At 33.9% G+C, this 72,089-nt stretch overlaps 5 protein-coding genes across 7 annotated transcripts; 2 read left to right on the top strand and 3 right to left on the bottom strand.

Annotated features, from left to right (window-relative positions):
* Window positions 1-7,705: 7,705 nt before the first annotated feature.
* Window positions 7,706-24,257, bottom strand: LOC132304515 (uncharacterized). 2 transcript variants are annotated; one of them, XM_059802241.1, is made up of 13 exons: window positions 23,346-24,257; window positions 22,621-22,737; window positions 22,275-22,339; window positions 21,682-21,787; window positions 20,504-20,575; window positions 19,940-19,999; window positions 19,713-19,842; window positions 19,444-19,637; window positions 19,172-19,356; window positions 17,020-17,147; window positions 14,760-15,037; window positions 9,975-10,218; window positions 7,706-8,771 (listed from the first exon to the last, which is right to left on the bottom strand). In XM_059802241.1, the coding sequence occupies exons 1-13, from the start codon at window positions 23,613-23,615 to the stop codon at window positions 7,978-7,980; spliced, it is 2,643 nt and encodes an 880-aa protein (XP_059658224.1). In that variant the 5' UTR covers window positions 23,616-24,257; the 3' UTR covers window positions 7,706-7,977. The 2 variants fall into 2 exon arrangements, with proteins under 2 accessions (XP_059658224.1, XP_059658225.1); XM_059802242.1 differs by having other exon boundaries at window positions 22,621-22,733; window positions 23,346-23,524.
* Window positions 24,258-32,317: 8,060 nt separating this feature from the next.
* LOC132305517 (uncharacterized) lies at window positions 32,318-32,830 on the top strand. Its single transcript, XM_059803150.1, has one exon. It carries the CDS (start codon window positions 32,318-32,320, stop codon window positions 32,828-32,830), a length of 513 nt encoding a protein of 170 aa, XP_059659133.1.
* Window positions 32,831-36,363: 3,533 nt separating this feature from the next.
* LOC132304514 (transmembrane 9 superfamily member 11-like) lies at window positions 36,364-39,350 on the bottom strand. The gene has a single exon (XM_059802240.1). It carries the CDS (start codon window positions 38,782-38,784, stop codon window positions 36,802-36,804), a length of 1,983 nt encoding a protein of 660 aa, XP_059658223.1. The 5' UTR covers window positions 38,785-39,350; the 3' UTR covers window positions 36,364-36,801.
* Window positions 39,351-48,498: 9,148 nt separating this feature from the next.
* On the top strand, window positions 48,499-53,551 carry LOC132304513 (uncharacterized). Its single transcript, XM_059802239.1, has 5 exons — window positions 48,499-49,029; window positions 51,099-51,146; window positions 51,376-51,438; window positions 51,532-51,600; window positions 52,824-53,551. The coding sequence occupies exons 1-5, from the start codon at window positions 48,736-48,738 to the stop codon at window positions 53,103-53,105; spliced, it is 756 nt and encodes a 251-aa protein (XP_059658222.1). The 5' UTR covers window positions 48,499-48,735; the 3' UTR covers window positions 53,106-53,551.
* A 1,084-nt stretch (window positions 53,552-54,635) lies between these two features.
* LOC132304512 (aberrant root formation protein 4) lies at window positions 54,636-70,477 on the bottom strand. Of its 2 annotated transcripts, none has more exons than XM_059802237.1 (14): window positions 70,151-70,477; window positions 69,866-70,042; window positions 69,622-69,771; window positions 65,472-65,544; window positions 63,029-63,204; window positions 62,874-62,933; window positions 62,523-62,673; window positions 60,137-60,196; window positions 59,734-60,008; window positions 59,587-59,658; window positions 58,980-59,057; window positions 58,674-58,880; window positions 57,087-57,138; window positions 54,636-55,204 (listed from the first exon to the last, which is right to left on the bottom strand). In XM_059802237.1, the coding sequence occupies exons 1-14, from the start codon at window positions 70,262-70,264 to the stop codon at window positions 54,984-54,986; spliced, it is 1,866 nt and encodes a 621-aa protein (XP_059658220.1). In that variant the 5' UTR covers window positions 70,265-70,477; the 3' UTR covers window positions 54,636-54,983. The 2 variants fall into 2 exon arrangements, with proteins under 2 accessions (XP_059658220.1, XP_059658221.1); XM_059802238.1 differs by having other exon boundaries at window positions 59,734-60,005; window positions 70,151-70,476.
* Window positions 70,478-72,089: the final 1,612 nt, after the last annotated feature.

The following is a 72,089-nucleotide window of genomic DNA, read 5'->3' as shown; positions in this document are numbered from 1 at the left end:
ATATAAATTAAAACATTGAATTAGATAATCTATTAACTATTCAAATTTGATAATATGATAGAATTGATAATCCGTTAACAAAACAAACTGAATACGAATTCTAATCGATCTGATCCGATAATATTCTGATCTGATATAATATAATATATTATAAATATATTAACTAATGCTAAAATATATAATATTTACATAGTATTTAAATATTTTTATCATTTTTTTGTTTAAATTTTATTTTTCCTCTCCGGCCTCTATCTTCATTATTTTTTTAACAAATAATTAAATCTTTTTCGAATTGAATTATCGGATTGAATATATTTTTTCTCAGATCATATCTGATTCGATTTGAATCCAATCCATTTAATGGGCTCTTGTTCTTATATAGGGCATTACTCAACTAAACAACTGCATTACAAACATTAATACTGAAGAGTACCCTCTAAGGTCTGTTTGGCAGCTGTTTTTGTTTCGTGTTTTGTGTTGCGAATAATATACCGTAGCGAAGCAAACCATCGAAACACGTTTAGTAATTTTTGTTATAATTTGAATAGTACCGTGTTTGTTGTTGAGAAGAGGCCTAAAACATTGGTGTTTCCTAATATTTTTGCTCCATAACAAAAACATTGTTGCAATTAACAATACCAAGAAAGAGAGGAAAAACAAAAAACAAAACAAACAAACTTTAGGTGGCCTTTTTTAACTAGCCATTTTGTTTTTCAATTTTGCAACATTTTATTTATTAAAAATATTTTCATATTTTTTGCTTTAAAAAATGGTGCAACAAATTTTAACTTACCAAATATACTTTCAATCAAAAATCACTATTGAACCACACGTCACAACTAAAATATTACTTCCTGTATCTCAAAAAGAGTGTCATGTTTAAGGAACCGTGACCAACAACAACAAAAACATTATTCCCTCTATCCCAAAAAGAGAGTCATATTTTGTGAGTCACAGCTCTTCAAACATGACACGTTTTGAGACGAAAGAAGTATATCTGTGTTGACTGGAAGAAAAAAAAGGCATTTCATCAATGAAATTTTTTTTGTTTGTTTTATTTTATTTTTCTTTTAAAAAACATTATTTGAATGCACATCATCATTCCAAGATAGTTCCAAACTTCCTAGGAACTGTAACCCCAAAAGAATAATAATATTAATAAGCCGCAGGTAAAAGTAGTTAACTTTAGGAGGGGGAGGGGAGGAAGAAAAGAAAATAATAGTAAAATAACTGCAAGTCTAACAGAATGGAACTAACTCATTTCTTCAAATCATGTCACATCCAATTGATTCACACACAAATATGCAAATGCTTACAAGTTTATTTTTCCATAATCTAGTCTATAATCTCCCTCTCTCCCTCTCTCATCCCCTGTGTAAGTTCAAAATTGTAACTTACCATATCTGATGAACAAACTTGGATAAGACTTGAGTATTTGGTGAACCATTGAACTAACTGGTCGGTCAATCAAACAAAATGTTCTTACTCTCTCTACAGTTGGAGTTGGTGTGAACGCTAGCTTTTTGTGCAACAAACCCAACTAATTAATTCTGTTTTCTTACTGCTCATATATATATATATATACAGACACACTAATATACACACACAGTTGTCACTAAAAACATTTATGGTTGAACACCAAAATTAGGTATATGACAATTTTAAGATGTGACAAGTTTGTTTTCAATACTTTAGTTCATAATAATAATAATTAAAGGTATTATTTTAAGCAAAAATGAATCTTACTTTAACTTCTGTCATTTGATCAATTTCAGGATTCTAGAAATTCGATGGCCTCCATCCGTGATATGTATCTTTTGTCAAGATTAGTTTCACATTGTTGGCGGCATTCATGGATCTTAAAATATTATCTACTTTTCACTCTCTTAACATTTATAGTTTTTAAATTGCATATACACAAATAAGAAGTGTCAAGAATTGTAAATATGGACGTTACAACTTTCGTATATTTTGAAAGAATTTATTGAATTTCAGGCTTTATTCTTCTTTTTATTTTTTATTTTTTTTTGAAAAGTTGAGGCTTTATTCTTATAAATTATAATCTTCTTTCCCAGACCTAATAAAAATGACTATTCCTTTTCATTACTAAATTTTAAGTACCACTGAAACATAATTTGTAATGATAGTTAAATGATTTTTATCCTTTGCAAAATATTATTTCTAAACGTGGTTTCGATTTTTTTTTCAAAATATTCCTTTAGCAAAAATATTGTTTTTGTTTTAATTAAAAATAAAACACCTAAAATAAATCGCATTTTAAGATGTGACCAGTTTGTTTTCAGTACTTTAGTTTAAGACGTGATAAGTTTGTTTTCCATACTTTAAGTTCACATTAGGAATTCGTTTTCAATACTTTAATTTTAAGATGTGACAAGTTTGTTTTCAATACTTTAGTTCATAATAATAATAATTAAAGGTATTATTTTAAGCAAAAATGAATCTTACTTTAACTTCTGTCATTTGATAAATTTCAGGATCCTAGAAATTCGATCACCTCCATCCGTGATATGTATCTTTTGTAAAGATTGGTTTTACATTGTTGGCAGCATTCGTGGATCTTAAAATATTATCTTTTTTTCACTCTCTTAACATTTACTGTTTTTAAAATGCATATACACAAATAAAAAGTGTCAAGAATTGTAAATATGGACATCACAACTTTCGTATATTTTGAAAGAATCTATTGAATTTCAAGCTTTAGTCTTTTTTTATTTTTTATTTTTTTGAAAAGTTGAGGCTTTATTCTTATAAATTATAATCTTCTTTCCCAGACCTAATAAAAATGACTATTCCTTTTCATTACTAAATTTTAAGTACCACAACATAATTTGTAATTTCACTGACACATAATTTGTAATGATAGTCAAAGGATTTTTATCTTTGGTAAAACATCATTTCCAAACGTGCTTTTGATATTTCTCTAAAATATTCCTATAGTAAAAACATTATTTTTGTTTTAATTAAAAATAAAACGCCTAAAACAAATCGCATGTCAAATGAACGATAATTTTAAGTCATCATTGACACATAATTTGTAACGATAGTCAAAGAATTTTTATCCCTTACACCAAACATTTCTTTAATGGCATAAAAAATAAACAAGACCTCTAATCCACACACACACACACAGGAAATGGAAGTAGAAACAACCTTTTCAACAGTAGCATTAAGGAGAAAAATTAAACAACTTGTGACAAAGATAAAAGTGAGATTGAAGAATGGAAACTTGAGAATTCCCTCATGTTGGAGAATAAAACTTCAGTTTTACCCTTGCAACATTGTCAAAAATACAAGACAGAGCTTTAATTTTCTAGTAACAGTCCAAATCATATATATATATATATATACATATTTTTTTTTTTTCCTCACAAATCGTACATCACATGTTAGGTAAATCATAGATTTTAAAACGCAAAGCCCCATACAGATCACTGCTACCTATTATTATTATATTTATATTACGAAGTAACCTCAAGAGGTCCCAGGTTACTATCAATTATCAAACCTAACAGTACTCACTGGGCCCGGCAGTTTATGAGAGATCACGTGGGACCCACTGCCAACATCGACAAGTCATAGATCTATGAGTCATTAGCAAGCTGTCTCTGTTTGGATCGTTTGCTGCGTACATGCATGCATCAACTGATTTCTTCCATAAGAAAGCAATGCAAATTGAGGGCATACATGTGTGTATTATACACATATATGGTGATATATACACACACAAAGTGTTGAGGATATATCCCTAGATAGAGCCACACAAAAAAAGTAAAAAAAGAATCAAATACAATCGATTTTAAGAAATTAAAAGAAGGTTTATTTAAATTGAATTGTTTTAATGTATAAAATTTAAAACTTTGAAAAGAAATGAAAGTTTTAAATTAAAAATGACTTATTCAATCCAATATAATAAGGAAAATGATTGTTATACCGAATAATTGTTATGAATTGTTAAACTTACTTTTTTAATTGGTCAATCATGTAACAAATAAAGAAGTGAAGCCTTTTACTTAATTGTATTTTGTATAAATAACCTATTAAAAATTATTCTGTTAGGCAAATAACTGTATGTGTTTGGTGTAAGTATCATTACTCGTATAACAAATATGGAATGAATATATTAACCGGGTCAGTGACTCGGTAATAGTAAGCTACTATTTTTAAAAAAAACGTCAAGTGTTTGAGCCTCCTTGAAGGCAAGGTGCATGAGTAAAATATTTTTAACTTCTACCAAAAAAAAAAAAAAAAAATTACACCAAACAATATATATATATATATATATATATATATATCTGTGTGTGTGTGTGTGTGTGTAAACAATTGAATGAATTATTTTGGACCATTTAATATTTCAAGTATACTTTGATTCTTTTTATTTTTTTTCATTTCTTTTTTTGAGAAATTTAAAGCCACATAATGATCAAATTTATATATGCAAACAATTGAATGAATTATTTTGGACCATTTAATATTTCAAGTATACTTTTGATTCTTATTCTTTTCTTTTCGTTTCTTTTTTTGAGAAATTTAAAGCGACATAATGATCAAATTTTCCGAAATGCACATGCTAATATTAAAAGAATATGGTCCACAAATTTTTTTTTGATCATATATATATGGTCCCCAAGTTGAAACATCGTCGTTCTATCTATTTCAATTCGTACGAAGTTAGTCATGTCACGGAATAATTGAAGGCACAAATATTTTTTGGTTTGATTTATATTTCATTGTGTGCATGAGTTGCAAAAGTGGCACAGAAGATGATTAATTAAAATTAATTAGATTATAATAGGTTTAGGAATATTAGGGCCCTGTGGCCTCTTCTTTCATTGCTAGGGCCGGGATTTATTTTAATCCAAAGACAAAGTTGAGCCAACTTGTTTAATTGGTAGCACATGCAACCATTCCATAGCAATAAAAACCGATCAGTGCTCGTATCATTACTTCAATAATACTTGTATCGAAATAAAATTTTCAAGTGTAATTCTATTAACAAAACTCTCATGAAAAAACATTAGGATTCTTTAAGTTAAAAGTCCTCTATATTATCATAAGTTGAATTATTTACCCATTAACACATGGCATTTTAAGTAAATCTATGACTAAAATTACACCACATCAGCCAATTTAATAAGACTTAAAATACTGTGTTGTTTTAGAGTTGGAGGCAGAAACAACGTAGTAAAAAGAATAAATTTATCGAACCTTCAAAGGAAAATGCAGATAATCGTGAAAATCCTAACAGGGAAAACCACAATGCTAAGGGTTGAGTCGAAGGACAACATCAACCCATGAGATTTGATTTTCAATTTTCATCATCATCTACTGTAATACTTCAAATATTCTCTTCCTTTCTTTCTTGTAATTTGATCCATTAGATTTAATGTTTTTTATTGTTTTGATATTCTTAGTTGTTGTAATCTTCTGAATTTTCATGATTTTTTTTTTTTTTTTTTTTTTTTTTGTTTTTTCATCAAACCCAGAGTACATAGAATGTAACTACATGAACGTATTATATGATTCAACAGATAATTCAATAGGGAGTTTTCACTAACAACGTTTCTTCTTGTAGCTCTAAACCGACACAATATTTGAAGTTTTATTAAATGAGTTGATGTGGTGTAATATTAGCCATAGATTTACTTAAAATGTCATGTGTCAGTGTGCAAGTGATTCAACTTATGATAATATAGAGGACATTTAACTTAGAGGATCCTTGTCCCATGAAAGGAGTCACGAGGTTAAATATGAAGAATTCATATTTCAATGTATTAAGTTAGTTCCCTACAACCAATATATAATCCGCCTTTCTAAACCCAATCTTTGAGTCAATTTTAGAATGAGAAGGAAATTTTTTTAGCTTATTGTGTGTTTTCCGACGCTTCAAGTCACTATCTTATGCGGAAAAAAAAAATTTAGAGTTTGAGTTCTGGTGACGGTAATGTCTTATGTATGCATTTGTTTAAACTTAGATAATTTTAAAAATAAAAAAAATAAAAAATTAAAAAAAAAAAAAAAATCCCTCTCTATAGAGTGATGGTTTTCCTCACCAACATGATCTAGAAATGTGGAAAATTTATGATTGACGTGAAATGATCCCATGTGTTTAATAGTTGGTAAACCATCATCAACAAGAAAACTTGCATCATTTTACAAATATGATGATAATATGGATTCCCACCGACAAAATGAAATCAACATCACCTAATATGCAGTTCATAAGGCTATCTTAGACTTTTGAGGGCTTGTGTGACATTAATTGTTTGTTCACATCTATTACATCATAATATTCACTACACAATTAATTATTGTTTGAAAATTATTATTAGATTGTGAGTTTGGCCATTTTTCTTCGTTCGCAAAACAGTGAGTATTAGGATGAAATGTTGGGCTCAAATGGTTCTCGTTAACCCATCATTAACAAGTAACAACTGTTGAAATTTTATTTTGCGTATAAAATAGAAATATTTTTAATTTCAAAGTGCTTCATCGGTTGGTAATATATCCATACCATTGCCAGACAATCCCATTATTTTTCGTTACTCACGTCAGCACTTAGAAACTAACAAACTATAGTCGGCATAATATGAGATACAAGGGTAAGTAATTTTGTGTGTTTGTGTGTGTATTTGGATCACCAAGGGTCTGTTTGGCATGCACTTTATTTTAAACGTTTTGTTTTTTGTTAAAATAGAAACATTGTTTTTGCTAAATGAGTGTTTTGAAAACGATGTTTTGCTATGAAAATGTCGAAAACAGAAACATGCACAGTTATGGTTTTGAACCATGAACAGTTGTCAAAATAAGAAAAAACTATTTTTTAGTGTTTTAGTTTTGGACCACTGTTCACGAAGTGTTTTAGTATTGCGTAAAATAAAATAAGGCCGCACCAAACATGTTTTTGTTACCAAAATCGACACTGTAACAATCCAAAATTAAAAATAGTAGAAACAAAACGCATGCCAAACGGAGCCTAATTTCGTGTTTTTGAATTTTCAATTCTAAATGTTTGAGTCCGGGAACTAGGAGCAACCCAATCGGCCTAATAGTGATATTTTGTTGCATATGTAAATTAGTAGTAGTAAAAAAAATGTGGCTATAACTTTGGAATTTTTCTGGAAAAGTGGGCTTTTTAATTATTATTTTTTCAGAAAATTAACCTCTATATAAAAAAATTAAAAGAATATGCTGAAGTTATGAGGAATGGTAGGATGTGTACTCAGGATTTAAATCATATAAGTAGAGACTACGGGCCGATGCAAAGATTTTTGAGAATGAGGGAAGTTATGGGCTCAACGATGACCCAATACTGTAGTTGGCCAGAGTTTATTGGGTCTGTATGCCCCAAAAATAGCAACTCAATTTAGTTCGGTCGTAGAGCCCAATTCATATGATTATTTTGGTGCCAATACGTTTAGAAGACCTTACCATGTTTTGGGCTGCAATCGAATTGAATCAATGAATAGCTTAACAGACAAGTGATTGACAAGTGTTTTGGGCTGCAATCCAATACAAAGATTTTATGACAAATACATAAAATCTTACCTAACATGAATGAGCACTTACCCATAATGAAGCTCAATATAGAATTCACCCAAGTACAGCAAAAGAAAGAAAAAGAAAGAAGGCACCAGAAAATCACTACAAAGACAATTATGGAAATGCACATCAACCATACAAATGATTGACAAAAAAGTTCCATCTCAAATTAAATACCTGAATCACAAAATTGGGCTCAATTGGAAACTCTGCTTCATGGGCTTCCATAATTATCTATATATGGTTACAGACTAATTTGTTTGAGTATGAAGCAGAAATCTCCAGAAAACATTTCAAGGCATCTTTTGCCCATTGCAGCAGGGAGTGATCCCTGAACCATAATCAACCTACATTCTACATCGATATACTCCTTCGTCTAATCCTAACATTTTCATGGATATTGCCAAAATTTCCGCTTCAATCAGAATCTGGATCTGCATTTACAATATCTGGAAATGAGTCCGTAGATGAATCACTATCATCACTATCTATATCGAACACAAATCCCTTATTTCTCTCGGAATTTGATTTTGAAGCATAAGCTATTTCACCTGTTATAGTGACCCCATCACCCTTAGCTGCCAAGACATCCTTACCTTGTGCCATCTCACTGTCCATAGGATCTGGTGCTTCACTGTCTAAAACAACCGTAGTAAACTGAGCACCCGTAGAACCACCAAAAGCAGCAGGCACCACTCCCCCTTGAGAAATGGGTTCTTGAGATTGTTGTGAGTCAACCAATAATTCAACTCCATTTCCTCCGTTCCTCTCAGCTGCAACGGCTGCTGCTGGTTCGAGTTCAATTTCTTCTGGAATATGTGTACTGGATGAACCACCCACAGAAGGAAGCTTCTCCGCCAAAGGCTCATTAATTCTTTCTAAAGGTTCTTCAGTGTCATTTGTACTCTTCCCTGGGTCAGTCACTGGAACCTCAATTTCGTCATCATCCCCCAGCCAACTTTTAAACAGCTCATCATCTGAATCGGGATCACAGGGTCCTTTTCCAAGAGTACCACTTGCAAATAGGGTGTTCTGTTTCTGACCACCGGAGCAAATATTTTCTTGGAACCTGCCATTAACTCCATCAAAGGGACCACTTTGGGCAGACGGGAAATCTATCAGTGGAAAAGCCCTAGGATGTATGAGCACTTCCAAGGCCAAAAGAGCATGCGCACAAAATTCAGCAAGCTTTGTTCCTGTTTCTTGCATGCCTGCAGATGCCAATTTCATGAGGTGGGTTACCTTGAGGCAACAAAGAACTTTATGGCAATAAATGCTACACACTAAAGGAAATAGAGTGGCCTATTGTTCTGTAGTTGCACTCCACCACCACTATCGTTTTAGAGGAACTATTTACTAATAGTTGTTTTGTAAAATTATGCTTGTCCGCAGCCATTAAATGTGAACCGTTGTTAATATTGAAAGCAAAGAGGCAAGCGCCCGTGAAAATTATTAAAGCCTTACCCATGTGAAGGTTAGTTTTCGCCATATAGCAAATTAATTTAGTTGTGTACGCGTGCATGTCTGCGAGCATTTGTATGTCCGTGTGTTTTGAGTGAGGAGTCACCAAGAAAATGGAGGCGGGCAGAGGATATCCTTATTTTGCCTGCCCTCTATTATGGAAAGAGATCATTGTTTGTGAATGTGCTGCAATAGAGTGCTCTAGTTGCCATGGCACAAGGGACAAGACCAAGCAAGAATTATACAGTTTTCTCAAATTCAGTTTTGATTTGGTTTATACCTATGCTCTTTTGTCTAATACAATATATTAATCTCTACATTTGTTGCTCCTACTCTATCCTGTTCAACATATCTCAGAAGACTTACCCACGCAAAGGTTAGCTTATCCCACATAGTGAAACGATTTAGCTGCGTGCACGTGTGCATGTGTGTGTGTCTTGAGTGTGTGTGTGTGTGTGTGCGTGAGGAGCCAGTGGAGGCGGGCAGAGTATGTCCATAGTTCGCTTGCCTTCTATCACGCACAGAGAGATCATTGTTCGTGAAGGCTCTTTATAATAGAGAGCTCTTGTTGCTATTGCACAAGGGACGAAACCAAAGCAAGAAATTATACACAGTTCTCTCTATTTCAGTTTTCACTTGGTTTAAACCCATGCTCTCCTGTCCAAAATACATTAACCTCTATATTTCTTGCTCCTAGTCTATCCTGTTCAGCATCTCTCGAAATCCTAATTCAGCCACTATCAACAAAAATATGATTCATAATTGCTCAATATCCTGCTCTTAGAATCATTCTTGATCTCATATTTGCTACTACATTAGTGTGGTGTTGTATACATTTAGCAGTAGAGCAGGGCAGAGGAAATAACAACAGTATCACATCGGTGATGATTTTTTTTCTTTTTGTTCATTTTTTTTATTTTATTTTTTAAAAAAGCTTGATTGCAATTTATTACCTCTACGAAATAGCTCAAGACCCTGAGCCAGATATGGCGGGCGTACACGAGCTGGGGAAAGAAGAGATGCCAAAAGTGCACGCAAGGCTGCAAGCTGGAAATCTGCCCAAGTTGGCGTAGATTCACTGGGAAGGAAAACATGTTTTTCCTCCTTGGCCCATCCCCCTTTACAAGCATATGTAGCCACATCAATAAGAAGACGATCAATATTTGCACGCCAACTCTCAGATCTCAAAGAACCACCCTGCAAATAAATCATTCATTTAGATCAGAGGAAAAGAACAGAAGGCTAAAAGACTGCCAGGAAAAAGTTTTGTCAATAGCTGATCAAGAGCATAACCATCTTGAAAGTTTTTAATATACACAGAAATTATGTAAGATGGACAGATGAGAAAAGTATTCCAACTAAATGGTTCAATAATGAGCATTTCAGTCATGTCAAGGAAACTTTGAGAAAACAATCTACGGCACCTAATATAATCCTGTAAGCTATTTTACCTTTGATATGTGAAAGAAAATTAGTATGAAATTTCGAATTCCAACATAGAAATGGACAAGAAAATGAAGGTGCACTAGTCTCCATATGCTTCAACAAGAAATAAAATTTGAAGGAAAAGAAATGTGTTGATGCTCCTTGATAAGGTAACATAATATTGCAATTTGGAAATTTTTTTCGGTTGATGGCAATAAGAATTGAATCCATGAGAGTCTCCCTTTAGATGCCATGTCAGCACTTTGACCACCACATTGCAATAGCTCTGACCATTACAATTGGAACTCCAGTAAGCTATAAAGTTTTAGAAGTTGCATTAAGTGAGATATTTAAGGTCTAGGTTTGTCCGTATTAAATTTATACCCTCGAAAATGACATCTCAAGTAATGAAGGACTTCAATGTCTATTTTGAATTGGAATTGTTACCGAAGAAGTATCTACATTACTGTGCAGAAAGGGCAACTCCGAGGAGATATGACCGAGTTAACATTTAATAAAATTAAAGAAAAATTGCTTCGTATTATAAATATAAAGCTCAAGCTTCTAGTGGCCAAATAATACAAACTAAAAAAAAAAAGCCATATCTTACTGATAATTTGATAAAAATATTTAACTGCAAACTTGGATTGTAACTTGTTCATCATCAACAATGGAATGACAACTACTAGAACCTATAAAATAATCTTCACATAATATAAACATCTTGGCAACCTGTTGCATGATGAAGTGCTTCGCATTCATAAAATTTGGGAACCTATATAAGCATCTTCACATAATATAAACATATTGGCAACCCTGTTGCTTCATGAAGTGCTTCGCATTCATAAAAATTTTCCCAAATACAATCAAACAACATTTTTGCATCAAAGGACATGCATTTCTTCAGGATTCAATGTTATACTAAAGAAAGACTGACTATGTCTCATTATACCAGCTAAAGAAATACCAATTATATATCATGGAGGGAAAATAATGATAGTAGAATCCATTCTCTTGGGGCACTTCAATTAATAATTGTGAGCTGGTCTAAGCAATCACTATTAAATGCATCATTGTAATCCACATATTCATCATAAATTAACGGTGAATTCAATTCAAGAATACCTTCACTGCATCTTCTTAGAAAATTCAACAACTTCTACTTTGATACCTCTAGTTTGCCTCGAAGGAAAGCACAAATTTCTAGGCATCGACTTCTACTTTGAAGTCTTTTCCAAGACTAGTGTCTAATATGTCTAGAAGTTCGTGCTTTTTTTTTCTATAAGCCCCATCTGAGTTTCCATTGTTCTGTTGAGAATATTAGAGTTCCTTTGATTAGCACCAGTGTAGGAGGTTTTCCCTTTGTTAATAATAATTAATTCCATTATACATCTGTTTTAACTTCTATTTATGATTAAATAAGTCAAGAACCCTAATAACACCAAGCCATGGCCATACAATTTCTAATTTTAAAATTCATTATAACTGAAGTAAAAAAGAAAGAAACAATAATGCCCATTTTAATACTGTAACTGTAGCAGGAACATAGTCACACCATGATACTGCTCCAAAGTTGATCTTTTTTATTCATGTAATTGATCAGCTCCTATGAAAGGTGTATGGAACTTAGGCTTTACAGAGGGTGGAGAAAGGCAGCCACCCAGAATAATATAAGAAATATTTGGGAATGCAGGCTACCAATAACACAAGTGAATAATAAATTTCAACAACTAAAGCAAGAGCCAAGATAAAGGGTTAAGTACACTAAACCCCCTAAACTATGACCCAATTGCAAGAAACCCCCCTGAACTAAAAAAAATCCCCCAAATTATAAGATTGTTGCAAGCAAGGGCAATCCGTCAACCCAACTTAAACAGAAAGGCAAAATTACATTTTAGCCCTCTAGTTGAACTACAACATTTCACTTGTTTATTAGCTTGAGATGCTGATGTGGCAATGTAATCCTCCTAACCAATAGAATAGCGACAACACAACAAACTAACAAAGAAACCTTATCAACAAGCTTTGGTTACATCTATTTGTGGCGCCAAACAACACCTATAACAATTTCTAGCCCAAACAACACCCTTAACCGTATGAACACCAAGTAAGGTGAAGATGGAGAGAGAGACAATACCTCTGGATCAATCCAATCAGTCTGATTGTTTCTCAAAAAAACAATATCAGCAGAACATGCACAACTCTCTCTCTCCTCATCGTCTCTCTCTTTCTTCTACTAATAAGCTAACAACGCAACAAGGTGATTATTACAGCTTCGTCCCTTACTACCAATGCCCTCAAAACCCTAGCCCTAGCCCTAGCCCTAGCCCTAATCTAAATCCAATCGATCACCATAACCACCCAAACCCTTTGTCGTCAACTACATATGCCTTTGCACCTCCATTCACCACCAATAACTCTCCCTCGAATTACTCTGCTCATCCCTCTGCAATTACATAACCTCCCAAATACTTCCTATCCTCAAAAACCTGATCTTCCTCTTCCTCCCTCTCCGTCCACAGGGGCCTTACCAGCCACCACCACCAGCACCACACCAACAATACTCTTCCTATTATCCACCCTATGATCTGCAACAGACTGCCCCCAATTACTCTTCAATTCCCTAAGCTCTCACTCTCCTTTGAAGAGAGAGAGAGCGTGAGCTGAAGATGGTAGAGATAATCAACAGAATGTGGGAGCAAACGAGAAAGAATTGCTGAGAATCGAGAGAGAACAAGATAGAATTGCTGAGAACGATGATAGGGTTTATTCAATTTGGGGTTTTTGGTCAAATATATATATAAGATGTATATGTATATATAATTGTCTATAACGGTCATAATGGTATATATTGGAATTCTAAACTTTGGCCAAGGCACATGAGTCGCATGCCTCCCCTTAACGTTAAGTATGAGACGGCAAACTAACAATTTTTTTATTTTTTGCAACAAACGGAATAGTTCGGGTTAAGTGTCAAAATGATAGTTAAGGGGGGTTTCTTGGGAGAGAGAAGAAAGATCAGGGGGGGTTTAGTGCACTTAACCCCAAGATAAATTATGTAATGGAATTAAGAAAATAGATAGTATCTATTGAAGTTAAGGGTGATTTATGGAGAGCAAAAAAAAAAAAAGTTGAGGGTGACACTAAGCTGGTAATTGATCGTGTCTGGGATTAGTTGAGGCTCGTTGGAGGTGATCATCCCCATGGATAGATATAAGAGCGTATTAGTCCATTAAAATTGTTTTTTTAGAAGCCATCTTGAGATGAATTAGCTAATTTGCGACATGGAAAAGGTGTTGAATCTCACAGGGAAAAAGGAACTCAGTCTTAAGAAGAGTTAAGAGACCGTGTATTATAATTTTATGGACAAAATTCAAAAAACCACCTCGAATTATCCCGCACTTACAAATAACTCCCCTGATAGCATAAATAAAAATTTATTTGCGAATAACCCCGTTCCGTCTTTTAGCAATTAGCATAGTAATAAAATTACATAATTGCCCTTATAGAATATAAATGAAAAAAGAGTGAGTTAAAAATTGATCTTGAGTAATAAAATTAAACAAATATTGTCCAAAATTAAGTTAAAAGCCTAGGATGTCATGTTGAAATAACAACCCATTTCCCCCAGATTTGAGTCCCAACAAAATTATTCCATATATTTTTTTCCAAGTGTAATTGGGTCCAATAAAAATGACATATTGGTCAAAAAATAACATTAATATGTCATGTGAGGCGCACACAACTCTTTTCCATACATTTTCTAAAGGAAAATAAACTGCAGGGGGTAATTTGGAAGTTTTTTCAGAAGTATAGCTAAATTGATATTATATGGGGTTATTTACAAATCTGAGATATAAAAAGGGTTATCCACTTGGAAAATATTGTAGAACCTTCAATTAATTCAAACAATCAAGATTCAACAAGTGGATTCTTTATACTTTTTTTTTTTTTAGGTAAATAAGTGGATTCTTTATACTTCCTCTGTCAATTTAACACAAAACGATCATGAACCTATTCAGGTCAGCTGCAAAAGTGCCACTCCAGCCTCCAATTCACCATGCTACCGAAATGCACTTCTAGAATTCAAGTGTGAATTCAAACCATAAATTTTTCAGAAGCATGTTGGAGTGGTTAAACGTATAGCTCCACCCAGTAAAACGAATTAATGGAAATGAGAACAGAAATGCTGGAGGGATTAATCAAATAGAAGGCCCTCCCAAATGAATGACAGTTTATGATATGCAGAATGTCATAAAGAAATAGAGGCTCTTATTGAACATTCTCCATAAAAATATACATAAAACACATACCACAGTCAGAAGAGCTTCTAGAGTTTCTAGCGCAGCTATCTTCACAGAATTTGGAGGATGGTTTTTGTGCACTTCAGCTTCTGAACAAACTATATCAGGCTGTTCTTCAACAGCCCCAGTTGTTGTCGCATGTTTCCTTTTCTTCTTACAAGGCTGCAGCATTGCCTCGTTAGGGTAATTTGAGTATGCATTGGATGTACCACCACTGTCAGAGACACTAAACTCCAAATCAACAAATACATTGTTGATAACATCCTGGGTTAGGTATATTGCTGTTCCTGCTTGATATACATTCTTATTAGTAAAACCAACAAACCTGAATTTCATGAGAAAGGAGATCATTATTAAAACACTAACATAAAGAATTTCTATCAGCAAATAAAAGCTGGCCCATGCTACTAGCAAAGCCACACACAAACACAAACAGATCTATAATTTCGATTTAAAGACCAAGAATTGAAAACATTATGAGGTGGTGAGACTAACGAAGCCCAACTAGATGAGAGCACATAGTTGATTTTCATTAAAGGTACAGAAATGAACGAAGATTCCAGGTTTTGATTCCTTAGTTAACATTGAACAGACTGGATGTTTCATATCACCCAACAGTTAATAATACTAATGAAAGGATGCTATCACTAGGCCGTGTCCGGAGCTCAATTTATTCGCAATTTTAAACGAGGCTAGTTGAGGAGGCTGTAACATTCTGGTAGATAAAAAGGTATAGGGATTTAAGAATGGGAATGCAAATTTGTGTGCCTTCAAACTGTAAGGGCTAATGAATCCCAACCAGCGATTGGAAGAGAGAGAAGCTCAACTCAAAAGCAGTCTTATGATTGTGCGAGTTGAGCAGACACCTTAGCACCAAAAAATAATGTCATGGCAGGTTGCCCCTAAAATAACATGCCAAAGGAAGATACAATGCAATTTTAATTCCCTTAGTGTAACATGGTCTACAAGCTTCATAATATATAATTGTAAAGATAGTTCTGACTTAGTTTGCAAGGAGATTACTGCCCAAATTTCCCCCCTTCTTTTTTTCAAGCGTCTTGAATCACATATTCAGACATCGTTGCAGCTGTGACACGAACACATATAAAAGACTTTATGTAACAGAAAGTGGCCGGAGCCATGATTGTTATTGGTTGCACAACTCTATTCAATAGTAGGGATATACGTGTTTTAACTCCGAAATCCCATGGACTGATAATTTAATGACCTTTAGTGAGTAACCTGCAATGATATTTAGTACACAGTCATTTTTATATCAAATTTTTAGTCCCTAGAAATGGGAAATATTCTCTTTTTTCCTTTATAATTTTAGTAATTATGACTGTATTAATTAAAACAGAGTTTTTGTTTTTTAGAAAGTTCAAGCAAATGCAAGACCACAATATTGCCCCTAGCAAGGCTCAAACTCTCAACCTCCCCTTTGGAGGAGAGATTATTCATCTAGGCTAATGCCCAATGCTAAAAAACAGTTGAAATCTCTCTAATGAATTAAATTGAAATTCATCATGAATAGTTGATGAAATGAGAAAGGAGGACTTAGATCACGCTGTAACACTTAATTTTCAACCTTAATGTTAGTAGAATTTAGCTAAAAAATCAGGAGTATCAGCCTAAGCAACTGAACAACAGGAAGAGTGTTGAGGCAAAGTCAGTCTCCTACATTGGATGTATTCAATTATTGGTCCTCTTTAACGTTTGTTTTTGAGATTTGTCTTTTATAATTTCTACATGGTAGGTTAAAGTTGAAAATGCATCTTACAAGATCTTTAAATAAAATAGGAAAAAGAAGAAGGTTGAAATCTAACAAAGTGGGCTTTTTAAATTCACATGCTGACAAAAGGCTCAATTACTGGGCATCATAGCCATTATGTAGTGATAGGAGGTTGTAATGGCTTCTATGCATGCAAAATGGCCTCCTGCCACAATTGCATTACATAACAGGATAAGGACCCACAGTACAGTCATGCAATTGTCATAGTTGATTTTTGAAACCATGATTTTAGTATACAGGCAATGGATCAACAATACATTGGCCATATGCATAAAGAAAAGCATATCGTACATTCATGTAAAATATTAGTGAGAAGATATTTCAGAAACTTGCATTGCGTAGGCAAAGAGATATCGGTGATGAACCATAGTGGGAATATTAGCACTTGAAACATTCTCAGTGTTAAAAAAAAAAAAGAGAAAATAAAAATAAAAAGAGAAAATAAAAAGGAAATATTTATTAAAAAAATTTGCATACCAACCCCCAGGGAGATCAGCAAAATTCTTATGATAGAATAGAGTTTTATCCTTAGCTCTGGCAGTGCACATTTCCCGAAATACTCCTTCAGTAGCCGTATAATATCTGCAACATGTGGTAATAGTTGACTGCAAAGCAAAATTTTAACATTAGATAGGGTGAGCACCTATATCTTTTTGAAGAGATGGATAAAAATGGAGGAAAGAAAAGTTTTTAATAAGTAGTACATGTTTTGAAAAAATGAGATACTAAAAAATACCGTTGTATTCAAGGATTGTGCCCCATATAATTCTAGTTGGAAATGCATGTTCCACAAAACTAAATATTTCAAATCCCATTGAGATACAGCAGCAGGTTCAATGTACAAAACAATTCATTACAATGCAAGAACTACCATTATGAAATCAAAGAGAGAGAGAACCAAAAATCTGAAACAGATGTAAAATCTCGAGTCATAAAAATACAGACTAACTTTTCTTCCAAATGACACGTTATTGATTTTCTACTATTTAGAATTTATAAGAAGTTGATACTTAATGTTGCATGGATCTAATCATCTAACATTTCGAGCATCCATCTGAATAATTTTATTAAAAAAAAAAAAAAAGAGGCGGCTAAGGAAGGCCATATAATAAATAAAGGTACAGATGTAAGACCCAAGCATTACCTACCAAAAAGTGTAGATACAAGCTCAGCAATGATCCAATATATAGGAGTAGTATTCTTGTACACACTCGTGAAGGAAAGCTTTCAATAAATGTAATTTGTGTTTTTTCCACCAATGTAACAAGTACAAAAAATCCTAAGGGGTAGCCAAACACCATATTCAATTTGATTTTTCCTTTCATAGTGTCTTTTCCTTCTTTCGTGGACCATTTTTTACTGAGTACTGTTCACAGTCCATAATAGCTTCCTTTTCTTGATAAGAAATCTGATAGAGCATCCTTTCACATTATTATTTATTTTATTTTTTTATAAATGAAGCATCCTTTCACATCTCATTTCGTCTTATATTTCTCATCTTATCCAATGAATTTGATTTTAAAGCCAAATGCCACAAACACTGACCACAAATAATTCTTTGTTCTTACCATAAGCCTACACCATTTCCTTTCCTTGAATGTTTATTGCCCAAATGAAACCTTTAAGATTATGAGAAGAAACAAGTAATCATGATTTTTTCTGCATAAGTGTATCCGTGACATTCCCAAGACAAAACCAAAACTATACTGTCACATGTACAACATCAAACCAATAGAAAACACATACAAAGAAATGGCGGTTTCCTGTTCTTAAAATTTGTATGTATTTCCTATATGGCTATACGATTGAGATTCATAGTTGTTGGGATTTAGATGAGTTAAGAATAATGGATAAATGAATCTACAACGAGAAGAAGCCTGCGTGTTAAAGGATTATTATTATTATTATTTTTTTATATATAAGTACTTGTTCAAGGAATATGTTGTAAAATAGATGCCAAAAGTGCCAAAAAAATTTACCAGCATCCAACAGATTTAAGTAAATTCCTGTTAAGACAGCCCTGTCCTAAAAAATTATTATAATGAGAGGGCAGTTTTTACTTGTATTGATTATAAGGAATCTTAAGAAAGAAATGGTGAAGGCTAGCAGTATTTTATCTAGTAACAGCCCTTTCATATACAGTTCTCAAACATCTCCTCGACCTAGTTTTTTTTTTTTTTGATAAGTAAGAATTCATTAAAAGCGTTCAAATGGGGAACGCATCCATTAGAAACGGTACAAGGCCAAATAGGGCTTCCAAGGGCTAGTTTTTCACTTTGAAAAGAGTTTTCATCATATGTGCTAAAGCTAATTATCAATACTCTCTTGTTTTTCTGGTGAGGTCCAATCCGTTCTGCAGCCTTCTCCGCTGAGAGGATAAATGAAGGAAGGTAAGCCGGACCCGAAGACCGGGCGCCATCGTCAACCGGCGACGGAGGAACTCAAACTCCCCCGGACCTGTTTGGTCCAGTGCGCTGGGCACTGCTCAACATCACCAGAAAGTCAATGTTTCGGTTTCACACACATACAAAATAAATATATATATAAATAGATAAACGGAAAAAGCTATGGACTCCTTGAAAATAATATACGAAAATCAAAATCAAAATACAGTTATATCATGGTTCACCTGCGCAATCCCTTCACAATTGCAGTAAGAAGTTCCAAACTGTACAAATGCAAAACTGGAAGTTCTGAACAGATGAATTCTTGTTGCATGGCAATCATATAGGGAAATAAGGCTTGTGACAAAGAGCCATCCACCATAAGCACTCTTTCAGCAAGGTTTAACAAGGGCCGAACAGGAATAGTTACCTGTTGACATAAATAAATTATATTTATGATATACTTATTTAATAACACGTAGAAATCTGTAGAAAATTCATAATCATATGATACTACCTGAACAGGATAAGAACTTGTAAGCATTGTACAACAGCAAAGCATCAAGGTAGAGACACTGGACATCAACAATCGCTCAGGCCTCTTTGTTGCTTGGTCTGGGGCATCCTTTATCGTTGTCTGGCCTCCTAAGGGAGGTGGGGGATCTTTTCCCGAGGCAAGCAATACCGTCATAGCCTTGCGACTTGCAGTTTCTGCATTGTGTGAAACGAATTTTTAGTTCCCACTAAGACCAGCAAAAGCATTTTCAACAGAGTCGAATTACATACCATCTTCCAGACCTTGGAAGGCATCATTCAGGTGAGTATTAATTGATAATAAAATCTTCTGCATCATCAATGACCAGCTATCCTCATCTCCTCTTGATTTTGGAAGTAATGCTAAGCAATGACCAAGCTTCTGAACACAGAAACCAAATAATTCATGTGCTTGTGGTATTGCATTTTGTTACCACATGCTAGACACTGCCAACTAAAGCATAAAGAAATATTCTCACCTTCAACAGATTAAAACTGCATTTCCCTGACATAATCTTTGAAACAATAGCAGCTTCAGCCTGACCAAAATATTTAGTACTCACAAGTCAGGTCATCATGCAAATATTATTCCATCAATTGCAGCAGCATTAACATGGACATTGCACAATTATCCAATCCAACAAAAAACAGAATTTGGTTGGCTCTTGCAAGGAAAATCCACTATTACAACCATGGGCTCGTGCATGCCTTGAATACATGTCATGCCCATAATTATTTGATTTGCAACAGTGTGTTTACAGTTATTGCATGGTCCTTTGAGCTTCTAGATGCACACAGTTACTAGATATTGGTTTAGATTTAACATGGGTTAACTGTTAAAGAATACAGATTGGTATTGTAAATTATATGACAAACTGAAATAGGCACAATGTTTAACTTTTTCCTTTTCCCTTTTCCTTCTTAATTGAGACTTTTCATGATATGTTACACAAGTACACTAAAAGGAACTACCACCAACTGATTTCAAAGATATCATATTAACACTATAATTAAAAATCAGAATAAAAGATAAAAGAATTTACACTGTCATAATGTCGATGGACAGAAGATGGAAAGAAAGTTGTAATGGTGCATAACAAACAAATAGCTCCTTCCTGCTCAACCAATCACCACAATGAGGATGTCAATTGAATAAATAGAAATAAATCTACATAATAATGCATATCAAAAATTACAGATGGAAGTAGATACAGGACAAAATATATGCCCAAATTCAACGAAAATTCTAGTGAAAATAATATCCTAATGAGGGTAGAAGTGGTATGCACTATAAAGTGATACATTTTTTTTTATATAAATAAATAATTCATTAAAAAAAAAAACGTTCAAAAGGGGAATGCATCCCTAACAAACCACAAAAACCTTGGTACCCTAAGGCCCCAAAGAAGCCAAAAACTCAATAGTCTCCTCAGCAGAAGAGGAGAGTCTACCCGAACCCCAAAAACAAAGACTAATCACAGAAGATTTCAGAACAGTGATGGAAGATTCCTCTCCTTCAAAGGATCTTCTATTTCACTCCCTCCACAAACACCACCAAAGACACAAAGGCGCCATCCTCCAGAACCCTGGAGCCTGTGCTCCCACCCAACCCCCTCTCCATAATCTTGCTTCTTCTATGTTCAACAATAAGGTATAGAATGCAGTATATGCGTATGCATGAAGAGGAGAGAGAGAGAGAGGGAGGGAGAGGATATAATTCACATCTTAAAACTTCATGACTTGAGCCTCAGAGAACAATGGTTTAAACGCAAAATTTGATCAAGATACACTTGTATAGTTCATCTAACAAGACCTATTTCTCTCCATGATGTTGTGGATTGCTTATAGGCCCAAAAGACTTACACTCACGTGAGATAAGTTATAATTTAGTAACAATACTGACATACAAAAAAGGTTATGGCATTTATTCAAACGCTAAATTAATCTTTTAACTGATAATTACATAGTTCAACTCAAGCATGTTTTAATTTTCAGTCTCTATGAACATAATGCCTTTCAGACAACAAATTAATAACAATAGATGACTTAGAAGGTAACCTTCAACAACATCAAATGACATACACAATGAGCCAACATCAGTTGGAAAACCCCTGCTGTTCTTTTAAAAATAAAAACAATTAGAGAAGCTTTCAGGCATTTGTAGCAGGTATAGCTCAATGGCCAAAGTAGGAGAGAAAATTCTAATAAAAACTATACTAACCCATACAGCATTTGAGCTTTCCTCATTTAACAACTTTAAAACTGGTTGAACCAGTTTTGCAGCATGGGAAGTCCCATCCTTTTTTGCATTAGGAAATTCACCCAACCTAATTCAGGAAAAATGGACAAAATAGTTAGGAACAGGCTAACTAAGAAGGTAACAAGGAAATCATATGAGGATTACTATTTGTAAATCAAATGTGTCAAGTGCTGTGTAATATGTGTAAGATTAACATCAACATGATCAATCATAAAATATAGATCTGGATAAAACATATATGTCATCTGAAAAACCATGCACCAGTGACATGAGAAGAAGTAACAACACTTTGTGAATGGATGGCAGCCACCAACTGTTCTACTGTATATAATAGCTTCTAAAATTAATGAGCAGTGAAATCCACATACGCGATCCTCCTTAGTATAACCCGTAATTTTAAAACATTCTCAACAATTCAGTTGCTATCACCTAATCATATAGGAAGATAAGTTCTTAGAAAAAAGAACATATAAAAAGTATACATTGCCTTTTTTACATATTTGTGGTCAAGGGTAAAAAAGAATAGTATGATAGCAATAAATATAAACACAAACCTTGTGAACAGATCTGACATTGAGACACAAGAAGCCACCTTAACAAAATGAGAACCCGCTGGAGACTGCTTAAACATAAGAAATCACTACCCATGTAAGATATTTGAATGAGCAATATAGACATATGTATATATACTCATCATGAATTATATAAATAAAATATAACAATTTTACAAGAAAAGTTCATAACTTTGGCTTTCCTTTGGTAATTGTTTCCCTTTACACGCTTAGCCTAGTCATAGGCTAGGTTTCCTAAAATCCCATTCACAACCCCGATATCTCATTACAAGCATGACCAAAATTATGATAACTAGAGAACAGTATATGATGAATTTAATTTGAATACCTGAATATTCAATTGAAGCTTTTGGAACCAAACGGTATACGATGATAGGAAACGATTGGAATTGCATTCTTGACAAGTCACCCCTAGCAAACAGATTCCCGCCCAACATTTATCTGGCTATAACATAATCGTGTAATCAAATAAATAAACAGTTAATTTATCCTCCTCGCAACCTTTTTATTTGAATAAACTCACACATTAATACAGAGAACACAGTGTGTAAGTATAATATATAGAATGAGCTGAAATTCACCATATATACATCATATCAAGGAATGAAAACATCACTGCATTTATCAAGGAATGAAAACATCAAGTTCTAATAGGTGTGAAATATTATCACCCACAAAATTGATAAATTTGTGGAGGATTAGCCCGTGATAATTATTTCAATTTTGAAATAAAGAATACTATATTACCAATTTTCAACCTAACGATTATACAACTAGATAAATAAACAAATTTAGCTAAATAATAAAAAAAATTCAACATTAATTATTTATATGTTTATTATAACGATTATACAACTAGATAAATAATAAAATTTAGCTTTCTATAAATTCAGCCAATGGTATCTGTATTTGAGGCGAAAAAGAAGAGTTTAACTGACTTAAGGGGCTTTGCCCAATACATTCTAGTTTGGGATTATTTTTTATACAGAAGATATAAATATATATGTATATGTATGTATGTATTGAAAACGCAGAATGAGAGCTGAAAGTCACCATGTTGTGAGAGATGAGCATCAACACTCGATTGAGCCATGCATCGACGGCAACTTTCCAGTTTTCGGCGAGTTTTGGATCGGTGGATTGTGGGGGGACAAATTCGGAGAGGAGGCGGTGAGTCTTGAGAATGGAAACAACGTTTGAGAGCTCGAAAGGGCTTCGAAACGCGTGTTTGTCGTCTGGGACGTGCTCTTTGATCAGCGAACGGAGGAGACGAGGCTTGAGAGAGATGTCATGCATGTTTCGAATGTAATCGGAAGCCGCCATTGAAAGGAAGCTCGACGCAATGATTTTTACAGAGAGTGGGGGTGGTGGAGAGTGGGTTTGGGTTTGGAAGTGAGAGAGAGACGAGGGTCATGCAAGTTAGCAGTTGCAGAGAGAGAGGGGGGCAAGCTCGAGAGTTGAGAGACAGCGGCTGAAGCTTGCGAACGGCGAACCCGAACTGGAACAGCGGGCGATGGAAACTGAAAGATATGGGTTTTGATTTTTTGAACAATCTGAAATGATATGCCGATATGGGTTTTGGGTGCTAAATCCCGGATTTCTGGGTGTTGTCACCTCCGCTGCATAAGGGGCCTCTAGAGCCGTAAGAAGGACTGATTTCATATAACGAGGAAGGACGCTCCCCGATTTGTTTGTGTCAAAAAGAAGGTGAAAGGGCTTGAACCTTTCTATAGTGCATAGCGGCGAGTGGCTGAACTTTTTATTCTTGCAGACAGATAGACAAACTCAAATATATGGTGAACTTCCGATTCTTGTAGATTTTGTAGTTTGCAGTTGCAGAGCGAGAGAGAGCGCGAGTTCAGAGTTGAGAACGAGAGATGGAGCCGATTAGGGTGGCTGAAATAATTTGCCCTAAATTTTTTTTTTTTTCCTGGTGGCCCATCATCCATGGGCCTATAAATTTTGAGGCCCATAAATAATTGTTTCTGACATTCTATTTGTGAGAAGTTTATATAATTTAGGGCAAAGTTCAATAAACCCCTGACTTTCACTCTTTTTAATAAACCTCTCTTGACTATTTTTATTTCAAAAAATCCCCTTCAACTATGAGAGGGGTTAACAGAATCAATTAGATGTTAACTGAGAAGGCAAAAGTGTATATTAATTGTTTTCTAAATATTTTTGAGACAATAATACCCTTATACCAATTCAAATATTGTTCTACATGGAAAAAATCTTTTATGCAGTGTATAGAAAGATGAACCCTAGTCTTTGAAACAAATCACGTACACCCAACCCAACTTAGTACATGACAAAATAAAAAAATAAAAATACACACACACACACAACTCAGTACACAAAAGTCAAAACCCATTATCATGAACACCATTTGGTGGTGTTTGAAGCAATTAAATAGAATAAAACTATTGATCTAATACATTAATGCATTTAACAAGCTTATATATAGATACATATTAAATACGAAATTAAAAAATAATTATATGAGTGTGATTTGTTCACATTGGTTTGGTTTTCTATGAAATTGAATGAGTCTGAAGAAAAAGGAGTAATAATAAAAAAATAAAAAAAATTGGAAACAAAATCAATAATCCATAAGACATACAGGAAACAAAAAATTGAATTTGTGAGTATTCTATTTATAGTATAAAAAAAAACAGGGTATACCCCAAACCAAAGGGAAAAAGAAAAGAAAAAAGTCCAGATAAATCATACAAAAAAAACCCTAAAAAAATATTGATCAAGAGAGAGCAAAACAATCTAAGAATAAAGTCCAGATATAATTTATCTTGACAAACTCATAATTGAAAAGGAGAAAAAAATGGCTTTTGCTCAACACAATGGATGATGGCAATTCACAAATTTTGCCTAATGGATACTTTAGTCATTTTGCATTATTAGTTAGCATATCGTGGAATATGTTACCCCTTGATAGTTGAGGAGGTTTTTTGGAATAAAAATAGTCAGGGGATTTAGTGGAAAAGCGTGAAAGTCAGAGGGGGGTTTTTTGGACTTTGTCTAATAATTTATCATTGAAATATGGAGTAATTGTTTCCGCATTCTATTTGTGACAAATTTATATAATTTATCACTGAAATAATTGTTTCATATTTTTGATGCATTTGTCGCATAAATATTATGCAATTCTCTAGTCTATTTTTTTTTTTCATCTCTTATTGGTAACTTTTAATTTAACTCATTTTTATTAAAATAGTAACATTTATTTTGTCTATTTAGCATATATTTTGTTTGCCTATCTAGCATATAAGTTAAAGGTACGGGTATAACATGAATTCAAAAGAACAATAATGTTTTTATCAAATTATTATTTATTTTTATATTACATAGTTAAATTTATAAATTTATCTTTTAAAATATAAAAGGTTATAATAGTAAATTTATTAAAACAGTTATATATATATATATATATATATATATATTTTCCAAACATGATTATTATTATTTCCTTTATAAAACTCATTAATTAACCAAACACGATACATGATTAAAATTATTCTTCCCCTCCCTTTCCTTTCTCTCATAAGTAATGTTATCCGTTCTTTATTCAGGTAGATTAGTAGTAGTAAAAAAAAATGTGGCTATAACTTTTGAATTTTTCTGAAAAAGTGGGCTTTTTAATTATTATTTTTTCAGAAAATTAATCTCTATATAAAAAATTAAAAGAATATGCTGAAGTTATGAGGAATGGTAGGAGCTCATGATTTAAATCATACAAGTACAGACCACGGGCCGATACAAAGATTTTTTTGAGAATGAGGGAAGTTATGGGCTCAACAATGACCCAATACTGTAGCTGGCAAGAGTTTCTCGGGTCCATATGCCCCCAAAATAGCATCCCAATTTAGTTCGGTCGTAGATCCCAATTCATATGATTATGTTGGTGCCAATACGTTTAGATGAGCTTCCCATGTTTTGGGTTGCAATCGAATTGAATCAATGAATAGCTTAACAGGCAAGTGGCGGTGTCACACCTTTTATAGCATTTCATAGTTCACTTTCGAACCTATACAGTTCCATTTCTAACTTGAAAAGTGCTCGTATTCCCAACATATTTTAATATTACCAACGGACAAGTTGATAATTTTGAATCATTAATTTGGTACAATGATTGTGTGGTACATACTAACTCGACTTATGACCCATATCATATTTACATCAACAATGCAATACTGAATTTTGCATATTCGAGTTAAATATTTTAACATGCCTATTGCATCTTCAATGAGTAGAGTTCTATGTATAATGCACAAAACGATAATATTACAAATTAATGTTCGTTATTTTGTTTTTTGGACCTTTGTTTTTAGTTATGGGCCCATGGACCCACCTTGATTTCCATACACAAATCTTCTGTTTGTGTTATTGGAAACAAAACATCAAATCAAATATAATATAATAATAATAATTTATTGTGGCTGACAGCTGTTATATTACGGAGTATATCAATATAAACGGAGAGAGAGAAATGGCAATGAAAGTGAAGTCGGTGGACCGACTCTGACCGGGCGATAAATACACGTAGCCAGAAACGTCAAACTCAATCCTCTCGATGTTTGACGCGTGTACTTATTCCTTAATTTTGCAGTTGTACGCTTTAGATGGAGAATCCAAGGTTCCTTCTCCACCTTTACCCCTTCTTTTCCACACAAATTACATTTCTAACCAAACTCACGTGCATTTCATGACTCCCATTATTCTCTCTGCAAAAACAAACCAAAACTTACGCGTCCCAACTTTAATTTCACCAATGACATTTTCTGGTCTGCTGGTCAAAACATTTGTGCTGGCACCACCACTAACTAGGTTGTTTCCTACTAAAATTTCTCCCAAAACAATGGTGAATAAGAGAAATCAACAATACTTCGGTCAAATATAAATCGTTTTTATTATTATTGTGTATTAATAATAAGTGAATATATATATTTTTATTATCAAATTAAAAATAATGTGATACATATTTATTTATCAAATTAAATATAACTTTTATTATTAATGTATACCACTAACAAATGAATATATATATATTTTAATTATTAAATTAAAAATAGTGTGATACATATTTATTTATCAAATTAAATATAGCAGGGTATGCACGTTAAATTTGATTTGGAAATAAAAGAAGAGGTGTCAATTTATTACAGTATTAAATGACCAGACCTTTCAGTCTTTTCAATTTACTACGTTCTCTCATGGTGATTCCGTTTGCAGAATGTTGAGCTCTATTTTCTCTGTTCTTTACTTTAAGATCTGTATGTCTTTTCTGGCTTGATTTTATGCCTCTGTCATCTTGGCTTTTGACCTTAGTCCCTTTGAATGAAAAAAAAGTTTTATTACAGTATTACATGATCCCATATTATTATTCTCAATAATTACGTTACTTGTCAGTTAGTAAATGACTAAAATCATGTAATAAAATTTTTTTTCCCCAGTAAATACAAGTCATGGCAAATGGAAAGACTTAATTGTTCATGAATATTTCAATTCAAGTACTGCAAATCAAGTAAAAAAAATTTTGAGTTTTTTTTTTTCTTTTTTCCCGAACTCATTATATTGAGTTTTGAACTATTTTCAAGAATATGTATTTGAAAACTAGCCTTTTAATATTTGTTTTCTTCTCATAAATATTAGGGTAAATTACACTGACCTTTTCTAAAGTTTCGTTAACATACACAGTCCTTCCCTCTTATTTGTCAAATTACACGGACCTTCCCTATCAAAACTTTAGATGGGATGGTGTAAACTATTATTGTGTAATTATATTTTTGTCTTTAATATATATATTTTTATTTTATTTCAAAATTTTAAAGACCAAAATGCCCATCTATATTTATTATTACTTTTCAAATCAAAAATAAAAATAAAATATAAAATATATTTCACCTATCATTAAACTCATTGACTACGTCTCATTTCACCATCTCTCCTCTTTTCAACATATATTCGTACCCGTTAAGGGATGCTTTAGGGTTTTTGGTAGCCAAAACCAAAACCATCTCAAGTAAGTATTAAACTCATGGGTTGTTACTTTCTACAAGCTTCAACATTCTCTTGTTATATTTGAAATCCAAAAACCATGACCCCAGCTCTTGTCTATACAATATTTTTTCTTTAAAATTAGATTATTAGACAATTAGCGTCGTCAATTTAGAAAAATGAATAGTTCGCCATATGCAAATTTTCTATTATAATATGTGTGTGTGTGTATATATATCTTACAGATAGAGGAACACCTCACTGCTGCTACAGACATTGATCACGGTGGTATATGGAAGTGGGTGATTTAGTATATGAGTCAATCAAATTTTTTTTTTTTTTCTTCTTCTCATTATCTTAGCCCGTTTAAGATTTTCTTGCCAGTGGCAAGTATTCCTTGTCCAATTTTTTTTGCAAACTCTAGTTTTTATGATACAATTGAAACAACGGATTGGATATAATTAGATTGGAAAAAAAAAAATAGGACATAGATTGAGAGTTGTGTAAAACTAATTTACTTCCAGATTTAATCGAGATTGGTTTAGAGTTGAAAGGGTTGAAATAATATAAGAGGAGAGAGAAAAATAAAGATTACACTTGTTATGTGAAGCTAAGAAAGGGGAAAGAAAATTAGGAAAAGAGATAAAACTTGCAAGTTGTCGTTTGACTTCTTTTGAAGTGCACATGTTTGCATCGGTTTACCTATTATGTAATATAAAGGTTGGAGGGTATTGATTTTCAGTGGTTAAGAAAATAATGAAAAGGGTACTATTGGAAGTTTTGATTAAAAAAAAATGTTTACATCGTTGACTGAGTTAACCATTAAGAGTCTTTAACAAAAGGGAATTCAGTGTTACAAAGATACAAACTTTAGGGGAGGTCGGTGCAGTTTGGCAAACAAAAGGGGAGATTTGTGTATATTGACGAAACTCATAAAAAATTAATGTAATTTATCCTTAAATATTAATTTTGAACTTGACCTGAAATTTAAAGTTTAATTAAACAATCAAATTAGTGGAGTTTAAATTATTAAGAGATTTGAAGTTCGAATTTTCTTGAGACCACTTTCAAAAAAACACAAATTTTCTAATGAATTATCCAAGGCATATGAGACAGATGAATTACGCATGTCTTGTGATAAATTATGTTTGCACACTCATTAATTGGTGGATCAAGTCAATGTTGAATGGGTCAGAGATTGGTTTACACTATAGTCAAAAATCCAGAACTGGTACATTGACCTCCATTGATAAGAAATTGAGGATTTGAAAATTTAATCCAGCAATTAAGGGCAAATATGCTTCACAAATATATATATGTAATCAAAAATACCTTTGACTTAAATTTAGATTTGGATTATATTGTTTATTTATTGGTGAGTAGGTAATATGGTCCAATCATAAATGTATAAATAATTTGTGATTACAAAATATGTAGTGATAAAAAAGGAAATATGAGAGAGTTTTTTTTGAAATAAATTCAATCAATCTCTCAGATTTTCTTATTTATTACATTCCAAATTTTTTTAATTACCGATTATTTGTGTATTTGTGATTGGATCAGGGTATGTTTAGTTTCTAATTTTGAAAACTGTTATTAAGAATTTACAGAACAAAAAACAATTTGTAGAGAACAATAAAAGACATTTATCTAAAAAACAGAACTTTTTTTAACTGAGTTTTTAGAAAATAGTTTTCAGAAAAAAGTAAAAAAATTTACACCGTTTTTTGTTTTCAATTTTTTAAAAAAACAAAAAATTTCTCAGAATTACAAATCAAGAAAAGTCTAAATTATTTTCCTTATAATTATATTTGAACAATATTTAGATCATAATTAGTGAGAATGTATCCGTCCTCAATACTAATATGGACTAATAATAAGAATATTAGCATTTTTTTTCTTTTCACTCCAAAATTATTGATGAAGGGTTTGATACTAATTCAATTGTTATCATTTTTTTTTCTTAAGTTAGTATTTCCTTTATTTTCACTGCTGCCCATTAAAATATGAATGTAAATTATTAATATTATTATTATTTTTTTATCACGTAACTAATATTATTCTTTCTCCCTCTTTGTTTTTTTTTTTTTTTTCCCTAAGTTTCAAGCGAAACCTGAATTGATTTTGAAATTATTAGTGGTAGAAAAAAATTAAGCACATAAAAAACAAAATAGAAGCACTAGGACGATACGAGATGGTGTTCTTGTAATTCTCAGGAAATAGAAGGTTAAGATGTCAAACCCGTGGATAACTACTATCTTCCGCTGGTTTTTCGGACACGTCATGTACTCGCTTTTTACCGGGTTTTAAAATTAATTTTTTTAAAAAGTCCTAAAAATCAACAATCCAACGTGCTTCTAGAGCGCGCGTACCAAACCACTATACGGAGTACGACTGTAGCACATTAGTTATGAATATTTTTGATTTTTTAAAAATATGAATTTTGTTCTCACTCATTTTTTTTTTTCAGATTTTTCTACTTATTTACTATTTACATTGCAAAAATATTTTACTAATCTTGCTCAAATTTCATCCAAATTTTAGTGAATTATGAGAAATGTAAACACACGTAGACGCATTAGTTTCATACCAATTTATTTGTACCAACTCTTTGTTTTTCTTTTTGAAAAAAATTTAAAAATATCTTTTATTAGAACAACATCATTCTTAATTTGAAGTGAAACAACTCAAATCTAATATACACAAGAATTAATATACATTCGTAAAAATTTTGCTCTTATATATTTTCAAGTACTTATTTGTATTTTTAGTTTTTATAACCAAGAAAATTAAATTCTTCACAAAAGAAGTCGGGTTTGCTTGATTTGTAACTATGAAAATAATTTTTTATTCTTGAAAAATTAAAAACATAAAATTGTACAAAATATTTTGCTTGATTCACTTTTTTAAAAACTCAGTTAATGCCTGTTTTCAGAGAATAATCTTTTATAGTTCTCTGAAAATTATTCTTTATTTTTTTATAACTATTTTCGGAGAGTTACATACCAAGTATGCCTTAAGTCATTACTCTTTACTATTTTATTTTTATCATAACCAGATCCTAATAAGCTTAATTCAATTGATTGAATTCAATTAGTATTAAAAATTCCCTCTTATTATTATTCACTTATCAGTATAAAAAGTACTTAGCCATTATCAAAATATTTTTACAAAAATTACCAGCAACTAAATTGTGATAAATAAATTGAATTCAATGACTATAAATAATTTATAAAAGAATTTGCAATATATTAGTTTTTCCCTATAAAATTGTAGAGTTATTATCTTTAATAGGAGAAACAAGAAAAATGATTTTTAAAAAGTGAAAAATAAACTAATACGTAAAGAAAAGAGTTAAGTCACATAAAAGTGGGAGTGAGTGAGTGGGAGCGAATTCGAGAGCGGCAGAATTAAGTAATAAGTAATGAGAATTTAAGTGAGAGCGAAATCTGAGAGCAAGAGCATACTCAAAATGTTAAGAGTGCTCCGTCGATAAAGATTGTGTAACTTTAAAAACAGAGTTGAGTTTTTTTAATTAATTTTATTATTTTATCCTGATAAACTTGGGAAATGGAGAATTCAAATACGATACTTCTTGGAAAAGCTAAAGGTTCTACTAATTAGGTAACTAACAAGGGTATGGTAGTGAAAGACACGCGCTTTAAATGGGAGTGGGTGTCGTATTGTTATTATACCCTTCTCGCCACACCATATACCGCCTTAGCTTCCCTATAAAACGACCCTTCAAACCCTAGATACCAAACATATCAATACCCTTTCTGTTCTCTCCCTAAGAAAGATAATTTTTTATTTTCTCTGCAAAACTTTCTTCTTCTTCAAAGCTCAGATCTGAACGATTTTTCGAAGTACAGATCTGTTGTCTTCGTCTTCAAATCTAAATTGAATCTCTCTGCGTCTTTATTTTGAAATCCACAACTGTTTTCTTTTGTACCCTCCCTCTTTCTCTCCTAGAAAGTAACCTCTAACCTTTGAGCTTCGATTCTCTCTCTACCATGGGAGGACTTGCAGTTCTGCAACCACAAGATTGCTTAAGAGATCGATTTTCTAGAGAAACCCTAAGTTATCCCCATATGAAGATTCGACGAAACCCTAACCCTACCAAATCGAACAGCCGTCGGAAGCGAAGTCCGCCCAGACTTGACAACAAGCAAGCCAACAAAACCACCACCGCCAACAACAAAAGCAGACACACGGTGGTTAAGGATAGTCCCGCGAAAGGTCTAGTGATGGGACAGGTTAAGTTATTGAAACGCGGCGAAGATTTGAGCAAAACGACGGTTGCAAAGGATGAGACGGTCGATTTGGCGCTGTCTTCGGCGGATCGGTTTGGTCCGGAGCCGGAGACGGTGTTGAAACAAGTGAGAAGGACTGATTTCTACGCCGGTTCGGCATCTATCGTGTCTCCTCCGCCGAGCTCTTTGCCGTTGCCTGGATTCGTCACCAAAACAAGTGTTTTGGATGCGGCAACTGATCTCCGGCGAATTCTCCGACTTGATTTGCAGTGATATTTATATATATTTATATATTTTGGTTGTGAATTATGATCTTTCCCTTATTTTTTTTAACGGGAAGGTCATATTGTTGCAACAAATTGTCTTTAGTGTTTTGTTTAGGCTTGTTTTTATTATTTGTGTTTGGTTACATTTGTTTGGAGGGTCTTGTTGTATCCCAGAGAATCTGATGTAACTTCATATTTAGTTTTATATAAAATATACATGTATGTATATTTATTACTATTTGTGTCCGGGTATTGCGTTGTTGTAGTTTGTGTGTTTTTGAAGTTAGGTTTTAGACTTGTACATGTCGGGGAAGTTGGATACAAGCTCAATTGATACCATATGTGTGTTTGAAGCTATTTTGTACTATATGTCTCACTTTCTCCCTAAATAAGATTGCTTGCCTTGTAAATTTGAATACCAGGAATGAAGAAATCTCTTATGCTCAGACATCTTGGAAGATAAGTACATCAATTCAGTAAAAAAAAAATATCAGAATTTTATATTTTTGAGAGGGCATTATTGTCCAAAATATATGCAAAAAATGTCCCTCTAGGGAGGTGTCCATAGTCGTCTGGATGCTGCAGCGAGCGTGTCATGGGTTTGCAAGTAGATGTGATGTTTGAAGAAATTATATCCCTTGCGATAGACCAGACAGGAAAATGGAAAATGGGTGAGGGCTTTTAATGGAATGAATTTGTCCCCAAAGTCAAAATTATATAACTCACTCGTTTTGGAATTTGAATTTGTTCAAACTCTGTTTAAATGACTTTATGATAGTAGTATATGTGATTTTTTAAGTTAAAACTATATATATTTCATTTGTAAATGAATTGGAGCCACTCCAATTCACTTAATGATGAAATTCTTTGGCAAACCATAATTTGTGATTTTCCTTTCTTTTCTCTTTGGGAGTGCAGGTCCAAAGCAAGATAGACTAATAGCCAGCAGTGAAAATGATAAGGATAGTGATTGATCACGTGCGGTGTTGATGTGTGAAACAATATGGAATTGTATTTACTATCTTCTTCTTTTCTTTTACTAACCTTCCTCAAATTATAATTGATGCCAAATGAACCGAGTGAAATGCTTGGGCTTAGATCGTTAAAAACGCAACTCGGGCTTATTTGTATTTTTTAATCTCGTTTAATTAAACGAGTCGAGCTTGAGCAATGTTGAGCTCGGCTCGTAAACAGACTTATTTAAGAAGCCCATTAGATTCTTATTTTAATATTGAAGATGCAAGCACATATATATTAGAAGTGTGGCCCAAAGTTCTTTATGTTTTAAGGCCCATAAAACTAATACCATATGAGCCATTAGATTATAACGGCCCAAAACAAACTTTAGGAGAACAAATACCCCAATTCACTTCACTCTCACTCGAAACCCTAATTGCCGAATCCACACTTCTTCGCCCCGCTCACACTGGTTATGGATTATTTCTCTCAAATATCTCTCTATCTTCGCACTCTCTCTCTTTCATCTTTCTCTCAAATATCTCTCTATCTTATCACTCTTTCTCTTTCATCCTGGTCTCCACTTTGAAGACCAATAAGTGCCATACACATCACCAGCCCAGAACACAGACGATGATTGAGATGTTTTTGTGTGTACACACACTATATACCATGTGGTTGTATATATATATATATATAAATGAGCTTGAGCCGAGCTGAGCCCGAACATACCCTAACTAAGCTCGTCCGAACCCGAGCAAGTCTTTTATTTTGGCGAGCCGAGCTGAGCCCGAACATACCCCAAGGTTCAGCTCATTTGCAACCTAGCCCTAGTACTTGCGCATGTGACACCCACTAGTATCTTTTTCCTTCATGTCATTTTTTCTTGAGACAGAAAATAGCCAAAATAGGGGATCAATAACAAATTAAGCATTCACCAAGAATTACTTCCCATTAAGGACTGGTAAATGAAAATCCTGCACTTTAGAAGAAATATGAGCACCGGCATTACGACTTTCTTTTATGAGGAAATTTCTTCTGCGTGTACCAATTGAATGATTCCGAGTGAAAAATATTACTCTACGGTACCATGGAATTGGTGCATATGCACTGGAATTGGATTGGGATAAAAATCGGTTAAAGTTTGGATTAATTTTTTTTCAATTTGAATTCCAAGGTATCAATTCTATGCTACAAAGTATATGTTGCCATTAGGGGAACAAAATCCTCTCGTGCTACAGGAGAGCCGATCCCATCCGGTGAGTTAAAATGGTAAAAGTTAAAAATTAAAAAAAACAAAAGTTTTGTTATACACACATGCATACAGGATCAAATCAAAATCAAACCAACTTCCAACTCTTTTTTTTTCTCTCAACACAAACTTTAAAGAACAGTGATTATAGAGTAAACTCATGGATCTAAAGCGAAACCAGAGCTTTTCCAAGTTTAATGACATACACAACACAAGTTTATTGACACTAGTGTCTACACAGAGATGCAGCTTAGGATGTGAATAAATTTGAAATACTTTAGGATGTACGTTAGGAAAAAGTTGGGATGATCTGTTTCTAACTGGTGAGGATATTTTGGAATGTAGGAAAATGTTGGGATGCTAGTAAGGAGAAAGTTGGAATATACATTAGAAAAATATTGTGATGCAAGGCCAACGTCCCAATATTTTCCTAACATGTATCTCAAACAAGAGAAAGACATGAATAGTGGACCGTGTTTTAGTTGGTGAGATACTTTTTGATGTACTTGGGATACACGTAAGGAAAATGTTGAAATGCTGGTAAGGAGAAAGTTGGAATATACGTTAGGAAAATATTATGATACAATGCCAACGTCTCAACTTTTTCCTATATGTATCCCAAACATAGATGAATAATGAATCTTGGTACAAACTAATATATGTATTTCAATACGTGTTTATGTGTATATATATACATGTATGTATAAAAGGTTTTGTCATGCTCCGTAAAATTTTGTTTCTAAAGATTTGTCTTTTTTGTTCCCAATGACGTGGCACAAGCCGGCTGGCACCGGCTCTCCTGTAACGCAGGAGAGGATTTTGTTCTGCGATCAGATCAGGAGCGTTAAAACAGGACTGCCATTAACAGAGGTTATGGAATTACAACATCTCTTGTGGTTGTTGATATAAAGTAATTCCAAGACTCAGGAGAGAAAACTATGAACGGAAGAATACAAGCCGACATTCTTTGGAATTAGATATGCAAACAGATTACTAAACGTGGAATCAAATTACTGTGATCACTCACTGTCAAAATTATTTGATCAAATGCAGCTGAAAATAAATTAAAGTCATCTCAGAGGTAACAAGACAAGTATTGTCTAGAGATCACGTTTTCAAATCCCTCCACAACTTTCCAAAAAATAATCCCTGAATCATGGACACATTATATGCAAAAAGAATTCCCGTTCTAAATTTAGATATCACAAATTAAAGCACTGAAAATTGGACAAAAACAAACTAATCCATGTGCTGTCATTGGTAACTAATAAAACAGCTCACAGTAAATATGTCATTATGAATAATATAGAGCATTACAAATCACTCCCGTTAAAGCTGATTCTATTTGCATCTTAACCCCAGTTGATTTGGCAGAATGTTTGAGATTAAATAGATGTTCATCTTCATTGATCAGGAATATTCAATTAGATACAACATAATGGCACAAATTAGATAACCAAGTCAAAACATTTAACAAATTCCAACTCACAAGGGAATATAACCAAGAATATCTGCATCAAAAGATAGAAATCACCTTATTCTACTTCTTCTTGGAATAATACACTGTCAATAACATGCAGCAATCTTCATCTACAACTTTCTAAGAAAATTTGGTAATGATTATATTATTACCTTAGAGACGCCCAATACCTCAACTAATTGAAGATTAATCAGCAAAAGAGCGAAAATCACTGGCACTATCATTCTGTTCATTTCTCTACAGATATCCACCACCGATTTAGAGAGAGAACTCCTTGATGAAATGGCTTTCAGTCTATCTTTACCGAGGAGAAAAGTTGATGAACAAACAAGAAAGAAGATAGGAACCCAATAGCACCAGTTGCAAGCATAATTGCCAGAACCATGAAGAGAGAGTACCCCAAGTATAGAATTGCAGACACCGGTCCACTCAGGCTTTTGAGATCAAAAATGAGATAATTAATGGAGTACAAGAAGATGTAAAAAGCAACCGAACCAGATGCAAAGAATGATTTCCACCACCATCTCCAATCTTCCACACAAAGGTGCATGTAGGTAAGGACTAGAGACACTTCAACACAAACCACCACCAAAAGGCTGAAAACAATGAAGAGAAACCCGAAAACATAGTAAACACGGCCTAGCCAAATGCTAGACATGATGTAGAATAGCTCAATGAAGAGGGTTCCAAATGGGAGAGTCCCAGCTCCTAGGACCAACAACCAAGAAGGGAATCTATGCTCCGGTATTTCGCGAGGAATTTGATTGATTCGTATTGGGTACTGAAGGTAAGAAGCCCTAGAGCCAACATATCCACCCACAAGGGTGAGGGGCACAGAAATGCCAAACCAAAGTGCTAGCAAAACTAAAAATGTTGAAAATGGAATAGCTCCTGTGCTGTCACTTCCCCACAAGAGAAAATTCAGGGTGGTTAGTATAAGAAAAGCTATCCCGGGACAGAAAAAGGCAACCCGCCACGACACAGAAAACCATCCTTGAGTCTCACCACAATTAATTGTCCTTAGGAGCCAAACGGCGAAATAACCAGCCAAAACTCCGAAGAAGATGTAGAAGAAAAGCATGCCGGTAACAAGGGCTCCACGAGAAGCAGGGGACATGAAACCAAGAGCAGCAAAGAAGATTGTCTCGACTGCCATTCCTAGAATCCGAAGCCCATCTGCAACCAGTATGCATAGGAGTATCGGATTGTTTGGAGCTCGAAAAACATCTCCAGCAACAAGTTTCCACCCAGATAATTCGTCATTCATCTGAGCCTGAGCCTCCTTGTCACTCTCTTCATAACGAGCCAAGTCTCGCCTAATTGTCCTCAAGAATATCACAAGAACTATCCCAGCAAGAAAAGTAACCACCATCAGAGAATTAAGAATTGAAAACCAATGAACTTTTGAACCTTCCATCTTCAAATATGCATCCCATCTTGAGAGCCACTTAATATCACTTTCCACAAAAGAGACCTCATAACTAAATGTCAATGGTTGGCCTGCCTTTATGGCCATTGCCACCGTAACCGGGTCACATTTGATCGACAAAGGGTACTTATCATACATATTAAGATTCTTCAATGATTTTTTATCATGCTGAAAGCTACATGGAATAACTTCAAACCCCACAACCATGTAACTTGGCACACTGTTGTTGGATTTATTATGATGATTGCCCATTGCAATCAATTCCGCCCCATCTCCGGCCCCAATAACACCAGCCATATCATTCTCCTCAGACTTATGAACCAAAACTATAAACTTCAAATGGTTAAATATATAGTAAACATCTTGAACCTTAGTCCCTACAGGATAACCGGTCCAACGGAGAAAGAAACCATCTTTCTTCACATATCGAATAGCTGGAAGATTGTCTAGATTCAAATTAACCTGATACATTTCATCAATCCTTTCTTTCAAAATTTTGAATTCATCTGGTGATAAATTGTTTGTTTTACACACAAAAATCTCGCTCTCATTCGTATACATCTTAAATCGATACGGGGAGTTCTCAATTCGGTCTCCCACAAGGAGCTCGCCGAGGTTCTCAGCGCTGTCCTTGACACCCTCTGAGGGTTTACAAAAGGGCAAACTATAATACCAAAAGGGGAGTTCTGTATCAGTTGATGTCAATGAATTCACTTTCACAGATAAATGATCACCTACATTGTATGTGTGTGGGAAACTACCAGGAAGATAAAACCCATCAACGAATTGCAGAATCAAACAAGAAACGAAAACCCAATACCTAAGTTGATAAAATAAATCCATTGGTCACCGGTTTTTGCTGATTTTCCCACAGATTTGAGAGATACCCAGATGCCAAATGGAGCCAAAAAGGCTAGATTTTGAGAATTTTGTATATGGTTTGTACAATGTGCTATTGCCTCTTATGTGCATCAATGCAAATTCGAAGAATATTGAACAATAGGCATTCACTGACGTTTTACAGATATGATTGTTGCCTATCTGTGTGTGTTTGTGTGTGAGAGAGAGAAATTGAGAGAGAGAGAGAGAGAGTCTTACATGAAGTTGTGCAAAACTTGGTAAACAGGAATGCCTTAATTCCTGGAGCGTTGTGTGGAGGGAGAAGACGACCAAATAAACACCCTATTTATATCTTTGCATTTGCCTCTGACCGTGCTTTTCGAGTTTTAGCATTTTTTTTTATTTTTGTCAGATACACGTTCACAAAGTGAATTGACTATAGTACCCTTGTTCTAACAGCCGTGTCACCTGCTTCCGTGGGGTTAAATTCATCCTCAAAGCTCGACCAGATCATATAAGACAGCTCTTCTAATTGACAATTCTCTTCGCAAGTTGGTATGGTAAATGCCTTCCCAGATGACGCAACCAGACGCTCTTGTCTTGTGTGATCGTATGCCTAAATGTTCGGATCAACAATAGCCTCACAGGAACGAAGCCCTCTGTCCACCCATGCTTTTCGACTTGAGTTTTATAACCCTGCGGAGTAGAATAGGCGAGTAGCTCAGCTAGTCAGGTTTTGAATTTGCTCTCTAATGATCATTGATTCGAGCTTGCACAGGGCTAATAGAGGTTTACTCGATTGTTAACTTTAGGACCTCGTCAAATTAATCAAGGTGCACGCAAACTGGCACGGACACCTCCAGTTATCAAAAAAAATAAAAATTTGGATATTATCTTGTATATTTTATTGTGAATTCAATGACTTGACACATCAAGTAAAGTTATTGGATCTTAAAGTAATTTGTTATAGGACATCATGGAATGAAATATGTTGTATTGTTGTTGCATGGTGGATGTTAGTTTTTTTTTTTGTAAAGAATTTATATGAGAGAAAAGGAAATACATCAGAGGCAAAGACAGTGGCATGGTGGATGTTTTTGTGTTACAATGTGTTAGCATTTTTTTTTCTCAAAATGTATTGCGAAGTACAGTACAAATCTTGGTACTTGAGAAGATCCTGTCAAATTGTAAAGGTCTGTTTTGCATTTTTGTATTCCATGAAACAATTTAAAACACAATTAAATAGATGTACAACCGATTGGTAAAGCTTAAGTGCTGTGTTTGGACCATCACAAGGCGGAACGGGTGGGTTAACACAATTTTCCGAAGTAATTTTGACAAATTTTTAATCCAAAAGACACCTATCCCATGAAAATTGCCTAACTCGCAAAAGATAATTTAAGAACATATCCGATATGTTAAAAAAATATATTTATGTAAAATATATACTGTCATATCTGAAATGTAATTTTTTTTCATCTCTAACAATCTGTTAAGATACACTGCTACATCACCAATGTGAAAAAAAGTTGTGTATTTTACACAGCTACGTAAGCATATTTTCTCTCTTCTCCCCCTTCCCCACCCGCGGATCTCTTTCTCTCTCTCATTCCTTTACATCTCTTTGTTTCCCACTTTTCTAGAGCGCTATAGAAAAGAATTTGCAATTGGCGGTAAGGTAAGAACTACTCGACCATCTTTTATTTATTTATTTATTTTAAAAGACATAGTTTGATTAATCACTTTCGTTTAATCTTATCTTTTGCAATCATCGCAGTAGATTCTATGATTTTTTTTAGATTTTTTATTCTTTTACATTCTATTATAATGAGATAGATATGTATTAGTTAGCCAAATATTAGATATATATATTTTAATCACGTTTTTTTTATAATTATTGATATAAAACTTTTGATTACGTAGTTTTTACGTACTTGAATCTATTTATATTATTTGTTATTAAGTTGGAAATTATTATTTTTTTCCTAATTGAGGCGGATTGGTACACGAGGTTTAATCGCGAAAAAGTAAAGTGAATTAAGTATGTTTGTAAAAGTAATGTAGGGTTTTAGGTATGACACGTGGTTGATTATTATTGGGGGATTTTTTTTATACAAAAGGTATAAAACAACTGTGGGAACTAAAAATAGACAGTACAAAATTTTTCTGTAAATCTATTCTGACACATCATATTTACAGAAAAATATATACACAACTGGAGATGCTCTAAGATGTTTTGTCGGCCCATAACTTACGTTTTTCTAATTTTGTATATTTTGAATTTTTGTTAGAAGTCTAATAAAGTTTTTTGCTTTTTAGTAGTGTTAGTAATTTGGTTTCTTATTCTATATTTTAGTAATTTTTGAAAAAACCTTAACTTTCTGCAATTTCCTTTTTAGTATAGGTTACCTTATACTGCTGAGCAAAATTTACTAGTTAGTTAATAAATATTTCATTTTTTTTTTGGAGGCAATATGCTAACCCCACTTTTCTACTTTGCACTACACCTTTTATTTATTTATTTATTTTTTTGTCTTTAAAATAAATAACAAAAAAGTCCCTAAACTAATTAATGCATCATTTCTTATTTTATTTTAGGCTAATTACGATTTGCACTGTAAACTTTCTTTTTTGCCCTTCTTTAGTTACTCTAATACTTTTTTTTTTTTTGAAAAATATACTTAATTGTTTGAAGTTATTTTAAGAACTTAAATTATTTACTTAATTGTTTGAAGTTGTTTGAAGTTATTTTATTTATTTATTTATTTTTTTGTCTTTAAAATAAATAACAAAAAAGTCCCTAAACTAATTAATGCATCATTTCTTATTTTATTTTAGGCTAATTACGATTTGCACTGTAAACTTTCTTTTTTGCCCTTCTTTAGTTACTCTAATACTTTTTTTTTTTTTGAAAAATATACTTAATTGTTTGAAGTTATTTTAAGAACTTAAATTACCCAAATAAATCATTAAAAGGAAGGGACCACGCCAACAAACTAAATTTTCTTTACTGTTCCATTTTTCTTAAATCCTAAAATTAAACTTGGTATTATTTATAGTTTTTACTTTCCATGTACTGATAAATGGATAATAATCAACACGGACTTATGAATCAGAAAGAAAAGAAGAGAGATTTGTGATGGATTACTCTTAGTTGGTTTTAGACACCTTAAAAAAGTAGTCAATTAGGAATAATTTTTCAATATATATATGTAATATATTAGAGTACTGTTAGACGGGTTTATTTTTTCCACTCACTTTGGTTTCATTCTCTTCCTTCCTTTTTAATTTTTTGTAAGTTTGGTTTCATCCCTTATTCTTTTCAATTGAATTTTTGAAGGAGATAATACGTTTTCCTTGGATATTGCCTACAATACAAAAAGAAAAGAAAAATTACCATCAACATTAACATCAATGAAGTTAAATGGCTCACGAAGGTTTGATAGTTCTTCCCTACTTCCCCAACTAACAAGATTAATTACTTTGTTCAATTCCACATTGTCTTCATGTGCGAGATCTTCCCTAAGTTTCACTATTACTTACAAAGATGAATAATAAACCCTAAGGTGAGAGAGAGACAAGATATTTAATAGAAAAAATTGAGAGGGACTGAAGTGATGGAAAATGTTAATTGGGGATAGAGAGATGCAAATTTCTTTCCATAACTGAAAGGGTAATTGTGATATTTGAAAAGAAATAATTATTTATTTATAAAATTAAGAATAGAAGTGTCATTTCCTTTAACGGTACAGTGTAATGGTAGAAAAGTGTAATGCCAATATTGGCTCCCCCATTTTTTATTATTATTATTATTTTTTTTATGTCACAATTAAACTTTTCAACAAACTCACGAGATGACGAGACTAAATCTAAATGAACTAATCGGTGTAAACCCGTCCTTTTTCGTTGACTGAGCTGACCGAGTTCAAAGCAAGAAGACTACCGTGAGGTAAGAAGCTTTTGATGGATGCTGGGGAATGAATCGCTTTCTCTATCTTGTGAGGTTTTCGAGCATAAGCCATTTTTAGCACTATTACATGCTGGGATTGGTTTTGAAAGAAGAAGTCGATCCGATGACTCTATAATAAGACAATTCTACCTTTGTACGTTATCGCATCGCCTTGTAGCCTGATTGAAAATCATATCAAACTGGCAGAATGGAAGAAGTTCTGCATCCTCTTTCCTCCGTCTCTTCTGCTTTATTCATTGTGGAGTGAATAGAATAGTCAGAACTTACGGTGAAAGAACAAGTCACATTAGGAATAAGACCTCTCATGAGTATGGATTGCACCGAGCATAAGCTCCCCCCTCAAAGTCAGGTAAGCTGGATCTTGGTAAACCAATCAAATAGGAAGAGTGGCTTGCCCTGGAGTCCATGCCTTCTGAAGGAATAGCCGGTTTGCTTCTTTGGTCATCCGCATCCGTAATTAGCTAGGTCAGAGTACAATAAGATATCAACTCGTCACAAACTCACAATAAGATATTGTGGATTCATTTCAGCTATAAAGTTAGCAAGAAATAATACTCCATAGATCATCCATCAAGTTTCATTTGATTTCTTAGAATAAGACACCTTCATCAATGGACTTCACAGTTCTAGTTATCTACGGAGTAGTGTAATTGTTGTTGGTTACCAAATGTAGTAATGGAGTGGCCTTCTACTTCAAGCCCATTATTAGGGATAAAAAGTGAGTTTATGAAGTTTTTATCATGGAAAAATACTATATACGTGTGTGTGTTATTGTTGAGATCGAGTGTTTTAATTAAGCAATGTAACACTTCAAAATCATTTAAAGATTGATGGGTCCATATTATGATAAAACTGAGTTCAGTTCATACGGTTTATGTGATAAGTTGAAACTAGCTATGTGAAGTAATTGAAAAAAAAAAAAAAAAAATGGAACGTGTGTCAGTGTGTGTATCAAGAAATGATTTCCCCATGAGGCCAAGCCACCAATGGCAGTATAAATTGAAGGAGGAGCATTTCACTCACATCAAACAATCATATTAGTTGACTATTATATACTACCTCTGGTCCTAAAAAATATTCATCTTTTATTTTTGGCTATTTCAAAATAAATATTTCATTACTTTTTTTTAAATATTACCAATTTAACCTTTTATATTAAATTTTTTTTTTAAAAATTTAACAATCACATCTTTATTCACCCATTATGGATAATTTAATAATTCATTCATTACCAATACAATAAAAAAAAAAAAGAACGTTAGTCTTCAGAGGATAAAGTTTATTCTCTCAGATGATGTGGCCCAATACAATTTAGATACATGTTTAAAATTTTAAAAATTCTATAAATAATCCTTATCCATTTTTTGAGTCTCAAAGTTTTTTTATCCTTTCCAAAAGAATCACAATTGTTTCTATATCCAACCTTCATTTGAAATTGATAAATTACTAAATTTACTTAAAAAATGTACTATATCAAGTGTTGAATAGGAAAGGAATAGAGCTTCTCTCGTACATTAATTTCAGGGTCAGAGTTAGTTTTTCTTTGAGATCTATTTTTGGTTACAATTAGATTTATATTTTGGATCTCTCCCAAGTTCTCAAATACCTTAAATTGATAGGGCTAACAATTGGTTTTCCTTTTTTTTTTTCCCCTTTTTCTCATTGATGTAAAATTTGAAAAAAAAAAAAAAAAGAAGATTAAAAGTTTGTGAATACTACAAATTCCATTTGTGTAATTTTATGTCACTTATGAACTTCTATTGATTTGTATATTATTTTACATATTAAATAAAAGTTGAGTATTTGGTTTACATGAAAGAGACGTGGAGAGGGAGAGAGAGAGAGAGAGATGGATAATAATAGTATTAAAAATTTTAAAAATTTAGATATATGTCTAAATTGTATCGTCCAAACAAAACAAAAAAAAAAAACACAAAGTACTAAAATTCATCATATACTATTTAGAAGGAGAGAGTGTATATTTATACACGCGCGCGTGCACAAAAAAAATAAAAAATAAAAAAAATAAATAAATAAATAGGGAGAGTACAAAGATATTTTATTGGGAAATGGGACAAAAGGAGGTAAATTTATGAATGAGCAGGCAATAAACAAGGAAAAAAGAAGGAACCATTCTTAAACCATTCAATGGTTCCTTCTTTTATATATCTATAACACCATTCAATGGTTCCTTCTTTTTTCCTTGTTTATTGCCTGCTCATTCAAATTATAATGGTACTCAGAACTGCAGTCCTATAAAATAATTGCGACCACCCAAAAGAATGATGGATTCTTTATCTACAACGTACCCTTCAACTATGAATTGCCTTCGCCAATAACGCTTATGGTTTCTTTGTTTCATCATATAACAACGTTTTTCACCTTTTCTTATACACACAACAAGGATATATATCCTACACATATGCATAAAGGAGCGCTATGCATTATTCAAAGGGTGTTGCTTCTTTGATTCTGAAGTGAACATTAGTTTTATGTTATTTTCTCAACATGTGTGTTGCATGAGTGATTCGATCACGGACGGACCTACATGTCATTCAAGGGAGCAATTCTCTTTATTTTTAAAATATTACTATTGTTTTCTGAAATTATTTAAAAAAATTCATTATTCCCCCTCCCCCTTTATTTTCTGGATCTATCCCTAATTTTGATACCATCTTATATGTTGGTGCTAACCATTTTTCATAAAAGTAGTATGAAGTTGAAGAATATTCATAAATATAACTGTTATCAAATTTCTCCCTTTTGATTATGGATCATAATATCATGCTGTAGATATTATAACTATTTTTTTTTTTTTTTAGTTAAAAGATAGCACTAAGGATCATAAAAGGTCTAATCACTGCAAAATTAAGCAACCCTTACAACATGCGACGTTGAAATGAAGTTTTTTCAGAAAGGAAGGAACCTACCTCCATTGTTGCCTTTTTAGCGTTCTCTTTTTTCCTTTTTTATTTTTCTTTTCCAGAAAATGTGTAGTAGTTATATTAGCTTCTATTTTAACTCAAAAGTAAAATATCAAATTTACCCTTTATGAATTCACTCAATCAATTTTACCCCTTTCTCTTCTTCTTAGTCTCTTACCAGAATAGTATTAATAAACTGTGGATAGAAAGATGTTTCTTAGTTGTAGGCTTATTTTTTATTTTTAATGTTTTTTTGCATTTTACGGTTGTGGATGAGAACGGATTTGGATTTGCATTTTATCATTTTTTTTTTGCATTGATTAATTTTGGTTGTGGATGAGAAGGGATATGGATCCTCTCCTTGGGACATCTCTCTCCTACTCTTTTCAAAATTAATCTAAAAATTAATATTAAAACAAATTATTCATTAAAATACATTATTTACCGCATTTCTCTTCCTCTTTTTCTCTCTCCTTAATCATACAAGGCCAAATTTTTCTCTTCACTTTTTAGTAGCTTTCATGTAATTAACCTACTCACGACAAGGGATGGCAACGGGGCGAGTTTGGGCGGGTATACCCTCCCCCACCCCCACACAGGTACCCGCCCCGCCCCGCCTCGTTTAAAACCATAATTTATTTATTGTTGAAATAGATTTGCTCTCTTTTTTTTTTCCCTCATCTTCAATTATTCACCATTGCAAATTTATTTTTAATTAAATTCATTTTTTACTTTAATATTATTGTTATATAGGGTACTAAATATATAGTGGGAAATATATATACTAATGAAATATGGGTACTTAAGTAATTGTTAATCTAAATGGAGCAGGGCGGTATGGGGCGACCTCCCCCCGCTCCCGCACCAAACCCGTGCGAATTTTTATTACATCAAACCATCTCCGCTCAAATAAGTAAAATGGTCCTCTAAAACCGTCAAAAACGGTGCGGGGTGGGGCGGGTCAAATTGCCATCCCTACCCACAACCATTTAACCAAAAAAAAAAAAAAAAACCTACCCACAACCAACTATTTCTCTCAAATAATGAACTTTCTATCTCCAACTTGAACCAAACCACCCAGTCGCCATGTTTGGCCACTTATCGGCGCTATGCTTGATTACTATGGCGCTTGATTACTATGGCGCCAAGGATTCTTGTTATTCCGGCTAATGCATTTGTAGTTGTAAGCCCATCCATGCTTATATTGACCATGTATATTTGTATCTTCTTTGAATATTACTCCTGATTTTGTATGATCTTTAAAACCAACAATTGAGTTTTTAAGTTTTGGTCAATTCATCAGGGAATAATCATAAATATACTTTGAGTTAAAAAAAATAAAATAATAAAAACAAATTAATAAATCAAGAAATCAAACAAGGAATCCATTAGGTCTCTCTAAAAGTTAATTAAGATTTTAGATTTGGCAAAGGTCACGGCATCGCGATGCCAACCACCTTTTTTTTTCTCCCCACCTTATGTCCACCCAAAACCACTGAACCACTCACTATCGCCACCTCCCGACCACCATCTCTCTACCAACAATTTTGGCTTCATTTTGATGGAAACATTCACAGTTGATTAGATTGGTTGAAGATTGGATTGGTTGGAACTTCTGCAAGTTTTTCTCTTGGCTCACAAGTTGGATTTTTTTTAGACAATGACCCTCTTTTCAGAAATTGAATCTAAGCAACCCTAAAAAAAAAAAAAAAAAAAAAAAAATTATGAAAAGTTAAAATTGCCTTTTAATATTTTATTATTTGTAGTGGTAAAATATCAATTGAAAGACAAACTGCCCTTTATTAGAGAGAAGGGGAGCCCACCCCCAAATATATTAGTCCTTCCAAAATATACTTCTGGGTCCACCATCGCCACCTCCACCCAACCGCCACCTCTCCACGTACAACCTTTGGCTTCATTTTGATGGAAACATTCACAATTGATGAGATTGGTAGAGATGAGAGCAGATTGGATTGTTTGGAACTTCTGATATGATTTCTCCCTCAATCAATACATACATACATATATATATATATATACACACATATGTATTAAATATTTGGCATAATCTTTATATTTTCTTTCGATCGAATGGTATGAATCTTCTTATTTATGCTTGTTTTACATTGATATTTATTTGTCATCTAGATGTTGAATGGTGGTTGTTTAGAATTTAGGGTTGGAGCAAAAATTTTGCCATCTCTTTTACTCCGTTGGTTTAAGGTGCAAAATTTTTACTCGGTTGTTTTATAGAAAACCAAGAAAAGAAAAGAAAAGAAGGGGACTAACTTATGTATGACACTTGTTATAATAAGTATTGGGAGTGTTATTTTATTTTACTCTTAAGAGAAAGTAAAAATAAAAAAACATAATTTTAAAGAAGTTAATATAATAATACATGACAAAAGATTGAAGGGAGAATTATCAGGAGTGTCATTCTACTTTATTCTTAAGAAAAAATAAAAATAATAAAACATAATTTAAAAAAAGTTAATATAATAATAGTACGTGAAAAAATATTGAAGGGAGAATTTATATGACTGATCAACATGATGTAATTTAGGTCAGATTTGGATGTAAACTAAAAAGTGCATCCAGGTGCAGACAAGTTTTTCTCAGTCAGTGGCAACGTGTCAAAAGTGGGACCCTACATATATATCACATACATTTATACAGTGGTTGGGGAGAGAGAAAACTAAAGAGTCACAAAGTGACCCTTTTAAGTCCTAATAGAGAAACAAACAAAGTTATGGAATCTACACCTCGCCACACAAACCGTAAAACGGGATATACATATACATACATACATACATATATATATAAATATATGTATAATATCACTCGGGTTCAAGTCCAGTGTTCGGACTTTCCTCCTTCAACAATATTATTATATCCATATATATATGTAATGATTATAATTGCCAGTTTTCACATACGTTCTCTCTTTCTGCACCACTCTCTCTCTCTCTCTCTCTCTCTCTCTCTACCCGCTCCCTGTTTTTCTCACTTTTGTATACTCCTACCTCCCCTTCTCTCTCTCTCCAACACGAAGACCACTCGATGACAACGGACGACTGGATGACGGCGGCTCTGGCGGACGATGCGGTGGTGGCAGAGCTGTTGTTATCGATGAAGCATTCATCGGAATCTTACGCACCGCCGCCACTGCTGCTTCCGCCGCTCGGGTGGGGACACCGCCAGCAGCGTTCGAAGCCGTCGGCGAAGAAGGAACGCGACTCCACGAGATGCAGCCCCACAACGCCGCTCTCTTGGAGCGGCGCCACCGCATCTCCCAGCGACGGCTGCGACGAGTCCAGCCGGCCCTCCGATCCCTCCTCCGCCGCCAGATCCAAGGTCTGTATTCGTATCTCTCGCACAATCTCACCTCCCTCTAATTGTTCTCCTTATCTCCGGCGTCAGGTCAGTTTCCGGCCGCCTGTTATCGCGTGTCAGATTTCCGGTTAACTGAAACACGCTCGCGATTGAGGCTAATTGAGTCCGATCATTATCCGACTCAGGAAGTTTTTCTCTTCGTTTTTTTATTTCGTTTCATTTGGAAATTGACAACACATTTTATGCGTTTCACTTTCACATAAATTTAAAACGCTCTTCTTATGTGTTTCTTACTTTTACAATTTCACCTTTCTGCGAGTCGGTTTCTTCCGACGATTGCGTCAGCTTTCCGGTCATCAGATCTGTCGTGTGGTGTCTAACATATTTACATCGGTTGACCAAACTACCCATAGCCTGTGGGTCTCATAGTCTCATTACGAACTTGAAGCCTTTTGAGTTCACTGCTTGCCCGTAGACGATGCATACTTGTCTTCAGGAGGTTTTTTTTTCGTCGATTTTCTGACGATTAAGCCCCTAGTAGTAGCAGCAGCAGCATGGAGCTGACAAGGGGCGAATCTGTCAATTTACCTTGGCAGACGATCTCGGCGTGAAATCCGACGACCGTTGGCGTCGTCGCCGGCTAGTGAGACGACATTACGTACAGTGTAGACGGTCTCTCTCTCTCTCTCTGTGTGCACGTTATAGACATATATATTTTGTTTACGGAAATGCCCTTCTACAGTTTGAGAAATTACGAAGGTCACTTGAGATGAGCAAGATTAAAAAAAAGTGGGAGCAGTTTTAATGTTCACGTTTTCTTCTTCTTCTTCTTCGCCTCTTTTCCGGTCACCTGTCATTCTTGTTGGCTCTCTCATCAGAAAATTGCTCGTCTTTGATTTGACCAAAAGACCCTTCGATGTTCCGTCTAAAGTACTCTTATCGGTAGGGACAGTTTTGTCAGAATAGAAAGGCACCCTCACCTAGGGACTCAAAACCACGAAGCTTCCCCACATAATCCTCTTCCTTCTCTCCCTTTCCCTTTTATGATTCTTATCGGACGAAAATGACCCTTTCTAATTCTAACTGTATATATATATGCATCTGTATCTCTCTATATTTGTTTACGTATATTGCTTTTTCTATTTTTCTTCTCTCTAATTTTTTTTTGTTAGGTGGAATGTTGTTACTTGTTAGTATCGGGTGCTCTTTCTTTTTTTTTTTCTTTTTTTCTTTTTTCTTTTTTGGGTAAGGTTGCTCCTAGTTGTGTGTTGGTGGGAAGAGTAATCCTGTGCGGTTGGGTGTACTGCTCTGAATTTAGACGTCAACAACTAAGTGGTATTGAAAACTCGTCACCGAGTTTAGGCCTTGTCTGAGGCAAAGTCCATATGAGTCAAACTCAAGTTCAGTCTTTTCATCTCTGAGTCAAAGCCGAATCCGAGCTGAAGAATGCAGGCTCACGAGAATTGGTCACGCTACATATTTTCTGATGTGGCGATCTGTGGTGCGCCATGTTGACACACATGAAATCGGCTTGTTTAGTCGGTTAGTGTAGCATCACTCACATCGTAATCCCCACATTGGATGTACGCTAACAAATGGCTCCTTTCGTGTGGGGTGGCGTTCACGGTGCACTGGAGAGGGCTGGCCCTACTTGGGATGGTGCATTCTTTAGTTTCAGATCCTAAATCATGCACGCATCAGGACAAGTGTTGCTAAGCATATCACATTACTTATATGGGTGTGGAGTGTGATCGATTTGGATGCATTATTATAGGCCATGAAGGTGGGTCCACATTTAATTTTGTCTTATTTTTAGCTGTAAGTGGATCCCAACACAAAGCCTCCAGAGCTGGGAGTGGCTTTGTGTTGTGCTTATCCATTTGGTGAACTCTATTCCCCCTGTGAGGGGTAAGGAAGAGGAGAATAATGCTGTGTTAATATAAGACTATTTGTTCTTTAGCTTTCTCATGTCGGAGTTACCCCTATCATGTGTATAGTATAAAAATGAGTAAGCTTTTCTTGTGACTTTTGTTTGGTGAGTTTGTAACGGATACAATTATTGATTCATGCAATCTAATGGGTTTTTTCAGGGTACATTCACAACGGAAACTCCCAATAAGAGATCAAGGAGAAAGAAGGTAAATATCAGTATCCCTGTGACAGAAGCCCAATCTCTCTCTTTACTTGTATGTATCTTGTATCATTTGTCAAACTATCAAGTACAGTTGCCCACTTGTCGTGTTTGAATGACATAAATGGACCATATTAGTTTCATTCATCTAGATGAACTTAAAATATTCTTCTTATTGTTGAAATGGGATCTCAAATTTGAAGTATTGAGTGAAGTTTATAATTGATTGTTGCCAGACATTTACTGAACTTAAGGAGGAGGAGAATTTGCTATTGAAGGAAAAGATACACTTGAAGAAGGTTTGGTCCTAAAGAATCTTACTGTGATCTCTTCTTGTCCTAAATTTTTTCAACGTGATTATTTTTTTACTGTTATTGTATTTTTTTAAACAGGAATTAGAAACATTACAAATAACACTACGGGATCAGAAAGCTAGAAGTGAGAACTTGAAGAGGATTAAGGTAATTCATTTGTTGCCTATTCTGCAACTTATTTTTGTTATACTTCAACAACCTCAAATACAGAATGTTGAACCAGAACTGCTAACTAACAGGTAGAGATTTTCAGAATCTTGTTATGTGTCAATAGCAAAATTAGATAATAGCGTAGACCTGCCCAAGAAAATTTATCATCATCATTCAATTAAAATCGAATTTTAATGACTGAATATTGTTTCTGTTAACTGTAAGATCACCATACTATAAACTTAAACTTGTAGCAATAAATTTGTATCTTAAGGATTTGTTTTGAAATCTAGCAATTAGATTTCGAGGGTCCAATGACTAAGTTATGTATGAGATAGAATCTAATTACCTTTTCCGGTAACATGTCAAATGTCAGTTTGTGTTTTAATTAAGTTTGAAGGTGATGAATCCTGACCTTAAACCAGGGCATTAATTCTAAAGCACCCAAATGTGGCACAAGAGACTTATTTAGTAGTGCAGGACCATTTAAAGGTGGATCCAGTATCCCACTAAAATATATGTGTTTTTATATGTAATCTTTTATTGGAAGGATGAGTTTAGATCATCCAAGCTGAAACCTCCTCTACCTTCTTTTTCTTCCCAGAAAATTTTGAATTGCTCGAAACAAGATGTTGGCAAAATCAGATGATCATCCTTATCTTATCATTCTAATTATTAATTAATCCATATGTTATGGTCCATCATTCAAATCCAATTCACACTTGATAAGAATATGGTGCTTAAAGAATTTGGAGACTCCAATTTAAGATATTCCTGAGTTCTAGATGGACCTGGCTAGACAATCATGAAACCAATCTAGTTGATTGGCTTGGTTTTCTGCTTTATGTATATTGTATGTATATGATTTTGTATGGGTGTATGTGTGTGTGGCTGGTGTGTGCAAGTAAAGATAGAAGCAACTTCAGAATATGTGGGGGTATGGAGTTCATATGCTTGAATGTTTTTATATGGTGGTGATAGTAGTAGTGTAGAATTTTGTGTTAGAATGTCTCTATATGGCACAGTGGTAATAGTAGTTGTATAAAGCTTCGACTTTTATCCTTTACAATATGCTTTGGAGTTGAGACTTGTGTTCCTAACTGGTTCAAAAACATTCCTTTGCCATTGTTTTCTGCCCTGTGACATTTTCTTATTTTATAATTTATTTTTTTCTTAATGACATTTGAAATCTAAAACGAAGAAACATGTTCTTTTGGCAGCTTGATATGGGCCTGCAACAAACAAATAAGATGCTTACAATATCATCAGATGAACCAGAGGAAGCAATTTCCAATCAACCCAATTTGATGGAAGCCTCTAGTTTTAACCGTCTTCTAACGTTACCAACACATTCGACACAAGATTGTCCCCCATCATCTGATTCCCACAAAGTTCAAAAAGACGTCGAGCCCCAGGAAAGATGCTTCGTGATACCCGATCTAAACATGACGCCGTCTGAGGAGGAAGATTCTGGCTTCGACACTTTATATTGTTTCAGCTGAGAAGAAAGAGGACTCCATTGTTTGTCCCCTTTTTCCTGAAGCAAGTGGCTATGGTATTATTATGTGGCTTCTTGGTTCAATAAACAGAGTCCATTGGTCCTGAATATGCATAATATGACCTAGGAGCTGTTTGTAAAGTAGAAATGAAAATCTTATTTGTACCTGAGACAAAGTCATAGATACAATGACTCAAAGGTGTAATTCCTGAGAATCATAAGAATCACCAAGAAAGTTTTGAGGATAGTACAGAGACGGTAGCGATTAGACAAGTAGAAAATTTCAATGTTATGCAGGTTTCTTTGTTCCTTCTCCAAAATTTTCTGGAGTAAGTTCTCTTTACTTCATTTTAGAAATATATATAGGCATAAATGTGTCTTTAATTCTTTTGTAAACTACACACACAGTTGTTATATCCCTTTGAACTAGTTGAATCTAATTTCCACCAATTTTGTGTCTTTATTACTTGTATTTTGTCAGGGCATATGAAACTGAAGTATACATAGTACATACCTCTTTGAAAATAATCTTACTACTATTTTGTCAGGTTATATATGTCACTGAGTAGCATACACCTTTGAAAATAGCTAATATTGCTTTGTTTGACTTGGACAACAACTTGAAGAAACTGAGCTCTGCAAGGACCATTTTAGTCTTTGTTCTCTTTTTCAAGCGTGCTGAGCTTCTTAGTCAAGGATTTCAACAGACCTCAAAAGTTTGACTTAATATTGGTTGAAAATGAATATTACATGTTCCTTTTTCATACCCATTTGGCTTTATATTACTTCGTGAATGGATAATGCTATTCAGACTATGGGATTTTTATCCTTGATAGATTAAATAAGTTCATAGGTTTTTTTTTAATTATTTTTTATTATTATTATTTTTTTTTATTAACTAGGAGAAAAAAGTTTCAATCTTATCCAATTCAATCCAGTCAAAGAATATAGCTTTTATTTTTTAAAACTGCCATTTAAAGCCGGTTATAAGTATATGGTGTATATTTTAGGTAACTAATTTTCCTTAGACAATTTTATCATTTTATATTTTTTTATAAAGACAACATCAGCCATTCTTTTATGAAGCTTCTATTATTTAATATGATAATATTACAAAATTGACGGTACAAGTGTTTAAAAAAATATTGTTACAAACAAAATTTTAATATAATTTAATTATAAAAAGTACTTATTATATCTCACCAAACACCTAAGATATTTTTTACCGACAACAATTTTTTGACCGCTCTGGTAACCAAATCGCTTCTTTTATTCTAAGAGCAACGCCCAAATGTGCTGTGTGTAAGAGGCAAAGGCAAATCAAAATTAATATGGAAACTATTTTTCCATACTTTAAGTTGAAAAATAATGTGTTCCCATGAAATAATCAGAACTAGTTATAACACCAGCAGTATTAATATTGGTTTAAAGGCTGCTAATATTTTGTCTTGGATGATCAAGTACTGTGAATTGGTTCCATAGTTGCCATTTCTCAGTTTTATGATATTTCACCAAACATTGGGAGGAGGATTCAGATGTGCAAAATATCAATACAACTAAATAAACAGACTCCGATCATAAGTCGAACCACACAGATGATTGTTGATTCAACAAAATGAGGAGCATTTCCAATTACTACGAAATTAAATCGATGAGATCTCTAGTTTTAATGCAGAATAAATGTTTGACAACTATAGCAATAAGCAAAACCCTAGAGGAGAAAAGATATGACTCTACATTAATCTATACAATCTCAAAGTTGGAATATAGAAAACAAGGATGTATATCTGCGCACGCTTGTGTTCATCAATCCTTTGGAAACTTGTACTCGGATGATATTTCACAATTGATTACTCAACACGTCATATGTTCAGGTAATGATCTAAGTAGAATGCTTCAGCTTTTCTTCAACGAGTTCAATGCATCGGTATAAGACTAACTCAATAGGGTTTATGGCACATACTGTGTCATACGCAAGTTCATCACAATCCTTCCGAGTTTCTGCCACAATGCCTGACACTAGGGTTCGAAGAGGTAGAAACCATTCATTGTAGGCCTTCTCTAAGTTGTTCCTCGAGAGCACTCCGGTGTAGTTGGTTTTCCCTGTTCCATTTATCATTGCAGTCAGAAATATCCACAACATTCAACAGATCAGATTTCCTTTTGTCATCTCAAAATTTTACATTTACATAATGTAGGGACAATTTTTAGGTTAAATATCCACATTTTCTGGGGGTTCACATATGCAGCAATATTTTAATGCTACCATTAGTGTCAAAGATTATCTAAATTGTCTGCATCAAACTATTCGGGCTCTGATTCACGAATCCTATTTCACTATATTAACATTAATGGTCATGAAGATCTAACTACAGTTTAAAGTTTAAGGCCAAATCGTAAAGCACTGAAAAATAACTTCAGACAGGTCATCTAAAGCAATGTCACACTAATGCACAACACAGGCAAAGCATGGTCAATGTTTAAAGAAAAAAGGAAATAAAGATCAGGACAATAGTTTGGTCAGAGAAGAACTTCAATAATTCACCTACTGAAAAGACTAATGGAAAGAAGTAGAAAATAGAAAGATTTTGTTTTGGCGTCAACAGAACAATCAAACTGCCACAGCCCCACTAGTAACCAGATGAAGTTGAAGCCGAAGATAATACCAAAACATCAACCAGCTCAAAGGGATAAGTACATTATGACAATGATGGTGGTACACTTGAAGACGTTGCCTTTTGATAACCCAATTCAGCACTTAATTCCGAACAGATTAAGTGCTCGTCCAATTAGGTGCATTTGATATTGCAATTTGAGAATCACTTAATAAGTGCCACTTAAAATGGAGTAGAATAATAAGTAACAGTGACATCGCTTATCAGTGAATTATGAACACTTCAATTTCAAAAATATATATTAAAAAATTTCTCAATATGCAATTTCGCTTAAAACTTCATTCAGCTCTTAAAATTTTCAATACTTAAATTTCCATTTTACAAACACCTCCAAAGTTTCTTTATCGGTGAAGAGCATCAATTTGCTCATACCCCCATTTACCAACCCCCAGGCTCCCATGAATCTAGTGAGTCTCCAATATCCTCTGTAAAGCCCCAATGATTGAGGGAATTCTAGGGTTTGTGTATATTGAAGAATCGTCAAATTGAGTTCAGCTTTGGGATTGAATGAAACCTACATTCAAAGAACTTGCCCATTTTCAAAAGAGGACAATAAATTTGATAGTCAATGAAGAGATTAGGGATTGAATCTATACTCGGCTCTTCCTCTCTTTCAAAGTGAATAGAGATTCAGTGGGGCTTCAAATGAGGGTGGGGAGGGGTGGGTTCCCTTTGGGATCGAAATTGAAACGGCAGTCGGGGATGGGGAGTATCCTAGATGGGGCAGAGGATTCATTTTTTATACGAGGGCAGGGGAGCAGAAGGGTCCCATAAAATTAGGTTGCTGAACAATCCACATTATAGAAATGCACTAAAACCTAGGTTAAGAAGTCTAAACCCAAGAATCACCTAACTACCTCTGACTGAGATTCATGACTAATGTTCCTCCTCAGACTCTATTGCTGCCAGTTTTTGTTGATCACCCACAAGCCATAAGCCTACTCTCCATGGTTGTTCAATTTTAAATTTGTGCACATTGTTTAGAAGAATGGAAAGGACGTACTTAAGTCATGATTTCAAGCACTCATGTTGAAGAATTGATTTAAAAACCAATACCCATTAAGCCTCAAGAATGCATCAATACAACCATTTCAGTGCAAGTGCTGATAAGCGAATGCAAAAATAAATAAATGGAAAAAGAAAAAGAAAAAATCGTTGTCAGCATCTAGACTCGAGAAAAGTTACCAAAAGATGACTCCACAATAAGGAACAAATAATTTTTTTGAATAAGTCACAATAAGGTATCTATAATCACCTCCGTGAACAAAAAAAGCACAGGTATAAACCATTTCCGAACCATAAATATTTACCTTTAGACTCTGTTATCAGTACAAATCTGTACAGGTTGAGGGCAGAAAGAACCTGCAGAATATGAAACCCAACATGTTATCCAAATAAAAACAAGTTTTAAGCATATAACCTGCAATAATTCGTTGACAGCATGCCATGTATATTTTAAATTCAATGATAAAAAGGAACTATTTCTTTTACATGGTAATGCCAAATGAAAATAAGAACAAATAAACCGGGGTACTGCCATTCATGCTCACAGTTCTTAGCATCTTGCAGCCCATTCCCCATGTAATATAATTCCCCATGCACTCACAGAACGCTCAATAAGATTATATCTGGCCTTCTAATTAAGACTTCTAATGGAAACACAATTTTGTTATAAAATTCCGAAAAAATAGAAAATAGAAACCAGTGTCAATTACATTAGTATAATGGTAATATTTGGTACAGAGGAACTACTATGAAAAAGTCCACCTATTGTTGTGAATAGAAGCTTGTTATAGAGGAACTATTAAGCAATTCCACCAAATTTCCTGAGTGGCAAGATGTTTTCCTTCATTAAATGGTAACTTTTCCTACAGAGGAACTACTATGAAAAAATCAACCTAGAGTAGCCACTGGCAACTGGAAGTTTTATACTTGAACTTTGTACAAAAGCAATTAAAAAAACTGGAAGACTTGAATTACTACTGAATGGCACAACATTCAGAGGAGAGGCAAGGCATTACCCTGCGTACCAAGTATTTGTCTGAGGCTTTGGCAGTATGGTCAATCCATTACAGAAACTTTTACCTAAATAGATCGCTGGAATGGACCTAAATGAACCTTTTGGTTGGCAAATAGTATACAAAGGTTGATTCCTTGACTAAAACAGTCAGGGTGAACTATCCAATGTTATTTCTCCATTTGTAATGAATCATCTTGTTCTTGTGTACCTTTTCTTTTTGTTCCCCTTGCAGTTTGGAGGATGCCTTCTCCTTCTTTTGTCAACCATATACCAGTAAATTCAAGTCTTGTGGAAGCTTCTATCTTCAAAACTTTGAATAAAAGAAACAGCACACTTTCAGGGATAACATGCAAAATGTAGGATTTCCTACAAAGAAACTATTCTTTGTTTTCAAGGGTAGAAGAATGGGTCTACTTCAACAGCATTGTCCAAAATGCCTATACGAACTCCATTCATTATTTCAGGATAAGAAAGTGGAACCAAATGAAATGGTCTTGGGAAAGTCAATAAGATTCATAAGCGTCTTAATTGTATTTTGTTTTCCTTTTATCTTTTTATTTTCTGAATATTAAGGAGCCAAGATCATTCAAAGAGAGAAAAAAAACTTCCTCGTTGTGTTAATGCGGTCCCATAATTATCTCAGACGATGCCATGGAATTCAGTCCCCATAGAAGACCATGTTTCTGAGTCACTAGGAAGACGAAATAATTGATTTCAAGTAAAATAAACTTTGAATGCCTGTGCAATAATTCAAAAACATAAAGCATATGGATAAATCAGACAAAATTTTCAAAGAGAAATATATGCAAATATGCAATAAATTAACGAAGAATGTCACCAAAAAGAAAATTAATTCTAGTAAAGAAGAGAGAAATACCGCATCACTATACTCGGGGAGGGATGGAGGTCCTCCCTGTGGAGGTCTCAAAACTGAATCCACCAATTCAAGGACACCAGCACTCCAAAACAATGCAAACTGAGATGCCTCATCTTTTGCCTGTAGGACCTCATCATTTCCTACTGAAATTTTCTGGCAATTTGCTATGTGCATCTCCTCTTTAAGACGACCTATGAGAATTGCAATCTGTGTAAAATGTAACTACCACTTCAGAAAATGTAAAGGACTCTAAAACTGAAAAATCCCAATGCCCATAGATCATATTAGCTGCGTTGAATGGCTTACCATGGAAGACGAGTCGCTATTTTTAATCAAAGCTAGTAAAATGTCAAATCTATGAGAAGAAGGAATATCCACAAGAACCTGCTTATGAGAGGCAAACATCAATATGTAAGCAAAAGCTTAAATTACCAAGAAAACTCATGAAAGGGTACACAATTAATGCATTTATCTTCCAAACAACAAAAGAAACCCAGCCTCTTAACAGAGAGGAGAAAAAGAAGAAAGATAAAAAAAGAAAGATAATAAAAAAAAAAAAAAATCCAACCCCACCCTACCTTTCATTCACCATCTGCTAACACCTTAAGGATTCTAAATTCTCAACCTCCATAGACTGAGAACTATGTTGAATCATACGGCATAAAACATATAATCAAATAACATAACAAATTATGCTAGCAGAACAATCCAGGGAATGCCATAAGGCCCATAACAGAAGAAAACGTAGTAGTTGATGCCAACAAACATACACACAGGAGAAAAGGTGCCACATTGAATTGGAAAGGCAATATGCTGATATGTAACGGCTATACAAATATACTTGAGAAAGCATCTTGAAAGTTTGACGTCGAATATATCGGCAACTTTACTACACAGAAAACAAAACTCTTACCCTTTTCAGTGCATCAAAAGCATTCTTCCGTAAAGCTGCATCCGGTGCATATATAATGACCATCTCAATAGCCTGAATTGTTTCCTTCAAATGTTGAGAATAAATATATAAGAAATGTGTATAAACTCAAAAAATGGTGAGAACTACCTGCAACGAAGCAAAAAGGCCAAGCATATGAACTGAGTCATCCACATGTGCACTGTTATATTTGTGGGGAACATTTCCATTCAGAATGTAAAGTAAGAAAATGATAGCATGGCTCTTCAAATCCCATCGCAACTCGACCCATGACAATATGTGCTTTAACATTTTTATTGCTTGCCACCTTTTAGTCTGGTCTCTGCAAAGTTCATCCTTCACAGAAGCTAAATCATCGTCAGCAGCCTGAGCAACCTCGTTGGACATATGGCCCCAAATCACTACTTCGATAAATCAACATGGAAATGGCACAAGTTAAGAAGATGGGTAAATACTAGGCAACAATATTAGGATAGAAAAAAAAAAAAAAAAAAAAATGAAACAAGAAAGATCTGTATCAAATAATACAAACCTGCGAGAGATGCTCCATGCTTGACATGAGAAAAACAACTCATATAATCATCTTCATCATCTGTACAATTTTGAGAATGATTCAACAAACAAAATCAAACAATAAGTACAGGAAAAACACTATTTGTATAAAATAAAATAAAATAATTCAACTTGGCATCATGATTGTAAATTGCAGTAGTGATTGTGGTAATGTTCATCATCACAACGTAACAGAATCAGGAACACTGCCAATACATAAGGGAATCGGTTACTGGAGCTGTGATTTTTTCTTTTTACTGGTAAACCCCATGCACCCTTGATGATGCGAAACCCAGGTGCCAGGAATTTCAGCCAATGTGTAATGGATATTACTTAATGGAGCTGGGATTTTTTCTTTGTGAGGGTAATGCTAGGGATAGAGCCTTAAATGACCCGAGCCGAGCTTTTGGCTATCTGAGCATGAGTAAGCCCAATATGAGTGTCCAAGCTCAGCCCGGACATTTTTCATTGAACTCGACCTCTCTTTTAATCTCTAGCTGTAACTCAAACTTGAGCTTTAGGCCAAGCTTATTCTCATTATAAACCCAAACAATCCCTAATAGACAAATCATGTTCACAAGTATTAACAAGTCTATTTACAAATGCATGTTCATGAACAAGTTCAATAGCCAAATGAACCAAGTCATAACATGCTCGGGGTCAGCTGATTTGATCTTAAAAAAACAAGCTCGAGCTCGTTCATTTGTTTAGTAAACGAGCTCAGGCCAATTTTTAATCAAGCCTAATCTGAGTTGACAGTGTCGACTATAACTCAATTTATCCATAGCCCTAACTAGAGAGGAAAGGAAAGACCAAAACTAAATGGATTAAGATAGTTAGGAAAGATATAATAACATAAGGTTAAATTGAGATCATGACATAAGATAGAGCGGATTGGCGAAACAGGATTCATTTAAAAAGGGACATTACCCAGTGTGTTCTCCCTTGATCAGACCTAACATTTGGCATTATTTGCATAAAATGCTGCTCTCAAGATTTGAACATGCATTCTCATGCTTGAGAGCCTGAGCATTTTACCATTGCACCAGGCAATGACTCTTAAACAAGATTCATTTAGCAGATCCAAAATGGTTAGAGAAAAAGGCTTAATTAAGTTGAATAGTAAACCTGATGCACGTATCAATTTAGGGAGATAATGATGAACCTCAGTTAATGCTATTTAACAACCACTTGCTCCAAAAGCTTAAAATGTTAAACGATATATTTCAAGCTCTCACACCCTCCTGCATGTTCAAACCTTCTTGCATGTGGAGAGATTCACGAACAAATTCAACAAACCAAACATATAAATACAACAAGTTAACAAATATAACCAAAGAGAGTTGAACCCAAGACCTCTCAGAATCAAAAACTCTTGTATCATATTCATCACCCACTAGCTCCAAAGCCTTAAGTTGTCAAGCAATAGCCAGATTAATGCATATAAAGCTTTCACATAGGCAAGACCCACAAGAAGATTATTTGTCAATTGTTATAGCTTAGTTATTAGAAAGACATACAAGAAGATAACCTGAACTTTGATAAAGTTTAGCTCTTAGCTCTTCATTCACCATATAGTCTTCTTTGCTCCTGCAGTCCTGCTGTTCTCATCTTCCCCATCATGTTCTTCCATATTATCTCATCTCATCTCACCTCTCTTCTCTCCTTTTTCAAAAGTTCTGCTCTCTCTATTTCTAGATTTCTCTTATTCCAATCTTTTGAGATTCTTCTTTTCCACCACTTTCATCTCTCTTTTCTTATTTAAAAAATCCTAGTGGAAGTTACATAGTCTTCACCAGCAGGAAATATCTTCCATCGTTGACCTCTTTACTAGCATTTCATGAATGTATTGCTAATTAATTTGGAAAATCAAAATCATAGCTATATATAGTTGAATACCCTAGAGTAAGTGAATATCATTTGTAATTGAATACAATGCAGTGTCCCACTTCCCACAAAGAGATGTAATTTGGACTCTCACACGCTTTGATCTAATACTTCAACTTATGTCTAGCTATTTTGATATTAATAAGAGTAAATCCAGTTCAGATTAGATTATCCCTAGTTTTTGGACAAGCTTTGAGGTGCCTGTCAAACTCACATTCTGTCATGGGTTGTAAGAGCTATTAAGGTACCACAACAAACCATAATGGCCCACACAGCTCTTTTTTTCAGTATCAGTATCATCTACATTGATCCATAGCAATAATGGAGCCTTTCCGAATCGATCCATAATGATTTTCAGTAACATGTGGCAGTGGCAGTCAATTTTAAATCATGCTTGGCATAGATATAAAGTAAATCATGCTTGACATAGATATAAAGTAACAAAGCGGTATATAATATAATAATTGATACAGATTTACCTCCAAGAACAATGCTAGTAAGTGTATCTATATCATACCCAGTTATTAAACCAAGATATGATATATTACAGGATCGGAGAATGTGTGACAGTTGTTTCACCAAATCCAGACAGCTTGAAATTTTATCTCTCAAGCTAATTGAAACAAGAGCCTGCAAATCGAGGAAGAATTAACAAAGAAGAAAGCATTGAATCATTACAGGTGCAGCAAAACACGTAAATAAATAAAAAGGAAAATCAACATAAATACATATGAAGAGTCATAACAGGAACTTAAGAAACAACAAGAATAATGGAAAAAAAGAAGGAAAAAAAAAGAAAAGAAAAAATCCAGTTTCATAGAAGTATTAACCATAATTTGCATGACAAAAAGGCCTAGTAGAGCACGGAGCTTTTCGTTTACTTTGTCATCCTGTTGCATATCAAGAAAGTCATATTATAAGGATCTGTCTATAAAGAACAAATAACCTTAATAAAGCATGGACAATATGTTCAAGCATCACATACCAACTTTACACAAACTGCTTGTATAGAATTCGCAATGCCTATTGATCTGTCAAACAAATCCTTAGAATTTTCATCTCTGTCATTTGAGTCTAAAGACACGGCCGTTAAAACATTAAGGACAACAGGAACTGCTGCTTTAATTTGCTCAAAGTGACGCCTCTGAATTGCGACAAAAACTGGAAGAAAAAAAAAATAAAATAAAAAAATTGAATGCCAACAACTTCCTCAGACCACTGCAGGCAGAGTATAAAGCTTCTATATCTTTACCACTAGGCACTATCAAATAATATGTCATAACTGAAAAATAGACTTTATGGGAACAGGATTGCATGAGAATTTGAGCACAATTAAAAAGTGAATCTCATATGAAACAGCTCTAGTTTGGTTAAAAGTTTGTGACGGGGCTCTAGACTAACTATAAAGAGGTTTGAGTATCCAGCATTTTATTGTTACAGATTACTTTTAATCAATAAAGAAAAAAGATAAAGAATGGAAACAAACAAGTAGAACAGTATAACCAGTGTTCTTGATATATGGGTAGAGATGGCTAAGAAACATGACCGTCTAACAAAAAGCAATCTCCATGTTTTGGCAAGATAAAAATTCAGATCAAGCACTCAGCAGCTTCATCATTGCGTCCTCACCAAGAAAATTTACAAAAAACCCATTCATTCACAGATGAGTGGCTTAGTTACAGTTTCCTTTTTACCATATCTCGCAAATTTAGGACATCAAAGTAAGATCACAATGTAATTCAACAAGTGATCAGCAATCCTCCTCCGGGCTCTAGCAGGAGCTTTATCAACAGAAGTCTGGACTTCCATGTTGATTGCCACCTCCCTCCACTATCTCAGGAATTAATGACAAAAATCTTAAAATCTTATATGTCATTCTGAGTAATAGAGACACAAACACAGGAGGTGGACACAACATAATACAGATAACCAACACGGCGAATTCTAAAGAAGTAGGACACGGCAAATGAGCTATATATGTAAAACAATATATGGGAAAAAAATGTAATCGCGCTTAGTTTTCTAAATTTCAAACTAAATATGTAATGTAGATAATGGATCTCGAAAAATAAAACAAAAATGCATTACCTAGTTTGGTTCACGCCTATATAGGTTATCAGGTGGAAAAAACTAGAGACAGAGGTAGCATTTAGCATTAATTAGCATAAAGTGACTGCTCTAAGACTCAAACTTGCAACCTTACACTCGTTAAAAATTATATAATGTCTATAGTTATAGTTTGAACACTACTTCTCTTCTTTCAGTATATATTTTTATTTACAATAACATTCTTTTCCTATACTAGAAAATGTGCATTGCGTGCTCAACCGGTGACAATATGCATGTACCATGCCAAATTTCCTTCTTCCCTCCTATAAAGTTGGACATTTCAAGGTTTATTCATCCTATATTTGAATGCTGGACTTGGGTCCTTAATGAATTTTAGTTTCAAATTTATTGGTACATCCAAGCATAAGAAATGTCGACTTCCAACAACGTCAAACACGGTATAGCTCCTCTTTAGATATGCTCATGCTACTAGAATGGCATTTCTCTGCTACACCTGATGAAGATCACTACCAAGACTTCAGTTATAGTCAAGCTCCTTGATTGATACTCTAGGAGGGTCCAAAGTTCAAACTTGCAACATGCTCTGAATATAAGGAAAAATAAGGGCAATGCTACAACTTTCCATGTAATACAACATGAATATAAATGTGTGCTACTGTTTCCGCAATTTCTCTTGCATTTCCTTTTACAGTAACTTATTCCTGAAAACTTTGGTGACTTTCGAATGATTTCTTTTGGCTCTATATTTCTTGACAACAGTATTATGACACATTTTGGGTTTAGCTGAACCAAAAAAGACTTTAATATTTACAAAACAGCATGATGATGTAGTACGGGTGACGTTAATTGCAAGGCATCGCAAATATTTGGTGGCACCTTGAAAATACGCTGTAAGGTACCAAAGTTTAATGATCAAATGTGCTAATGGAACAAGAATCCTTCATGACCAATAAAAATCAAAAGCAGAGAGAAATAGCTAAGCATAATAGGAAAATAAAAGAGGTTAAATGGAATAAGAATATATGCCAAGGATATTCCCAAAATGATATCAAATTACAAAACCGCTTTTAAGAACTGAAATGGTTTTCACCAGGGAGAGAGAGAGACCAGAGAGATTAGATGACTTGGATCAAAGATGGAAGTCAACATGCAATTAATATAGGCAAGAACCAACAGAAGTACAGGGACATAATTGCGAGCGCACACACACACACAAAAAATGCTCTCACTGAGCCACATTCTTGATTTTTTGAATTTTTTTTTTAAAAGGAAGAATAATAAAAATAAATGAATATAGCTCAACTCATCCATTAGTTAATATTCTATATAACTCATCATCCAGGTATTAAAAATATTACCTTTTGGCAGCCCGCTTAGAAGAGGATCAAAATAACCATGAGTTTTGAACATCTTGCTTGGAGAACCTAGTGCCTTCACATTGTTAATAAAAATCTATGAGGCACTAGATCAATAAAATGAAAGTCTAAAAACTAGTAGTAAGTAATAAACAATGAAAAGGTGGTGGTGGTGGTTGGGGGGGGGGAAGGGGGGAATTGCTCCAAAGTTACCAGAAGCATTCATAATTTTACAGGCACATTTGACTTTAGTTCCCTTAGTTCGATTCTTAGTCATCTCCAAAGTGCATTTGACTTTCATTATCTGAGTTTGATTCTTAAGATATGCACACTGCATATGTTGACGACCACAAAAATAGTATTTTAACCACATAGATTTAATTGTACAGAGTAAGAAAGGACTATTGAGCAAAAATAAATACTTAGGCCACACAATACTCCCTATCAGAAGCAAACCTAAAATGGTTTATATTTTCTTTCAATGCCAGATTGCACTAAACACCGCTCATCTATCAAGTTGTTGCAACATGCACCCCTGAACCTATGTTACATGAACTCTTCGGTAGTAGGTGTCTAGGTGAAGTACCCATGTCCAACACACATTGCTTGGACATGGGTATGGGATATGTATGCGACATTTTTTGTTGGACATGCACCTAAAAACCATGTCCAATAATTCAATTTCATTTATTATTGTTTCAAAATGAGTGAAATGCCAATATTGCATACTGTGTTACATAAGGACATTATTTAACCTAGAAAATAAAACAAAAATATTAAATAGTATAGATATATTGCAGTGTTATGTGTCTTTTTGTTTGGGGATTTGACACATCCAACATGTGGATACATGCCGGCACTTGATACACGTACCCGAGTCCATGTCACATAGCCCTGAACTATAAAGCTCAGCAATTAAACCCTCAAATCAAATTGTATAAAATTGAACCCCTGAACGAACAGTCTCTTTTATCCATTAAAATCTATAAAATTACAGAAAAAAACCCCCTCTAAATTTCTCTCTCTCTCTCTGTCTTAATCGTTTATTCTCCTCCTCTAATAATACATTTGTAACTTTATACTCCACAATTCCATGGCAGATTCTAAATAATACATCTATTTTTATCCTCCTTTAATAATACATCTATACTTCAATGTCTATCTACTCCACTCCATGCACTGCGCTTGATTATCAGAGACCCAAATTTTGTATCCTACAAACCCTAATTTCAGAGATAGATAAAAAAAACTTCACAGAGACGCAAGAGAAAAAAAAAAAATTCCCGAGAAGCAAATGAGCAGTTGGTCCCTTACTTGATTCTTCCTTCATTATATCCTCTAATGTAGTCATGATTTTGGATGAATTTGAAACTGCATGCTTGCCGTGAGGGCAATTGGAAGGCCTGAGTCAGTGATCTAGGGGTCGAGTTGGTGAGTGAGTCATAAAGGCAATTGTATGAATTATAAATAAATAAAAGGTATAAATGGTTGCCATCAAGCAGGATTTCTCAAACGGGATTTCAGTTCCATGAACAAGACCCAAATGCGCATGTGACATATAAATTTTTTTATGACTATATTACCCTTTATACCCATTTGACTTGGCCCATTTATACCCCTCTCACCTTGCTCAAGCTCTGCTCGAAGAAAAACAATGGCGAACGATTTGCTGTGTTAGTGACTCGAAGTCCTTGTCACCACTCTGCATTGTGCTTGATTATCATCCTCTCACTAACAATTTTTTTTAAGTTATAGGCAGTCAATTTGATAGTTTAAGACTTTGAGGGTTCAATTGCTGATTTTTAAAGTTTTGGGGTGCATGTTGCAAGTTGCAACAACTTGATAGATCACGGGTGCTTGTTACAATTTGACCTTTCTTTCAATTAAATGGAAGTTAACTAGTGGGGAAAAGTGTTGAATGTAACAGGACAGGACTTACTGAAAGAACAAAATCCACATTAGAAAAACACAAAAGTGCAATTGTGCAAACGAACTGAGGTGATGTCACATTTTCCCATTAAAAAATGTCTGTGACAATATACTCTCTTAAACATCCAGTAAAAATTGTCTGTGGCTGCAGAACTACAGCATCACTTCCTTCTTTTAGTGAACCAGAAAAGACTTAATCTTTCTTCTTCAAACACCATGGAATAATGTATTGACTTTTGTCACCGACTTCTCCTAGAACAAAAGGCTTAGCAAGGAACGATTATTCTACACCAAGAGCTCTTAGGGTCAGCTTGGTTGGGAAGAAATTGAAGGAAATAAAAGAAAGGAAACGGAGGGATATGGAGTTTTGTGTTTGGTATAAACTTTGGAAGGAAAAGAGAGGAAATGGAAGGATTTGGAGGGATATGTTTAAAGCTTGAATACTTATTTTGTTATCCCTCCAAAAATGGGAGGAAAGGAAGGAAAGGGAGGGATATGGTAGCATTTTTAATGAAATTTTTATAATTCTAAATTTGCCCTCATTTTTATAAAAGACAAGAACCATAGAAAAGGTTATAGTGGTAAATTCATTATAATAGTTTCTTTTCCTTTCTTTTCCCAAACATGATTACAATCATTTCATTTCTTTTCCTTCATTAGTCAACCAAACACGATAAGTAGCTCACACTATCCTCTCCTATCATTTCTTTTCTTTTCTCTCGTAACTAATGTTATCATTTCTTTTCTTTTCCACTACACCAAACATAGCCTTAGAGCCCCAGAGACACCAATTGGAATAAAATGAATGATATATTTAATCCTTATATGAATTTCTCTATAGCATATGGATGAAATCTTGATTCATTCTAGTTCCATTTCTCAACAATGGAAACATCTCCATAATTTCTTTAATATTATTAAAAGAAATGGATTAGTTGTATCAGCTAAAAAAGTAAAAGTGTAACAAACAAAAGTTGGATTTTAAGATATAACACCTAGTAACTATAAAAGGCACTAAAAATAAATAAATGAAACAATTTATTATTAATTTGAATTGGTCTAGCTTGGATTGGAACACTTCTCGCATTAAAGTCTTTCTCGTATGGTGGTTTAACTATATGTGTTTTCTATCCCAAAAAGCATTAGGCAACTCATTGAGAATTTCTTTTCACTTGGGCTTGAAAATCTTGAATTTATTTTATTAATTTTGGATCTTCTAATTGCTTGTGTATTGTAAGAGTTTCGATGCTTTTCTTACAAAAATAAAATTTGTTTCTAATTGATCTTTTAGTTGATTTATAATCTTGGTTTGTGGATTTGTAATGAATTTAAAAATCACTTCTTGGTCAATAAGAATTACATTAATGACTTCATAATCAATTCTTTCAATAGGTAATATTAAGGACAAGGAAGAGTCCCTAGAATTATACAAAATGATAGTAGTTGGTATACATATTCCTTTCTTACAAGTAGAAGCAACAGATAGATCCATTTCCTAACCTAAAATTCCCAAAGAACAACCACTGATGTTTGAACTTGAGAAAATATTGGAGTGAATAACTTCATACCTACTAACTTGTAAGGGGGGCACATATGCCATCTAATTGCAGGACCACAGCAAGTGGCAAATGAGGCAACTGTCCAGAAGTACCTAAGATACATTAGGCAGGGCAGGCTACGCATGAATGTCAAGAACACCAAGCATTATAAACATCAGTATCCAACCTCCCCTTCACTAACTTAAGTGTATCGTTACCCTTCACAACAGCCTAAAAGCAGATTATAATCAATTCTGACTTTTAAAAGCTTTAGTTCAACATTCAATAATGTCCACAAAGACAATGCTAACCACACTGCTCCATCATTAATGTCCCACTGTAAGTAGCTACTAGCCTACTACTAGTGTACATTTCCAAACCGGCTTTAATAAATTTATAATCTACTAACTAGCATTTCACTTACATTACATGCATTGAAATTTTTGCCATTATATCCTATATTTTGGAGTTGAATTAGGCAGACATGCTTTCAAACAAAATATCCACACCCATGATTAGTTTGTGCAAATCCTTGTAATATATAAGCTCCTTGAAATTCTTTTTTTTTTTTCCTTTCAACCCAAAGCACCAAATAACCCTTTATCTACTACTGCAGAGCAAACAACTAAATAAAAAAGGAATACAAAAATAATCAAAACTTTGCCCAATGCAACAAAATAGCATACCTCGCAAAGAACCGCAATCATATCACGGGGACTACAAGTCCCAATGAAATGATCAATGACACTCTTAGCAATCTCCACACATCCATGAGACGCGCTAGCGAACCTAGCAACCGCCTTTGGTAACTCAAACGAAAGAGCATCAATGACTGCCTGGAACAGCAAACTATCGATAAATCATCTACAAACCAAGAAATCAATCAAACACAGCAAACCAGCAGTATGAGTGATTCGTGAATTAAGCGACCTGGTCCAGTGATGGTTCAGTTATGTATTGATGAATTTCAGTCAGAACCGCAAGTGCTTCGTTCTGTACAGCCTCATTTTCTGGTTCTGACACAACGGCATCGGAAACAGAATTGAGTAACTCAGTAATCTTAGAAATTGATTCTTCGGATTGTCTGAATTCTTCGGCTTCAATTGACTGCAAATGCAAGTGCAAACGAGTGTTGATGTCAATAGGAATTGATGTAAAACCCTAGAACCTGTACATAAACGCTGCTTGTATATAGAGAGAGACGGGGTGGCTTACTTTGGAGCATGAGTTTAGGGTTTGTTTCAGTCGAAATAGAAGAGAATGAGAAGAGGGGGATTCGTGAAGGTTCACTTGAGAGAGATTGAGAACGTCTACTCTCTCTGCTGACATGGTAATACTGTTACTGGAACACTCTCTCTCTCTTGGCCCTGGTACAGTGAGTCTTTAATATTCCCTCTTTCTAGAGTGAGTTCGCCGGAAACTATGTAGATAGTGACCGTGATACGAGTTAACCTCCAAATCACTAGCAGTGCAGATGAACCGCTAGTGCTTTGGAACGTTTAGAGTTTGCTTTGGAACGTTTAGAGTTTGGTTCGGCAAGTAAACGACTCCAAATCAAATTTAATCGAGTTTGGTTCGGCAAATAAACGACTCTAACTCAAATTTAATAAAAATAGCCTAGTAAGTACTTTACTTCAAAACTTGACGCTCTTATTCTCGACGTGTATTTTTTAACTTTCCTTGTAAATTCAATTTCTTATTGGATAAATATTTTCCAACTTGTCTACAAAGAGTAACTATATACATTTCCAACTCTAAATGAGGAATGTTAATTACAGTCACGTAAGCGACTGCCCATTCACAGTAGTCAATTATGATAGGTTAATTTTGAATACATTAATTAGTTTGAAATTCTATTTTTATGGGACTCTACTAACATTATTTTTTAGACATAAATACTCTTTTAAATTATCTAATCTCTCTTCTTCTCTTCTTCTTTCCTTTTTTAATCGAGTATGTGTGGTTAGTTCCTGATATGATAAAAAAATTCAAAAAAATAAAAAGAAGGGTAAAAAAAAATCGATTATATATTTCTTCCTTTTTGTTTTTCTTTTTAATTTTTACAACTATCCTTGTATAAATGGATTTAAAAATAATAAAAAATAAAAGAAAAGAAAATAATTCCTTCACCAAAAAAGAAATATATGCGTGTATAAAACTAATTTTGTATATATATATATTAAATCTCAGAATCTATCTTGTTTTCGGATTTTTTCTCTCTTTCTCTCTCTTTTTCCTCAGGATCTATTTATTGTGAATGGATTATCCTATAAAATATAGGATAATCCATTCACAATAAATAGATCATGAGGAAAGAGAGAGAGAGAGAGAAAAAAAATCCGAAAAATAACAAGATAGATTCCGAGATTTAAAATATATATATACAAAATTAGTTTTATACACGTATATATTTCTTTTTTGGTGTTTTATTTACTTTTTTTTTAAATCCATTTATGCAAGGATAGTTGTAAAAATTAAAAATAAAAACAAAAAGAAACATATCTATATATTGGAAAAAACAAAAAGGAAGAAATATATAATCGATTTTTTTTACCTTTTTTTTCATTCTTTTTGGATTTTTTTCTCGCTCTTTTTTTTTTTTCTTCTTCCTTTTATTTTTTTCCAAATTCATCTATCTCTTGTGAATGAATTATCCTATCACATAACTAACCATACATATTAAAAGAAGAGAGAAGAAGAAAGATTAGATAATTTAAAAGGGTATTTTTGTCTAAAAAATAATGTTAGTAGAGTCCCATAAAAATAGAATCTCAAACTAATTAATGCATTCAAAACTAGTAAGCCACTGCAATTAACATTCCTCACTCTAAAATTACAAATACAACTATTCCCAAAGTTTTCCGACTTCCAAAACTGATTATGAAATTAATTTTTCCAAAGGTAAGCAACCAGTTGCACTAAAACACAACTTAGCCTCGTTTCTTCAAACAACCATTCTGCCTAACTGCAATCAGTTGCATTAAAACGCAACCAATTGCATTTTTTCTATAATATAATCTCTGCGTGAATTTTGAGCCACAACTCTACCACTGTCAATGTTCAATAATAAACATAGGTTTGGATAAGTTCATGAAGACTTTGATCATGAACATAAAGTTGCATAAACTCACGTACATGGATGAACAAGGCAAAG

This window comes from Cornus florida, unplaced genomic scaffold (genome assembly GCF_030987335.1).
Source record: "Cornus florida cultivar Cherokee Brave unplaced genomic scaffold, ASM3098733v1 CherokeeBrave_3.0.0_Hap2_Chr04, whole genome shotgun sequence".
NCBI lineage: Eukaryota > Viridiplantae > Streptophyta > Magnoliopsida > Cornales > Cornaceae > Cornus > Cornus florida.
The sequence above is the reverse complement of the archived record's forward strand: the minus strand, read 5'-3'. Positions and strand labels throughout refer to the sequence as shown.

Excerpts from the sequence above, each read along its gene's own strand:
- LOC132304515 (XM_059802241.1), bottom strand. The coding sequence starts at position 23,615 with ATGGCGGCTTCCGATTACATTCGAAACATGCATGACATCTCTCTCAAG. Across the intron at positions 19,843-19,939 it reads GCAGTTTTAATCTGTTGAAG|AAGCTTGGTCATTGCTTAGC; the intron begins GTGAGAATATTT and ends TTCTGTGTTCAG. Across the intron at positions 19,638-19,712 it reads CTTCCAAGGTCTGGAAGATG|AAACTGCAAGTCGCAAGGCT; the intron begins GTATGTAATTCG and ends CACACAATGCAG.
- LOC132305517 (XM_059803150.1), top strand. The coding sequence starts at position 32,318 with ATGGGAGGACTTGCAGTTCTGCAACCACAAGATTGCTTAAGAGATCGA.
- LOC132304514 (XM_059802240.1), bottom strand. The coding sequence starts at position 38,784 with ATGGATTTATTTTATCAACTTAGGTATTGGGTTTTCGTTTCTTGTTTG.
- LOC132304513 (XM_059802239.1), top strand. The coding sequence starts at position 48,736 with ATGACAACGGACGACTGGATGACGGCGGCTCTGGCGGACGATGCGGTG. Across the intron at positions 51,147-51,375 it reads AGAGATCAAGGAGAAAGAAG|ACATTTACTGAACTTAAGGA; the intron begins GTAAATATCAGT and ends GATTGTTGCCAG. Across the intron at positions 51,601-52,823 it reads AGAACTTGAAGAGGATTAAG|CTTGATATGGGCCTGCAACA; the intron begins GTAATTCATTTG and ends TTCTTTTGGCAG.
- LOC132304512 (XM_059802237.1), bottom strand. The coding sequence starts at position 70,264 with ATGTCAGCAGAGAGAGTAGACGTTCTCAATCTCTCTCAAGTGAACCTT. Across the intron at positions 59,058-59,586 it reads CTTTTGATGCACTGAAAAGG|GTTCTTGTGGATATTCCTTC; the intron begins GTAAGAGTTTTG and ends TCTCATAAGCAG. Across the intron at positions 57,139-58,673 it reads TCCCCGAGTATAGTGATGCG|GTTCTTTCTGCCCTCAACCT; the intron begins GTATTTCTCTCT and ends CATATTCTGCAG.